This window comes from Carica papaya, chromosome 2 (genome assembly GCF_054855325.1).
Source record: "Carica papaya isolate Zhongbai chromosome 2, ASM5485532v1, whole genome shotgun sequence".
NCBI lineage: Eukaryota > Viridiplantae > Streptophyta > Magnoliopsida > Brassicales > Caricaceae > Carica > Carica papaya.
Window position 1 is genome coordinate 24741627 of NC_142310.1, and position 72089 is coordinate 24813715.

The following is a 72089-nucleotide window of genomic DNA, read 5'->3' on the forward strand; positions in this document are numbered from 1 at the left end:
ATTTTTATAATAGCCGCAAAATTCTTAAAGAAATCAAAAATATATTTCCTGCCAATTTAATGCAGTAAAAATATAAAAGTGTTATCTCTCTTTCAATAAAAGAATGATACTAGACTGGTACTAATATATATGCCTTCTCCTTGACACTCTATATTAGTCTTTCAGATAAATTTTTTTTAAAAAAATGAAATATAATTTAACAATAGTAATTAACCATTTTAAACACAAAAAAATACCATTAAACAATATATCTGATCACCACAATGTAGATTGAGAAGAAAAAGAAAAAGGCGCAACCATGTCCAAAAAACAATTAGAAGGAAACAATTCATTATGCATTACTGATTCCAACCTTTAAATAATTCATAAAAATGATTAAATTATAGGTTGCTTCATATATCAATAATGAGTTTTTAGCTAATAGGTAGCTTCATATATTATTAACAAAATTCTATGTGATACCAAAGATGTGTAATAGGAAAGATGTATGGGAGGTTGTGTTGAGATGGTGATGTTGGTGATAGTGGGAAAACAAGCAGACTAGTCGTTGTGGTATGGGATGAGGTGATTATAGGAAAAGTGAATAGGAATTTATAGAGTTATAAAGCTCTAACGGATATGCACTATTTTTAAGTTTTTGTGAATGAGTGAGAGGGAGCAATAACGCTAGGTAGAAGAGAAGAACGAATGGATTTGAGAGGATATTGGTAAAAGCTTAGAGATCTTTGGTGGGTGTGGGTGATATGCGTGCTTTTAGTTGTTTCTTTTTTCTTTTTAGTGCTCACATAGCCAAAGGAATGCTTGTTCCAATTCTAAAAATCTATAAGATATCCATTAACTCATATAGGCATGATCCTTGGAGCTTCTATACATACAATATGAAATTCAGGCACAACCAAAGTTAATCAATTCTATGTCAACTAGTTTAGACAATTAGGTGTCTCAAATGACCGTTTAATATTGTTATTAAACTTCCTTTAAGAGGTATATCATCACACATACACATATAGGAAGTTGTCTTAGATGTGTATTGTAGTGTTTAGACTATGTTATTGTTATTTATGCATTTTTTTACTATTGTTTTATACTCCAAGGTCTCATGTATTTTAGATCATGCTAATGGTTGATTTTGCTATATAGTCATTCCTTATGGTTGGTTTTATAAATCTACTTGTAATGGATAAAAGGTATCTTACTTTTTAGAAAAATATTACTTTTAAAATATAGAATTAAAATTTAGGATTTAGATTTTTTAGTAACAATTCATACATTTCATTAATTAGATAACATAACCTCTTAAAGATAATCTAAGAAAATGCTTGATCTTTTCATGAAGATTTAGAAAACTCAGTCCACATATCAAAAAATCAATAAAAATTTAAGTAAGCTTACTTTTGATGAGTTTTTTTATTTCAGGCTCACAGATGATGGATTGTGCATATGTCGGGACCGTATTTCTGTCCTTGTCATTGTTAGGATGAACGTTCTCAAGGCTGCCTATGCCTTCAAACTATCTATACATCCTGGGAGTACCAAGATGTACCAGGACCTGAAGCGTCAATATTAGTGGCCTAGAATGAAGGACATTGTCGACTATGTCTCGATGCCTTACTTGGCAAGGGGTTAAGGTAAAATACTAGAGACTTGGTGGTTTGTTATAAGGCCTCCCTATTCTAGAATGGAAGTGGGAGCATGTAACCATGGACTTTGTCACCGGCATGCCCAGAACTTGTTCTATTTGCAATGCCATACAGGTCATTGTTGACAGGTTGATCAAGACCGTTCACTTCTTACCCATCAGAACCACAGATTCCACCAGCATATTAGCCCACCTGTACGTCAATGAAATTGTTCGACTCCATGATGTCCCCTCATCCATTGTGTTCGACTGTGATTGCAACGGCCCTGGAAATTTAAATGAAATATATGTATTAAAAATCTCATTTGCGGAAGCGTAATAAAAATTTTGATTAACATCCCTTACACAATAACCAAAACGTACTCAAAATATGAAGGAACAAACTAACTAAAAGAGATACTCGAAATAAAAACTATAAATATAACAATGAAGTCTTTAGGCATCCCCTTCGCCGTCTTCCTGCGGGATGGGCTCAGGAACAACGTCTTCCTCATCTGAAATGGTTAAATAAGGGATGAGCTACACCAGCCCAGTAAAGACATCACACTATCTCACTGCCACGGAAGTAAAGGTGGGTAGAAAACAAAAATGACCAATGGAGCATAATTTATAACGAACTCGTTTATTAACATAAAAGCCTTTACTGTCCCTTACCTCGGTGAGATCTATGAAAACAACATATGAAAATAATGACCTTATAATATCATGAAATCATATACACTTTATAACATAACACATATCATACCTTTACATTTCAATCATCAGAAAATAGATTTCCTCTTTTACTAGCCTATTAGTATCCATGGGGATCCATAGGGGGTCCCCGCTACACGTGAACCATTAACATTTACAACCTGATTCTAGGGCCGTCCCCATACCCTTTCCGGTATGGGTGCCAAAACCATGAACCTCAATACCCCGTCCGGTATGAGGGTGAAACGGGCCGTCCCGATACCCCATCCGGTATGGGTGCCAAAACACATAAGGTCTCCATACCCCGTCCAGTATGAGAGACCACGTTCCCGGTAGGGTTCCTTACGGACCCGGTCCGTCTACCATCTCCTAGGATATCTAGTCAAGCTGTCCACATTATCCATTTATCAATTCACATAACTTTTTTGCCTTTTTTCTTGATCTCAATCATCCAATCATACACAACATGTAAACCAATAATTGACACCAAACAAGACGACACAGTATCGGGTTCATCATAATACAAACCAAAATAAAAGAAACCATGATTCATGCATACGAGACCATAACATAATTACATCAAACATCATACTGCATTTAATACTGAAAATTAGATCAAACAATAACTGACCAACAATGTATCAGACTCGGGCTCCATTGGCAACCTTAACCAATTATACATCCATAAAGTCACAAAGTACAGTTTAATTATTTATTTAGCTTTAATACCGTGATAGGAAATAGGGTGAGGGGTCCTTACTTGTTTCGGGGTCTGAATTCGACTATACAGTGCGTCTACAGGCTGTCTCTAGTTTCCCTGAATTTTTTCCAAAAAACTGAAACGCATTACCAGTACCTGCACGTGTCCCAAAAAAACCCCAAATCACACTTAGGGCCCCTTTCGGCCAATATCAAAATTTTGGCACAGCGGCTCTGCCGTGCTTTGGCGATGGCGCCGCCACTTGCAGCGGCAATTCTCCTCGGATTAGCTGTTTTTGGCCAAATTCAGCCACACTTGCATCGGTCCCTGTAATAAAACAATCCTAGGGCCCTCGGTGGGCCAAAAAATCACAAAAAACCAAAACTTACCGGCGACGGTGCTCTCGGGTGCAGCGGCTCCCCCGGCGTGAGTCGCGTTTTGATGTTTGGCTCCAATCAACCTATAGAGAAAAGAACGGTGATCACAGTGGTATAAAATTTGCATCGAACAGAGCCCGGGAAGGGCCTCATCAGAGGCAAAAATAGAGGGGGGCACGGCGGCGCCAGTGGACTTCGGCTGGGTTTTCCGGCCATTTGGCCGGTGGTTTGGCCATAGGCAGACTCAACATCGAAAAACAAGCCAGGGGGAGAAAATTTACCTCGATCGGCGGTAGGAAACTTCCCCAGTGCCACGGCGGGTGGCGGCGGCCAGCTCCTCCGGCGTCTGGTTCTTCTTCTCCGGCGAGGCACTGGCGGCTAGGGTTTTGTGGTCAGGTGTGGGTGGGGTTATTTATGCCCTTTGCCTTTTAATCTAAACCATCCATCAAGATTAAATCTGGGCCGTTCGATCTCCTTCGCAGTTAATTTGTAATAAGAACCACTATTTATTCGGGCCCTAAGGCAATTTAAAACCCCATAATATTTCGTATTTTTAATATTTCGGATGAATATTGTATTTCATATTTTAAGTTTTGTATTTTATTTGATTTAATAATTCTTAAAATTAATTATTTTATTTTCTCATAGGAAAAATTTTATTTTATTTATTATTTAAATAAATTTCAGGAAAAATGGAAAAAAAAGCAAAAAATCCCACAGGAAGGATCCCGCTCCCATGGGCTCCGCTCACTTGGACGACATACCGTCATTGTTTGGGTGGCATACCTCTAAGTTTTGCATCACCATCATGTCGCATTGTCCATTCGTTGGTCACATTGGTCAGTCACCACATCACACATTACCCATTGACTTTCTCTCTCCTCATCAAATTTTGCCACTTGGCATAAATCCAATAGTCCCCATTTTCTATAAATAGTGACCCTCCCTTCACCATTTTCCCATCACTTCCATTTCAATTCTTCTATCCTCTAAGAGTTTTAGAGAGAGAGGGAGCTGTCAAGAGAGAGAGAGAGGAGAAAAAGAAGAAAAGGCACAAAAAATATCGAAGTTTCGGTAAGAAATTTAGTATTTACTTTTGAACATCCTAAGGAGCATTTCTAGAGTAAAATTAATAAAATTTAAATTAGTGATTTCATGGTTATGTTTTATGCCTAAACTAAGTAATTTCAAGTGTTAACGCATATCTTTGATCGTGTATGAACTTGTTAATTTGCATGTGTAATTTAGATGAAACAAATATTGATATGTGATGCAATTAAATGGTAGAAAAATGATTAAGCATGAAATTATGTGTAGACATGAGAAACATGCATTGATATTAGCATGCATAATGCATAAAATGTTTCATTATACTTTTTATCTCTAAGGAGTTTCTGTTTCTTCCTCATCAAGTCTGAAAATACATGAGAAAACCACTCCTTGTGGATGATAGCATACCCTTTGACGCAAGTGGTGATTCAAAATGATTGTAGGGGTCACCTTCGGCAAATTTCCGCCATGGCCATAGTTAACATGTAAGACCACTGTGGTTGGCACGGTTGTGGTCATAGATCATGTCATAGTTTTGCAAGCCGTAAATGTGATTTTGTTTAGCAAACCATAAATGTGTTGTTAGTTTAGCAAAATGCAAAATGCTATTACAAATGAAATGAATTTTTCATTTCACATGGGTAGTTGGGAATCCGTATCGCCCTCAATAGATGGAAGTCAAAATGACTTCGCAAATAATGACACGAAAAATAGTGCATAGCATGATTTTTTTAAGTTTTTCCATTTTTAGTATGATATACTTGATTGATATGATATGACTATAATATGATGTTTTCTTTAAATAAAATAAATTACTCTTATAATTTAATAAAGAACCCTGACATGACTCTTGATGGTAAGAAATGATGATACCTTTAATTACCTTTAAAATCTTATGATGTTTTTTAAATACTTTTTTTCTTACTGAGTATATGGAACTCACCCCTTTCCATGCCTCCTCTAGATGAGAAAGATAATGAGGAACTGATTACTGACCTACCCTTTGAAGTCTTTGAGGATCCCGTCGATCCATAAACTTCTATTAGTGCATGACTTGTCTTGCACTCAGATGAGTCCTTTTACATAATTATAGAAGTGACCCTTTTTGTATTATGATATTTTATATTTTTTCGGCACTTCTGACCTCAGTTATATATGTAATTAGAAACTCATATATTTTGTAAGGATTTTGTAATAAATTGGTCTGTTGCATATATTTAACTATCACGCAATCGTAAGCCATTTCTGTATCTGGCACCCTTATGCCTTAAATAACATTTGGGATGTCACAAAAGTTATCTTACTTTTCAGAAAAATATTACTTTTAAAATATAGAATTGAAATTTAGGATCTCTATTTTTTAGTAACAATTCATACATTTCATTAATTAGATGACACAACCTCATAAAGATGATCTATAAAAATGCACAATTTGAATCTAAAATCTTTTATGAAGAGAAGAAATACCAATCATATTCTTAAGAAAAGATTAGTATGATTCAATTTTAAAATGGTATAATAAAAGTAATATATATGAATACTTTTGTATTGATTTTTGTAATAGTTGCAAAATTCTTAAAGAAATCAAACATATATTTCCTGCCAATTTAATGCAGTAAAAATGTAAAAGTGTTATCTCTCTTCCAATTAAAAAATGATACTAGCCTGGTACTAATATATATGCCTTCTCCTTGACACTCTATAATAGCCTTTAAGATAATTATTTCTTTTTTTAATGAAATAAAATTTAACAATAGCAATTAACCATTACAAACACAATAAAAGTACCATTAAACAATACATCTAATAGCCACAATATAGATTGAGAAGAAAAATAAGAGGGCATAACCATGTCTAAAAGCCAATTAGAATGAAACAATTCATCATCCATTACTAATTCCAACCTTTAAGATAATTATGATATTCTACAGATTGCATACTAGTATACATATAAAAAACTAAAACTAGTTAAAGATTATATATATGACTGGCAAATTTGCAAGTGCATAAAATCATTCAAATAATAAAGTTATAAGTAGGGTATCGTTCTATAGGGATTGTGTATCAAGTACTAGAATTATAGAAATTCTATTATTATCTAGAAATTTAAATCTAATAATAATTTAATCAAAGAAAAATAATTATATTAATGAAAACTATCGATCTAAACCCATCATAGTCATTGATTTCACCTAAATCTTAGGTATATATGAGTTTTAATTTCACAATCAATTTAATCTAGTTTGCAATGATCGAACAAACTTAATGTACTTTTGGTTTCCCTCCCAGTATTTGCTAGGTTTGTCAATTAACAACTACTAACCTTTTACAATAATTATTAATTTGATTCTATTAGATTTGTGATAATTCGATTTCTCCACGTTAACTCGAACATATAACTCTCGTTTAAATTGCAATTAACGATTAGAAATATCTATCTAATTAATTGAATTTCACTCCTGCTACTTTAAAACTATTAATAACAAATTAATCCATGAGTTGGCCAAGTCTCCCAACCAAATTAATTTCAATATTGTTAAATTGCAACTAGAAGGAAGCTAAAATTAAACTTCAAGCCTACTTTTGATTCATGCTATATGAATCACTCCAATGAAGGAGATTTAACCAGACATGGTAGATTGAGCAATAGAACTTATAATTAAAAAAAAATATAATCATGTAATAATAAAAAACTAATTTCTAAAAAACTCCAAACACGAGTTTGTTAAAAAATAATGAAAAATTTCATACCAAAAATCTATAATTTGAAAGCAAAAAATAAAAATAAAAATAAATTACTTGATTAATATTTCTCAACTTTTCCTCTGTTGCTCAACTGCAAGCCCACTTCTGCTTTCTATTTCGGCTTCTTCTCCACCAGATTTGGGTTCACATTAGCTCCCCACCAGATATAGTTTCACCTTTGCTCACCTTTTAATGTTGTAGATCTGGTTCCTTTTATAGGTAGAAGAAATAAAGGAGATAGGGTTTTGCATGCCTTTTTTTTTTCACTGTTAACTGCCTTCATTTTTTCTCTTTTCTTCTTCTCTTTTCAGTCTTTTTTTTATTTTCTTCACGAAATCTACATCAAGAATTTTTTTCATTAAATGACTTTTAACTTAAAACTAATTCAAAAGTTATTCTAAATTTAAGTAAAAAGGGTATAAAAATACAATAAAAATCGAACATAACAATATACGTCTATGTATACATATAAAACAATACTTATTTTACTTGCCACCTAAGCAATCGCAATAATATAACATATTTAGTAAATTATACAAGATATTGTCTAAACTACTTAAAGGAGCTAGTAGCCAGTGTACACAGGTACTTCTCATCAACACTCTAAATTGGTAATATATGGGTGAATGTAATTTTTTATTCTTCAAAATATAGGGAACAAAGACAGATTATTCTACATATCTATTAATTAGTTAGAAGTAGGTTTATAACTTAATTTAACGTATTTTTCCAGATACATGCATAATATTCATATTAATCAAAATATTAATTGTTTTAGATGTTATGATTATACTGAGACTTTCTTAAAGGAAAACATTACCTATTAATGCCACTATCCCAAATTTTAATTCCAAGTTCCAAAGATTGAATCCATATCTATTAAATTTTATACAAAAATCTCATTTTAAATCTAAAAAAATTTAAGGAGCTAGCTAGATTCATCTTCATCCTAACTAGATTGAATTTTTACATATACTACATCAATAATGCTTCTATCTTTGCTCCATTGTGTATAAATAAAAAAAAAAAAGAAATGTGACATCCTGATGCCAAATATGGCACCAATGTCCAAATGAGCAGACATAAAATAGATATTAATATTGCAGCAGAACTATACATCCCATATAAAATTATGTGCAGGCTAGGCCTTCAGCACGTAGCTGGCCAGGTGTGGCACACTATTGCCTTGGGCAGTGTGCTACCGCCCTCTTGGGCACCGTGCACCAACTTTGGCGATGTGCTGCTGCCTTGGGTGGAGAGCTGCCACTGGTGGAGGATTCTTCCTCTGCTTTTTGTACTGTTGTCGTCTCGTGTCATATCACTCATCTTTCATTTAACTTTCTCTCTCCTCACCGAATTTTGCCACTCGGCACAAATACAACGGTCCCCATTTTCTATAAATAGTGACCCCTTTCTTCCATTTTCCTCATCACTTCCATTTTATTCTTCCATCTTCCAAGAGCTTAGAGAGAGAAAGGGAGTTATTTAGAGAGAGAAAGAGAAGAGAAGAAGAAGAAAGGTGTAGGAAAACTTCAAAGTTTTAGTAAGAAATTTAGTATTTCCTTAAACATCTTAACGAGCATTTTTAAAAAATCAAAATTATGAAGTTTGTGTTTTATGTTTTTCATATTTTATGTTTAATAAAGTCATTTGATCTTGATTTCAAGCATGTTATGTGATTTTATAGATACTTGATGATTTGCATGTAAATTAAACAACATGAATCTGGTGATAATTTTTTGAAATATATATAAAAAAAGAATGAAAGAGAAGGGGAATGAGCCTGAATGGTCTAAAAAATCCATGTATTTGTATTGACATGTATAATGCATCAAGTGTCTCGTTAGGCTTTTTATCTCTGAGGATTTTCTTTTTTTTCCTCCCCTATTTGGTCTAAAAAGACACCCCTCTCTGTAGATGTCGGTGTACCATATGACGAGAGCGGTGATGCGATTATCTGTTAGGGGTCACCTTTGGCTAAGTACTATCGTGACTATAGAATATCTTATAGAACCACTTTGGTTGGTATGACCATGGTCATAGATTGTACCATAGTTTGACAAGCCAGAAATGTGCTTGAACGAATTGCCGTTATATATCTAATCTGGTCATTCCACATGCGTAGTCAAAAATTCGTATTTGCCCTCACAGATGGAAGTTGGAACAACTTCGTGAAGCATGACACAAAAATCTAAGCATTTCATGATTTATTTTATTTTTTCTATTGTTAAGTATGATTTTGATTTGATTGTTGTGACTATGACATGATGTTGTTTTTAATAAATAAAATTATTTTCATAAAATAAGAAAGGACCCTGACGTGACATGATGGTAAGTATTAATGATATAATTATTCACTCTTAAAATTTTATGATATTATTTAAATGTTGTTTTTCTTACTAAGTATTAGAACTCACCATTTCCATACTCCCCCCAGATGACGAAGATAGTAAGGAACTAATCGCTGACCTACCCCTTGAAGTCTATGAGGATCCCATGGATCCACAAACCTTGAGTGCAAGACTTGTCGTGCACTCTAATGAGTCCAATCACATAATGAAAGAAGTGGTCCTTTGTATTTTGATATTTTGTATTTTGTTACCACTTCTTTCCTCAGTTATATATATGTGTGATTGGAACTCATATATTTTGGTAAGGGATTTGAAATAATTTGTTCCGCTGTATATAATTTTTATAATGCACTCGTAATCTGTTCTGTATCTTGCACCCTTATGCTTTAATTTGCATTAGAGATGTCACACATATTTTAGCGGTTCCGAAACAAATAATCAAAACTAAATACCCCTCAAAGGAAATATGGTGAACCAGATTTAACTAGACTCTGTGTTTGTTAAGTTTTGACCTTTTATTTTATTAGTTAACTTTTTAGATTCTTTTGTTCTTGTTTCATTTTTTCTTTAGTCTTTTAATTTCAAGTTTTTTCAAATGTTAATTCTCCTTCTTTTATAATTATTTATAGATTTAGAATTTCTTTTTTATAAGTTTTTAATTTATAAAATTATTCTTAGAATTTTAAGATTTATTAATTTTATTAGATTTATTCTTTTAAATTAACCAAATCGTTTTTTGTTATACTAGATTTCCAATTTATACCAATATTCCTAAAATGCCAATTTGTCCAAAATATATTTAGTTTACCAAATTATAGATTTTATTTATTTATTTTACCTTGTGCTTGAGGGAATTTGTCCTCTTATCCGCACCCGCAATATGGGGAGCACATCTATGAAGACCCCTCAGCATCCGTAGAAGCCTGGTAGGTCAACACGATGCTCAAGGCTGGCTGCAATGTGCAGGTGCTTGGAGTGTAGTGGCACTCCCACACACAAGACTTGTGCGCAAATGCACACCAGCATGCATCACAGTGCCATGAACATGCCCGCACGACTGTGACGACAACAACTACAACTATTATGATGATTACAACTATTAAGACAATGACTACAAGTCTGACAACCTATCTATGTAGTGGATTGGTTATTCAAAGTACATCTCCAACAACATCAAAAAAATTAATAACTAAACATCGTAATACTTAGTTCCTAAGGGTAATTAAACCTACTGAACCATATCAGTACATTATTCTGGTTGTTCTTATCCTTGAATGGCACCAACATCTTTGCCTGTTCCCCGTTAGCAAACCCTACATGAAACTATTATTGTACTTACAAGTTCATCTTGTCAATGGACCACTCTCGCGACTGCTGCATCTCTTGCACCAGAGAATCCTCCTTGATTTGAGCAGACGCCTCTTGAGGACCCTTCATGACTCCTCCGTTAGGTGGTCCTTTAAGGCTAAAGTGACTTCCTAAGTGTTTCTGTCTTTTTGTAGATTTCTTTAAGGTGTTGTTCGATGAGCCAACCCAAATTTTTGAGAACAATGACGTTGAGTTGGTAGAGGGGCTTCCCAATATGACTTTGGAGCATGACCTACGTGATCTCCTTCTCGCAATTACCTTGCACTGGTTCTTCAGTTAGTCGATTGTCTTGGTGATCCTTTAGTGCAAGAAGCTCTCTTAATTCACCATCTTCTTGTTATGCTCCATCTCCGACATCCTCTAAAAGTTAACAAGCACATGTTAGGCTCTTAGAAGAGAAGGCCAAACCTCTGGTTATTAGTCATAGGGGCTATAAATGATTGCATAGACTTTAACATCGCAGAAACTACTGAGTTCACTCACTTTCTTCATCAGCCCTTTCTTTCTTTTATTGAATATGGTTTTTATTGCAGGGTCATTAGGTGATATACGCAAACTGAACTTTCTTTCTTCATTAGTACAGATTGTATGTGCTTAAAAATATTTAAAAATACATAATAAAGCGTATAAAAGAAGGAAAAAAGGAAGAAAATTATGTACCTTTGCTTTCAATCAATTACATGCAACTAATAAATCTACTACACTAATGATAAGATTGTTTTCTTTCTTTTTCAAAATAAAATAAATTCACTTAGACCAATTAATTATAATTCTACCCTACGCATCATGTTCTTTTAAACCATAAACTTTATATAAAATGAAGACATGAGATCACATAAAACTATTTTCTCTATATATGTTTGTGTATGTGAATACCTTTTTCATGTATATCTTCAAAGGGAAAAGAATGAGGAAGCCTATAATTGTTTTATATTGGAAAACCATGTATAGATGGCAAAACTCCAATAAGGACATTTTTTGTTCTCAATTAGCATATATGTTTTATATGTTCAATATATATACATAAATGTTATAATGAATTTTGCTTTTGATATATATTATGGGCAAGGAAATTTGATTGTAATCTTATTTGTTTGATCAAATTGGGGAACAATGGAAATGTATTGTAATTGATAAACTTGATAAGAAATGCCTACTACTTTATCATTTAAACAAAATGAGTATGAGAAGTACGATGGATATATATATATATACATTCTGACATCCCTAATGCTAATTAAGGCATGAGAGTGTCAGATACAGAAACAGATTACGAGAGCATGATAAAAATTATATGCAGCAGAGTAAGTTAATACAAATCTCTTATATGAGTTCCAATTACATATATATATAGCTGAGGCCAGAAGTGGCTACAAAATACAATGTCAAAATACAAAAGATGGCCACTTCTATCATTATATTATTGGACTCATCAAAGTGTAGAAACGATCATGCACTTAAGGTTTGTGGATCCATGGGATCCTCATAGACTTTAATGGGTACGTTAACTGACGATTCTTCACTATCTTCCTCATCTTGGGAGGGGAGGGCATAGAAAGAGTGAGTTCCATATGCTCTGTAAGGAAAATAATATTTCGATAATATCGTAAGATTATAAAAGGTGAGTAATTATAACATAAACATTTACCATTAGGTTACGTCGTAGTCCTATCTTACCTTATAAAAATAATTTATTTATTTAAGAAAAACATCACGTTATAGTCACAACTGTCATTGTACGAGTTCTAATGGTCTGTATACATACCCACTAAATAGCCTCTTTCATTGGCCAGTTAGAACCAATGTTAGAGCATCGTAAACCAATCTAGAAGGCTAAAGAAATAGTCAAAACTAATAAAAAATCCTCCAATTCAATGTGATACTTCAAGGCCAATACAATTCATCTAAAATCACTCCTTAACGACTATCATCTCCTGATTCACCACAAGTCCGAAATCTTAGGTGAAGCTATCGTAAAAGCTATATTACTCACCAAAATCACCAACACTTGTCTTCAAAAGGTCCTAATCCAATTAAGTATGGATGCTTACGAGATTCTTTACCTACTTAGGCTTATTAATTCACCAAGTTATTGAGGTCTCTAAGCTTGAAGTTGATTTTAACTATAAGTGAAATCATTTTCAGTAGTTTTAATGTCAAGACTGTTGATATTTTTCAAAATTGTTTCCTACTTACCCTATCACTTCACAACGTTGAAGAGAAAATTGTGTAAGGAGGCATTCTTTTTTTTTCAACTTTATTTTTTATTTTACAATATTATGCGAAAATTTGAACTTTTTAGGATACTTTGAAATTAGTGATGAATAGCTAAAACCTATAACACAAACTATTTATAAGAAGATACTTGAAATTATATTTCCTAAATATAATATCTTTAATCTTCCAGTTAAAGAAGTTAAGAGTAATTGATGTATCCCAAATTTTATGATCGATATGTATGCATGAGGGAGCTTCACATGTAAAGTAACCCTACAGGTAATCCAACATTTAAAAGTATTTCCCCTCGGACTTCTAATATCACTTTTTTTGTTTTCTTGTGTATATAACAAATTTTCTTTTGGCCTAAGATAAAGTATATTTGTATTAAATTTATCAATGAAAAATAACAATCTCGTGCAAGAAGAACAAATATTTTTTTCAAAAAAGAGGATAAAAGGAGAACTTTATTGTGTAATTTATATTTTTAATATAATTACGGCTATAAGAGCCATATTTTGATACAACTACTCCCTCATCCTTTTCATGAACCAATCCAACCATGTTTCCCATTTCCTTTTGCTCCACAATGTTCTTCGCAATCAACTATCATTATTTATTTTCTATCAAACTCACCCCTATTCATGATTTTTGTATGGAAAATACAATTTATTCATACATTAGCTATCTAAATTCTTATATATATATTAATAGCTCTAATACCATGTTATCTTGTGAAAATAGAAAATTGTATTTTATTATTGAGATACCACTATTTATAGGCATATTATGTATATATTTTTACAAAGAAAAATTAAATGAAAATTAAAGACACATTTACACCATAAATGCACTAAAAATTCTGGAATAATACATGAGATACGAATTTATATTTTTGGCAATACTATATTATGCTTAATAAATTGTTGTATTATTGGATAATATTTGCTAGTTCTAGTTAATAAAATTTTAAGCATTTTCATAAAAATGATAAATTATGGATAGATTCATATACCATTAATGAGTTTTTAGCTAATAGGTAGCTTAATGTATTATAACCAAATTCTATGTGATACCAAAGATTTATAATAGGAAAGATGTATAGGAGGTTGTGTTGAGATGGTGATGTTGGCAATAGTGGGAAAACAAGCTGACTAGTCATTGTGGTGTGGGATGAGGTGTTAATAGGAAAAGTGAATAGGATTTTATAGATTTGCAAAGCTCTAGCAGATATGCACTATTTTCAAGTGTCTGTGAATGAGTGAAAAGAAGCAACAAAGTTGGGTAGAAGAGAGGAACGAATGGGTTTGAGAGGAGATTGGTAAAGGCTTAGAGATTTTTGGTGGCTGTGGGTGATATCCGTGTTTTTAGTTGTTTCTTTTTTCTTTTTAGTGCACATATAGCCAAAAGAATGCTTGTTCCAATTCTCAAAATCTATAAGGTATCCATTAACTCATATGGGCATGATCCTTGGAACTTCTATACATATAATATGAAATTCACGCATAACCAAAGTTAATCAATTCTATGTCAACTAGTTTAGACAGTTAGGTGTCATGAATAACCCTTTCATATTGCTGCTAAACATCATCACACATACATATATAGGAAGTTATTTTATATGTGTAATGTAGTGTTTAGACTATGTTGTTGTTATTTATGCCTTTTTTCTTGTTATTGTTTTATGCTCAAATGTCTCATGTATTTTAGATTATGGTAGTGGTTGATTTTGCTATACAGGCATTCCTTATGGTTGGTTTTATAAATCTACTTGTTATGGATAAAATGTATATTACTTTTCAAAAAAATATTACTTTTAAAATATAGAATTGAAGTTTAGGATTTAAATTTTTTAGTAACAATTCATACATTTTATTAAGCCGTGAGTTGGCATAATCTCACAATTAAATTAATTTCAATATTGTTAAATTGCACTAAAAGGAAGCTAAAATTAAACTTTAGGCCTACTTTTGATTCATGCTACATCAATCACTCCAGTGAAGGAAATTTAACCAGACATGGTAGATTGATCAATAGAACTTATAATTAAAAAAATATAATCATGTAATAATAAAAAACAAATTCCAAAAAATTCCAAACACGAGTTTGTTAAAAAATGATGAAAATTTTCATCCTAAAAATCTACAATTTGAAAGCAAAAAAATAAAACTAAAAATAAAAATAAATTACTTGATTAATTTTTCTCAACTTTTCCTCTGCTGCTTAGCTCCAAGCCCATTTCTGCTTTCTATTTCAGCTTCTTCTCTACCAGATTTGGGTTCAGGTCGGTTCCCCACCAGATTTGCTTTCTATTTCAGCAGTAATTTTAGGAAATCTATCGATAAATCACCGATAGTAACTTGTCAAGCCAAAAAAACTACGTACGTCGACCACATTAGTGTGCGAATTCCAACTGATCATCGATTCCACCTTAGACAGGTCTACAGAAACTCCTTCACTTGAGATTACATGACTGAGAAAAGAAACTCAATCCAACCAAAAGGAGGACTTGCTTAGTTTTGCAAATAGTTGGTTTTGGCAGAGGGTCTCCAACACTTCAGAAAAATGCACAATGTGTTCCTCACAGCTTTTGGAATACACCAAAATGTCATCAATAAAAGTAATGATGTACCGATCTAGTGCGTGCCAGAATACTCGGTTCATTAGGTCCATGAAGGCTGCTGGGACATTGGTCAATCTTAATGGCATCACCCTGAACTCGTACAAATTGTATCTACACCGGAAGGTATCTTTGGAATATCTTCTTCTTTAACTCTCAACTAGTGATACCTGGTTATGAGATCGGTCTTAGAGAAGACCGTGGCTCTTTGCAGTTGATCGAAGAGATCATTGATCTGGAGTAAGGGTACTTGCTTTTAACGGTGACTTGGTTGTGTTCCCTGTACTTCACGTAGAGTCGGAGGGTACCATCCTTTTTCTTTACAAATAACACAGGAGCGCCCCAAGGAGAATGGCTAGGGCGAATGAATTTCTGGGTGATAAGATTAGAATGCTGATGTTCTAACTCTGTTAGCTCAGTGCGACTCATGCGATACGCATTCGAGATCAGCTGGGTTCCAGGCAACAATTCAATCAAGAACTCTACCTCACGTGGGGGAGGTAGACTAGGAAGTTCGATGGTAAATACATCCAGAAAATTGCAAACAATTGGTATAAAACACACGATAGGATCAACATACATATTCCAGTTCATTTAATTATTAGGAAAATGATAATAATAATTTTTATTTCTTTTTCGGTAATCGTAAGGTTACAATTTTACTTTCACAGTCTATTACCGCTCTATACTTTTCCAACAATTCCATTCCTAATAATACATCAAATTCAACAAAATCTAATAGTATCAGGTTTACACATACCTCTATCCCTAAATTTTTTATCCTACAATTCTTATATACACAATGAGCTTCTAGTAGTTCTTTAGAGGGAGTTTCTACCACTAGCGTTTTTCCTAAACCTTCTGGTCTAAATTCTAAGTTACAAGCGAATGCATAGGAAATAAAAGAGTGAGTTACACCAGTATCGATCAAAGACTTGACAGAAGTATTATAAATAGAAAACATACCCTGGATCAGGACAGGAGAAGGAAGGACATCAGATTCATCTAAGTGGTACACTAGACCTTATGCTATGGGTCAGCCTATATTCTTTTGTCACTGAGGGAAATCTTTTATAAGGTGTTAGGAGCTTCCACACTGATAGCAGGCGTTATTGATACGCTAACATAGCAGGTCACCTTGCGAGTGACCACAATGTTGACAGGGTTGGTTAGCTCAGGTAGGTGGAGCTATAGGTGGGGGCAAGGCAAGAGGAAGGGCAATTCTGGTTTGTTTTTCTAAAAAGGTTACTTACTGGGTCAGACAATCTTTTTCTAAGCTATTAGGGTTGGGCACAGATTCGAGCAAAGCATTGGTGCTTGACTGAGATAAGATCCTCGGTCAACTGGGCATGTTCAAGCACCTCTACATAGAGGGTCTCAACATAGCAACCCGGTCATAAATGTCGACACGAAGGCCTTTGAGAAACTTCCTAACTTTTTGGCTTTTGAGGGTGACCATCAAAGGGACAAACCTAAACAGTTGAACAAAATAGCTTGCATATTAAGCTAAGACAAGCTTCGTTGGTGGAGGTCCTGGAATTCTTCCTCTTTCTTTTCCTAAACATAGGTAGGGAAGAAGTTATCAAAGAAAGCATCCATGAAAACTATCCAGATAGTAGGGGTAGGCAAGACTTCCTTATTAAGTTTCCACTAGTGTTCGGTTTCACCGTTTAGCATGAAAGCTGCAAGAGTAACTTTTTTTCTTCCGTCAGGTCTAGGACAGAGAAGAGCTTCTCTATTTATAGGATCTAGGCTTCGGCTACTAAAGCATCAGGGCCACCTTCAAAGTGTGGGGGTTAAGTTTTCTAAAGTCTGCTATATTGTTGGAGATAGACTGATCTGTGTTTTAGAATTCAGGGGCAGGGGGTGGACAAGGGTCGGCTTGGTTCTATCCTATGGCTGTAGCTAATCCTTAGATGGCTCGAAAAAATTCTGCAAATTCAGCCCTGGTCAGATGATCAGGGGCTTCAGGTCGTTCAGTATGCTCTATGGATGGTCTTCTTTTTCGCGATTATCATTGCGCTGCTTATTCAGCTGGTCGATTGCTTTAGTAATCCTCTATCACAGGAAGCTCTCCTGATTCACCATCTTCTTACTGTGCTCCATCTCGGGCATCCTCTTAAAGTCAGCAAGCACATGTTGGGCTCCGAGAGGGGAAGGCCAAATATCTGGTTGCGAGTCATAAGGGTTGTAAATGATTGTACAGGCTTTGACATTGCAAAGAGTGCTAAGTTCACTCACTTTCTTCATCAGCCCCTTCTTCCTTTTCTTGAATGTGGGTTTTCTTGTAGAGTTGTTAGTGATATAAGCAAGCTTAACCTTCTTTCTAGTCATGGTATTTTGTCATGTGTGCCCAAAGGGGGGGAGGGGTTACATATAAAACGAAACAAGGGTTGAGTAGCTATTAGTAAGGAATGGGGGCGGAGTGTTTTAATATAAAAGAATATACCATGTAAGGTAAGATGTGGTGCATTCTAAAACTGCAAGTGGAATGCCCAAATTATCTCCAAAAATGTTGTCTTTAATAGGAGATATGGAAAAATCTTTTGATTTAAGGTAATGTAATTAAAAAAATTTAATTAATAAATTTTTGCAAGGCTGTACTTATATAAAGTTATTCGATTGTGGCCATCCCTTTTAATTAAAAGCTATTGCTTCACTGTAATGCATGTATCTACCTACTCTCTCCTGCACTATCCCCAACATGCATTCACACTTGAAGTCAATTATACATGGCAACCACACACACAAATATTGTCTCTTAACCATCAACTAATATGGCCATCACCTTCTAATCCAACTTAATTGTATGCCTTGATGTCTTACAGTTACCCCCATTTTATTTTTTAATTCTTTTTAAAAAAAATAAAAAAAACATAGATATCTTTTTTTTCTATATCAGAGTTCACATTACATACTAACAATAATTTAAATTTATACTTTTAAAAGTCAATGGTATTAGTTAGAAAGTTGTTGAACTAATAGTTGAACTCAAAAAAATACAACAGATTAATATACCATTACCTTGTAAATTAATAGGGGATTTTGTGACACTAAAATATTTTTTTTGAATATGTTAATTTTTGTATTTATGATAAATGTGAGAAATGTATTTGATTAAATGAATTATTTTTTGTTTTGTACTTTGAGTTCTTGTTATTACTCTATCAAATCTAAATAAAAATAATAGCTTTTTATAATGCTAAATTTCTAAAATATATTGGTTTTTAGCCTCTCATGTCTTTTCTCTACTTTTACTAGTTTGATCATTATATTGTTAATATGATTTTTATTCAACTAAATTGACTTATATATTTCACAACACAAGAACAAATATTAATCGTAATATATATCTTAACTAAGTTTTTATGGTATTAGAATACTATTGGAGTGTAATTAGTAATTATGTTTTGGATGGAAAATTTCGAAATCTTAAAAATTAAAGTTTGCATGTCGAGCAAATTAACTATAAACCAAGTACAGGCCAGATGTTTGTTGTCTGATCCAGTTGATATATACATGTAACATATAAGGTAGCGATGGAAGGAATACATGTTGAGGTAGGTAAATATATATTGAGATGTTTGTATATGTGTATGGAAGGGTGAGCATCTAAATTTTTATGATGTATAGGTAAATATCAATAGAAAGAAAAATATCAACCAGAAAAACACAACTTTTGATGGTCTTGTTGTATCATGTCATATAATTAATTTTTTTCTTTATGAATTATATAATCAAATATATTGCAATTGTAATGAATTATGTAACATATATATGTAATTAGTTTACATATAGATCAATTAAAATAAAAATTATTATAATTAAACTAATTATCTCCCTAATTATTTAATGAATCCTTTGGCATATTAACCTAGTTTCCTTCAATATAGATATGGGAATAAATTATTTCAAATTTTATACTATACATATGGTCTGATGCACTAAAATATTTTGTGTGTATATATTTTCTTCTATATTGTAACGCCCGATAATTTTAAATTTTTTATTATTATTATTATTATTAATTTTATTGTTATTTATTTTATTTTATTTTTATTAAATTAAATTAAAATAAACCTAATAAAATAAAATAAATATAAAATTGGGTAAAAATATTATTTGGATTTAATTGAAATTGATTTTGGGAAAAAGGGCTGAAAATTAGGATTTTGGGGGTATTTTTGAAAAGAAAATCGGAAATCGGGGGTTAAAACGTAATTTAGAAAAATTGTGCCCCGTCAGCGCCACGTCAGCAGCCACATCAGCGGCCCAGTCAGTAACCCTGGCCAACCAGGACCTGCCGCGTGGCAAGACCACATCGACTCGGGAACAGGCCACGTGGGCGATCCGCGTGCGCGCGATCGGACGGCCCAGATGCGTCCTCGCGCGCACGGAATGTCCAGATTAAGCGTGCGCACAGACGGCCTAGATGCAAGCGCACGGACGGCCCAGATGCACGCGCACAGACGGCCCAGATTCAATCGCGTACGGACGGCCCAAATTTAATCAAAATGGACGGCTGTGATCAAAAGGCAAAAGGGTATAAATAGAACCCCCACACCTGACCACAAAAACCCTAGCCGCCTGCCCTCGCCGGAGAAGACGAACCAGACGCCAGAGGAGCCGGCCGCCGCCACCCGCCGCCGCACCGGGGATTTTTTCGACCGCCGATCAAGGTAATTTTCATACCCTCGGCTCGTTTTTCCACGCTGAGTTCCCCTGTGGCCAAATCGGAGCTAAAATCCTGGCCAAACGGCCGGAAAACACGGCTAAAACCCAGCGGCGCCGCCGCGCCCCTCCTCGATTTTTGCCTCCGATGAGGCCCTTCCCAGCCTCCGTTTGATACAATTTTTATATCACCGTGATCACCATTCTTTTCTCTATAGGTTGATTGGAGCCAAATCACCAAAACACGAACCTCACCTGAGAGACGCCGCACCCGAGAGCCCGCTGCCGGTAAGCTTCAGTTTTTCATAATTTTGTGACCCCCCGAGGGCCCTAGGGTTGTTTTATCGCAAGGACCGATGCAAGTGTGGCCGAATTCGGCCGAAAACGGCCAACCCGAGGCAAATCGCCGCCGTTTGCCATCGCCGGAGCACGGCGGAGCCGCCGTGCCGGAATTGCGATATTGGCCGAAAGGGGCCCTAGGTCTAATTTGGGATTTTTTGGGACACGTGCAGGTACCAATAGTGCGTTTCAGTTCCCCGGGAAGAATTCATGGAAATTTAGGGACAGCCTATAGGCGCATTGTAGAGCCGTATTCAGACCCCGAAACAAGTAAGGACCCCTCACCCTATTTCCTATCACGGTATTAAAGTTCAATAAATGATAAAACGGTGTTTCATAAATCAGTAGATGTGTGAAATTGTTTAAGGTCGCTAATGGAGCCCGAGTCTGGTGTATTTGTCGGTCAGTTGTTGTTTATTTTATTTTACAGTTTTAAATGCAGTATGATGTCTGATGTTCTCATTTCATAGTTTTGTGTGCATAAATCACTGTTTTATTGATTATGGGTTGAATGACTAAGAACCCGATGTTGTATGTTGGCTTGTTTGGCATGAATTACTGGTTGCTTGTTTGTGTGTGATTTGATGATGCTGACTGAGGAAAAAGGGAATGAAAGGTTATGTAAATTGATAATTGTATATTGTGGTCAGTCTGACTAGATATCCTGGGAGATGGTGGACGGACCGGGTCCGTAGGGAACCCTACCGGGATTGTGGTCTCTCATACTGAATGGGGTATGGAGACCTTATGTGTTTTGGCGCCCATACTGGACGGGGTATGGGGACGGCCCGTTTCACCCTCATACCGGAAGGGGTATTGAGGTTTATAGTTTTGGCGCCCATACCGGACGGGGTATGGGGACGGCCCTGGAATCTGATTACAAGTGTTAAAGGTTCACGGGTAGCGGGACCCCTATGGATCCCCATGGATACTAGTAGGCTGGTAAATAAGGAAAAATATATTGTGTCATGATTGAGATGCAAAAGGCGTGATAAGTATTATGTTATACAGTTCCTATGATTTCATGATGATGATAATGTTATTGCTTTCGTATATTGTTTTATGAATTTCACCGAGGTAAGTGGATAGCAAGGATTTTATTATTGATAAAAGAATTTGTTGTAAACTATGCTCCATTGGTCTTTTGTATTTTCTACCCACTTTTACCTCCGTGACGGTGAGATAGTGTGATGTCTTTACTGGGCTGGTGTAGCTCATTCCTTATTTAATCATTTCAGATCAGGAAGACATTGTTCCCGAGCCCGTTCCACAGGAAGACGGCGAAGGGGATGCCTGAAGACTCCGTAATCATATTTATAGCTTTTATTTTCGAGTTTCTCTTTTAGTTAGTTTGTTCTTTTATATTTTGAGCACGTTTTTGGTTTTAGTGTAAGGGATGTTTAATCAAAATTTTTATTTCGCTTTCGCATTTGACCTTTTTAATACACATATTTCATTTCAAAATTCTAGGGTCGTTACAGTTGGTATCAGAGCCGCGTTTCCTCGGACCCATCCCTTAAACATTAGTGCCTTAGAGAAATACTCACCGGTAGATCGTTACTCAACCATTCCTTGTGAATGCAGGTACATGGAAATGAGGAGAGGAATGCCCCCACTATACCGAGCGGTCCAAGATAGTTCGCTTCGGGAGGATTTAGAGAGACTATTTGAGATGGTGGAAGCCCTCGTAGCTGCCCAGCAAAGGCGAGAGGAGAGAAGGGAGTTACCCGGACCTCCTCCGCTATCGCAGGTTGAGCCCCCGCTACAGCAGGCTGATCCCGAGCCACCCCGGCAGGAGCCTGCTCCTCAATAGTACCACCCGACACCACAGCCGCGGTACGACCCGGTACCACAGCCACGGTACAACCAGGCACCGCCACAGCACATTCCAGTACCCCCACCACATCAGCAGGTGCCACCACAGGGTCCCTCAGTTCACCCTCAGCCGGCCCCAGTCCCTCTACCTTGGGACCCCACTCCTTCCTTGATTGACCCCAGCTTCATAGAGAGGTACAGAAGACTGAACCCTTCTACTTTTATAGGGGGATCCTCTTTTGAAGAGGCCCAATACTGGCTGGCAGAGACTGAGAGAGCTTTCGAGACCTTGGGAGTAGTTCCTGAGCAGAGGGCTGCCATTGCCTCCTACATGCTGGTAGGGGAAGCAGTACGCTGGTGGGAGCTCAAGCAGACCACCCTGCCTACACCAGCTACTTGGGAGCAGTTCTTAGCGGCCTTCCACGCGGAGTATCTCCCTAAACACATCCAACACCTAAAGGAAATGGAGTTTGCTCAATTGGTCCAGGGAAACATGACAGTGTCGGAGTATGCCCGTAAGTTCCTGGAGCTGGGCCGACATGCCCTGGAGACATTGATGGATGAGGGCCGAAGGGCCAGGAAATTCCAGTGGGGTCTCCGCCAGGAGATCAGACAGCACTTACTGGTAATGGAGGTCGAGATATATTCAGCAATCCTGGCAAAGGTGCAGATCATAGAAAGGAGCTTCGACACCCACCCTCAGCTAGCGGGGAGTTCCCAACCCTCAGCCCCGCTCCGCAGGCCAGCACTTACCACGCCTGTCCAACCCAGTAAGAGGCCCAGACCCGCCATCCAGGCACCTCCTCAGGCTACGGGGGCAGCACGTGGGAAGATCTGCCAACACTGCGGCAGGGATCACGGGGACCGACCCTGCTACCACCTCAGCAACACCTGTCGCATATGCGGCAGTGCCCAGCACTATGCAAGGGAATGCCCGAGGAACCAGAATCAAAGAAGGCCTCCAATCCAGGGCAGAGTTTACAACCTTACCCAGAAGGATACCGACACAGACCTGAACGTGGTACATGATATGTATACTATCTCTGGCCATATTGCTCATGTTTTGTTTGACACTGGTGCATCACATTCTTTTGTTTCACATGTTCTTGCTTCCAAAATTTGTGTATCACCTGATAGACTTGATTCATTATTGCTTGTATCTACCGCTGGGGGGGAGAAATTACTAGGAGAGGTTATCTACAGGGCATGTGCCATGGAGATAGCAGATAGGAAACTGAGCGTAGACCTGATAGGGTTAGACACGGGGGATTTTGATGTAATCCTAGGAATGGATTGGCTAGCGGCGTACCACGCCACCATAGACTGCTTTAACAAAAAGGTTGTATTTAATCCTCCCAATGAGGAGCCATTTACAAGTTAATAAAATTATTCAGTATTGATTTTCCCTGATGGCAAGTTTTCTTAATTCCCAGTGCTTTAATCTTGTATTTTCTCTAACTAGGTAAACCCAAGAAAAAAGTTTGTATCCAAGAGATTCCAGTAGTCCGAGACTTTCCAGACGTATTTCCGGATGAACTGCCCGGTCTACCAGTGGACAGAGAGGTCGAGTTCACCATAGACTTACAGCCAGGTACCCAGCCCATCTTGGTTGCTCCTTACCGAATGAGCCGCATTGAGATGGAAGAACTAAGGAAACAGATCACTGAGTTACAAGACAGTGGTTTCATTAGACACAGCGTTTCCCCTTGGGGTGCCGGAGTTACTTTTGCAAGGAAGGGAGATGGAACGTTGAGATTGTGCATTGATTACAGAGGGATAAACAAGGTAACAATTAAGAACAAATATCCTCTTCCTCGAATTGATGACCTTTTCGATCAGTTGCAGGGTGCACAGGTCTTCTCTAAAATAGATCTACGATCAGGTTACCATCAAGTAAAGATAAGAATAGAAGACATCCCCAAGACGGCATTCCGAACCAGGTACGGACACTACGAGTTCCTGGTCATGCCGTTTGGGCTAACTAACGCCCTGGCCATCTTTATGGATCTAATAAACAGGATCTTCAGAGAGTTCTTGGATCAATTTGTCATCGTGTTCATCGATGATATCTTAGTCTACTCAAAAAGTAGAGAGAAACATGCTCATCATCTTGCCCAAGTCCTACAGGTCCTCAAGGAAAAGAAGTTGTATGCAAAGTTGAGCAAGTGTGGATTCTGGCTTGAGCAAACCGCCTTCCTAGGACATGTTATATCGAATGAAGGGGTATCAGTGAACCCCGAAAAGGTTGAAGGGGTACTTGGTTGGGAAAGGCTGACAACAGTTAAGGAAATTCGTAGCTTTCTAGAGATGGCAGGTTATTACCGCCGGTTCATCGAAGGGTTCTCTAGCCTAGCAGCTCCTCTAACCCGACTCACAAAGAAGAATGCAAAGTTTAAATGGAATGAGGACTGCGAAAGGAGTTTTTTAGAATTGAAGAAGTGACTGACTACTGCACCCGTGCTGGCTCTACCGAGTGGATCAGGAGGGTATACAGTTTATAGTGATGCCTCCTATCTGGGCCTGGGTTGTGTCCTGATACAGCATGGAAAGGTTATAGCATATGGGTCCAGACAGTTAAAGAATCATGAGAAGAACTATCCTACCCATGACTTGGAGCTTGCCGCAATCATACACGCCTTGAAAACCTGGCGCCATTATTTGTAAGGAGAGACCTTTCAGATCTATACCGATCATAAGAGTTTGAAGCACATCTTCACTCAGAAGGATCTCAACATGCGTTAGAGAAGGTGGATGGAACTCCTCAAGGACTATGATTGTGATATCCTATACCATCCAGGTAAGGGCAACGTGGTCATTAATTTACCCTCTATATTAGCTTCAATTATATCCTATAAGAAAAAGTAAAAACTTGAAAAGTGTCAAATTGAGCATCATACAATAACATAAGTAGAAAAGTAAGAACTGCATGTGTAACTTTTAACAGCAATTCAATAGGTAAACAAACAAATAGAAGAACCAATGTAAACAAGCATTGTATGAGTTCTAATGGTATCAATACATACACACTAAATAGCCTCTTTCATTGACTAGTTAGAACCAATGTTACAGCATCGTAAACCCATCCAGAGGGCTAAAGAAATAGTCAAAACTAATAAAAAATCCTCCTATTCAATTTGATACTCCAAGATCAATACAATTCGTCTTAAATCACTCCTTAGCAACTATCATCTTCTGATTCACCACTAGTCCAAAATCCTAGATAAAGCTATCATAAAAGCTATATTACTCACTAAAATCACCAATACTTGTCTTCTAAAGGTCTGGATCCAATTAAGTGTGGATGCTTTCAAGATTCTTTACCTATTTAGGCTTATTAATTCACCAAGTTATTGAAGTCTCTAAGCTTGAAGTTGAGTTTAACTATAAGTGAAATCATCTTCAGTAGTTTTAATGTCAAGACTATTGATATTTTTCAAATTTGTTTCTTACTTAGCTTATCAATTCACCACGCTGAAGAGAAAGTTGTGTAAGGAGGCATGCTTTTTTCTATTATTTTATATTATTTTATTTTTGTTGCATTTTTATTTAAAAGTAATTTTTAAGAGAAAAATGGAAAACTGGGTGAAATCCAGTGGGAAAACACTCGTGGTAGAGGCTCGCGTGCACGGGCGTAGCGCACTGTGCTCAGGCGTGCGTGTGCGACAAGCATAAGATGTGCGAAATGCGCGCACATCCTATCCTTGCAAGGTGCGGGCCTGATTTACACATGCGTCCAATCGCGCGCAGACAAGTTAGTCCACGCGTGTGTCCCATTGCACGCGGACAGGGCCAGGCGCCATGTGCCCTTTACGCTCGTTGTCTGCGTAGTAGGCCTATGTGTATTCTTTGATGAAAATATTATTTCTTAATCTTTCTATCCTAAATTTTAATTCCAAGATCCAAACATGTTTTCATATATATTAAATCCCATACAAAAATCTCTTTTAAGATCTAAACAAAATTTGAGTAGCTAACAAACTTAATCATCATCCTAAGTAAACTTAATCCACTATGTATAAGAAAATTTAAAAAAGGAAAAGAAGAGAGCAAAGCATTCTAATAGTTTAAAACTACATTGGGCATGCATGTATTTTAACAAATAGCAATAAAGTGACATCAAGCTGAGGCGAGAGAGAAATTTAAAAAAAGAAGAGTAATACTAGTATATGAGATATAAAATATTAAAGAGAAGATTAATCTGAAGAAAATTATAACACAAACAAACACCTTTACATGCATGCATGCGATGCGACGTCTATGTTGACTATTACGTGATGATTACGATAATTAATACTATGACAACGACAACAACAACTATTAAGAATTTGAAGATATATATCTGTGGTTGATTGTAATTGGTTATTTAAGTATATCCCGACAACAATCCAAACAATTCAAAATCAAGCATCTTATCATTCCATTCCTAAGAATAATTAAACCTTTAGAGCACATCTGTATATTATTTTGGTTGTGCTGATCAACCAACACCATCATCTCCACTTGGTCCCTGTTACCAAACACTAAATGAGCTGTTGTTGTGCTTGTGGGTTAATACCATCAATGAACCATCACTACAACTTCTGAAGCTTATGCGATAGAGAATCCTTGTTGATTTAAGAGAATGTCTCCCCCGGACCCTTCATCACTCCTCCATTTGTGGCCCCCTGAGGCTTAGGTGATTTATAGAGTGTTTCTATCATTTTTTTGGATTTCTTTGAGGTTTTATTCAATTAGCCAACCTAGATCGTTGAGATCAATGAGGTTGAGTTAGTGGAGGGGCTTCCCAACAAGGCTTTTAAACATGATATGCATTATTTACTTCTCCTGATTGTCTTTGTGTTTCTTCTTCAGTTGGTCGGTTGCCTTGGTGATCATCTATCATAGGAAGCTCTTTTAATTCATCATCGTCTTATTCTGCTCCATATCAGAGATCCTCTTGAAGTCGGCCAATAGCTATTGGGCTCTGAGAGGGGAATGCCAAACCTCTAGTTATGAGTCATATGGGTTGCAAATGATTGCACATGTTTTGACATTGCAGAGAGTGCTAAGTACTCACTTTTTTCATCAGCCCCTTCTTCCTTTTCTTAAATGTGGTTTTTCTTGCAAAGTCATTAGTGATATAGGTAAGCCTAACTTTGTTTCTAGTCATGATGTTTTGTCGTGTTTGGCCAAGGAGCGAGAGGGGCTTTATATAGAATGAGACAAGGGTTGGAGAGTTATTAGTAAGGAATGGGGAATGGAGCATTATAATATAGTAGAATATACCATATAAGGTAAGATATGGTGCATTCCACAACAAGTGGAATGCCAAAATATTACTTAATGATTTGTTAGATATACATGTTCCTCATTAATGTTAGCTTTTATATAAAGAGTTAACAAATCATATAAAAACTTATACATTTTAAATCTTCTATTAAATTTTTAAAAGTTCAAGCATTCATATAAAATGATATATAGGTGGCCTTAGGTATGAGTTTTTAACACATTAAAACAAGGGAACTTCCATATGATTTATAAAGGTTTACTTCGTATTTCACTTATTAACTTTGAATTTGGCTTATCTATAAAGGATGTATTGTGTTACGATTTTTTGATGTAATGTATTATGATTCTTTTATCTTTTAATTTCTTTTTGTATTCTTAAATATTAGAACTTCGTTGTGTGTGTCTTATTTAGAGAGATTATATATATACTTACAATGATAAAAGAGTGATTCATCGAATAACACTAATCATGTTTACTTCCCTTTATTTAATAACGATGGCACTTTATTAATATATTCTACTTGTGTTAATTGTGTAATTGAATTTTTTTAAATTAAATATTATTCTAGTTATTTAATTAACTACAATTAAAATTAAATATTAATGTAAACAATTATGTGAGAAAATGAAATGTTATAATTAAATATCAATATAATTAATTCTATAATCCATACATAAAACGGGCTGCAGATTTAATTTTAAACAAAGTAACTGAACTTAAGTATTATTATATATCACTAAATTGATGTATTCATAAAAAAAAAATACGTTATACATTTTTAATAGAAAATGATTGATATTAGAAGTTAATAGATTATATAAAATGGAATGTAGGTGATAATTTGGCTGATCTGTTAACTTTTTTTATATAAAATTGCGAGTTCACATGTTCTTTATTAATGGGAACTGATGCCATCCCTTAATGATCGGGCCAAAGGCCCAATAGTTTCAATTCTAGGATCTTTACTTCATGACCAACCACCTTAATTGAAATCAATCCTCCTAAAAGTTAAATATAATTAAGGCATGATAATACTTGAATTTTAAATCAAGTGGTGCTTCTCTATCTCTACGAACATAAGAATTGAAGATTCGACTCTTATGTAATACAAAAAAATATATATAATTTATTGTACGTAAACATTAATAAAAATAAATTTTAATAACTCTTATGATTATACCGGGGCAAAACATTACCTGTTAATGGCGCTATCCCAAGTTTTAATTCCAAGATTTGAAGATCGTATCCATATCTATTAAAGTTTATACAAAAATCTCATTTTAAATCTAAAAAAATTTAAGGAGCTAGCTAGCTTCATCTTCATCCTAAGTAGATTGAAATTTTACATATACTACATCAATAATGCTTCGATCCTTGATCCATTATGTATAAATAAAAAGAAAAAAAAAAGAAATGTGACGTCCTGATGCCAAACAGGGCACCAACGTCAAAATGAGCAGACATAAAATAGATATTTACATTACAGTAGAACTATACATCTAATACAAAATTTATAAAAGACTGTATCCTGAGGCAATTAGGCCATCTACCTTTTAGAATACAAAATATTAGATAGCATAATTACAAAAACTAGCCTCAAAGTTTAAAACAAAATACAAAGTCTGCTCGAAACTATTCCTCCTGAAAAGAAACTAAAAAGAGTTCTCCAGAATTTTCTTCAAAATCTACATCTAAGGGTGGGTGGGATATCGGTGAGTTCCAATACTCAGTAAGATAAATAGAAATAATGATACACATATACGTTTTAAAATATTCATTAATGCACGTTTAATAAAAAAATAATTTTAAGTTTAATTAACAAATTCAAATGAAAAGTTATCACCAAATACTCATATCCAAATAATGTCGAATTCATATGAATTGTCATGAAGATGCTTAGTACTGTATTCAATGGGTTTATACAACTCGCGCGTAGGACAAAACTCATCTTTTGACATAGTTTTTTTATCCTAATTTATTATCTTAATTTATATTTCACTTATTATAAACCAACATGCGCAACCACTTACACCTATTTCTAGAAAGGGCAAATGGGATATCGATTAGTTATGTCTTGGTACGTAGATAGATACAAACATACAATCACAAATATTAAGTACACATATAAATCTCTGATGTCTCTCAGGTTGCCATCATTCATGCCCTTGAGCCGTAGAGCATGAATATAAAATCATTCAGACCAAGGACAACTGAACTACAGTTTCATTAAGGGACCAAAACCAGCACCCATATTCTAGTGGTTCTGGAACAAATAATCAAAACCAAATACCCCTCAAAGGAAATATGATGAGTGGATTTAACAAGACTCTGTGTTTGTTAAATTTTGACTCTTTATTTTATTAGTTAACTTTTTATATTCTTTTATTCTTGTTTTTATTTTTCCTTTACTCTTTTAATTTCAAGTTTTTTAAATATTAATTCTACTTCTTTTATAATTATTTATAGATTCTAAATTTATTTCTTATGAGTTTTTAATTTATAAAATTATTCTTAGAATTTTAAGATTTTCTTAATTTTATTAGATTTATTCTTTTGAATTATACCCCTCAACATCCGTAGAAGCTTGATAGGTCAACACGATGCGCAAGGCTTGCTACAATGTGCAGCTGCTTGAAGTGTAGTGGCACTCCACACACAGACCCTATGCGTAAAAGTGCACCAGCACGCGTCAGAGTGCCATGAACATGACCGAACAACTGTGATGACATAACTACAACTATTATTATGATTAAAACTATCAAGACAATGACTATGAGTCTGACAACCTATCTATATGGTGGATTGTACTTGGTTATTTAACGTACATCTCTGACAACATCAAAAAAATTAAAAACTAAACATTTTAATACTCAATTTCTAAGGGTAATTAAACCTGCTTGACCATATCAGTCCATTATTTTGGTTGTTTTTATTTGTGAATGGCACCATCATCTTTACCTGTTCCCTGTTAGTAAACCCTACATGAAACTGTTATTGTACTTACGAGTTCATCCTGTCAACAAACCATGCTTGCGACTGCTGTAGCTCCTGTGCTAGAGAATCCTCCTTGATTGGAGCAGACGTCTCCTGAGGACCCTTCCTGACTCCTCTGTCCGGTGGTCCCCTGAGGTCGAAGTGACTTGATAAGTGTTTATGTCCTATTTTGGATTTCTTCAGAGTTGCTTCCTTTTTCCTCTTCAGAGTTGCTTCCTTTTTTCAGTTCAGGATTGCTTCCTTTTTGCTCTTCGGAACTACTTCATTTTTTATCTTTTCTTCATCTTATTTCAATCTTTTTTTCTATTTTCTTCATGAAACCTACATCAAGAATTTTTTTTATTAAATGACTTTTAACTCAAACTTAATTTGAAAGTTATTCTAAATTTAAGTGAAAAGGGTATAAAAATATATTAAAAATCAAACAGATCAATATACTTCTGTGTATACATATAAAACACTACTTATTTTACTTACTACCTAAGCAATTGCAATAATATCACATATTTTATAAATTATACAAGATACTGTCTAAACTACTTGAACGAGCTAGTAGCGAGTGTACACATATACTTCTCATCAACACTCTAAATTGGTAGCATAAGTGTGAGTGTAATTTTTTGTTTTCCAAAATATAGAGAACAAAGATAGATTATTCTACATATATATTAATTAGTTAAAAGCAAACTTATAACTTAATTTAACGTATTTTCCCATATACATGTACAATATTAATATTAATGAGAATATTAATTGTTTTAGATGTTATGATTATACCAGGACTTTCTTTGAGGAGAACATTACCTGTTAATGCCACTATCCAAATTTTAATTCAAAGATCTGAAGATCGTATCCATATATATTAAATTTTATACAAAAATCTCATTTTAAATCTAAACAAATTTAAGGACCTAGCTAGCTTTATCTTCATCCTAGCTAGATTGAATTTTTACATCTACTACATCAATAATGCTTCTATCCTTGCTTCATTGTGTATAAATAAAAAGAAAAGGAAGAAGGGGTTGATGAAGAAAGTGAGTGAACATGTAAAACATATATATGCGCACCTTTTCTTTTGACTCACTTTATGCATATATATATATATATAAGATTTGCTCTCTAGCTAATTGCAATGATTTGCAAACATTTCATACGTAATCTTGTATTTGTTTTTATACTCTTCTAATATGGACACACTAATAATTAGTTCCCAAGTCACAACAAAGTTTTAAAGTAACCAAAGAACTGCCTAATATCTTCTTCGATCTTCACAAGGCCCGCAAATCAAAATTAGCAATACACATATATACATGCAAGAACATATTACATTTCATTCTCTATATCTATATATTTAATTTATATATTTTTTCAATTGCCAACTAAAATCATATATATAATTTGTAATTAATCACTATATTAAGACCTTGTACAAGTAGACAAGAAAAGTTAAATATATACACTGATAATTTTCATAATCCTCATATAAACTTAACTACCACCAATCCCCTTCATTTTTTTTTCTTCAAAGAAAAAACTCCATGTATTAGATCCCTAAAGCAAGCTTAATGCCACGTTAATTCACCAACTCAGTGAACCTATTCTAACCATAGACAACTCTAAATATCTACTCATTCTCTTTGGTATAAGTTAGAAATCAAAGAAAATGACCATATTCAACATTCTCATTAATTTACCCTCTATTAGCTTCAATTATCTCCTATAAGAAAAAGTAAAAACTTGAAAAGTGTCAAATTGAGCATCATACAATAACATAAGTAGAAAAGTAAGAAATGCATTTGTAACTTTTAACAGTGAATCAATAGCTAAACAAAAAAATAGAAGAATCAGTGTAAACCAGCATTGTACGAGTTCTAATGGTACCTATACATGCCCACTAAATAGCTTCTTTCATTGACCAGTTAGAACCAATGTTACAGCATCGTAAACCCATCCAGAGGGCTAAAGAAATAGTCAAAATTAATCAAAAATCCTCCTATTCAATTTGATACTCCAAGATCAATACAATTCATCTTAAATCACTCCTTAGCAGCTATCATCTCCTGATTCACCACTAGTCCAAAATCCTAGGTAAAGCTATCATAAAAGCTATATTACTCATTAAAATCACCAATACTTGTCTTCTAAAGGTCCGGATCAAATTAAGTGTAAATGCTTTCGAGATTCTTTGCCTACTTAGGCTTATTAATTCACCAAGTTATTGAAGTCTTTAAACTTGAAGTTGAGTTTAAATATAAGTGAAATCATCTTCAGTAGTTTTAATGTCAAGACTGTTGATATTTTTAAAATTTGTTTCTTACTTAGCTTATCAATTCACCACGCTGAAGAGAAAGTTGTGTAAGGAGGCATGCTTTTTTCTTCTAACTTTGTTTTTTATTTTATAGTATTACGTGAAAATTTTAACTTTTTAGGATGTCATCGAACAAATATGAGAAATAGGAGTTGGTATTTGTTCATATAGCAAATAGATCTCTTTACTCAAGTTGATGATGAAATAGGGAGGATGATTAGTTCATTTTCGACAAGTGACTACGTGCTTTATTAGATATTTAGAAGATTGGGTAGTGTTTTAAGCTTTTGCAATCTTCATCAATTGACTATCTCAAACGTATATAAGCTCCAATATTTTACCATTCACTTTCTCTTACAATTTCTAAAATGTCGAAATAGTTAATGGTTACAAGATAAATAAAAATAAATTGTTTTAAAAATAAGAAAGTAAAAAACATAAAAATTTAAGTATAAGTACGTATATGCATATATATATAGCAAAAACATAAACAACTATATCTAACTCATGAAAGAATTCTTTGTTGAAATGTAACTTACCTTTTGATGTATCTGTATGAGGCTATGAAGGGGGATCATATAACAGATGTTTTAAGAATATGCTCTTTTCACGCTTAGCTTCTATTTCAAATCACCTATATTATCGTATAATTTTATTCTTAAATTGTGCTTTTCATTTTCCAAAGGGTGGCGATTTTGTGTTTTCTTGTAATTCTCTATTTAAAAAAGATGGAACTATCCTTATTGACAAAATTATTTTTTATTATTCAAAGAGAAAAAGGACATGCGACTTCCATTTTGTTAATAAAATTATCTTTTATTTAAGGAAAAATATGTCATACTTAACCTATAGCCAAACGCTTAAAAGGATTTATCCCCAAAGAAAATTATCAGTCACTTTGCCAACAAAGAGCTAATTATTTGGAATTAATTAACAGCATCCTGTATAAAATAAACTAATAGAGTAATATAATAAGATGAATAAAGATTAATGATTGATATGTATGCATGAGGGAGCTTTACATGTAAAGTAACCCTATAAGCAATCCAATATTTAAAAGTATGCCCGTAGGACTTCTGATATTACCTTTTTCATTTTCTTGTGTATCTAACAAATTTTTTTTACCCTAAGATAAAGTACATTTGTATTAAATTTATTGATTAAAAAATAACAATCTCGTGCAAGAAAAACAAATATTTTTTTTCAAAAAAGATGATAAAAGGAGAACTTTATTGTGTAATTTATATTTTTAATATAGTTATAGCTATCAGAGCCATATTTTGATACAACTTCTCCCTCATCCTTTTCACAAATCAATCCAACAATGTTTCCCATTTCCTCTTGCTCCCTAATGTTCTTCGTAACCATCTATCATTATTTATTTCTATCAAACTCACCCCTATTCATTATTTTGGTATGCAAAACACAATTTATTCATATATTAGCTATCTAAATTCTTCTAGATATATTAACAGCTCTAATACCATGTTATCTTATGAGAATTGAAAATTTTGTTTTATTATTGAGATACCACTATTTATAGGCATATTATGTATATAGTTTTACAAAGAAAAAATTAAATGAAAATTAAATACACATTTACATCGTAAATGCACTAAAAATTTTGGAATAATACATGAGATATGAATTTATATTATTGGAAATAGTATATTATGGTGATGTTGGCGATAGCAGGAAAACAAGCTACTAGTCGTTGTGGTGTGGAGTGAGGTGTTAATTGGAAAAGTGAATAGAAATTTAAAAAGTTGTAAAGGTCTAGCATATATGCACTATCTTCAAGCGTCTGTGAATGAGTGAGAGGGAGTAACAAAGTTGGGTGGAAGAGAGGAACGAATGGGTTTAAGAGGATATTTGTAAAAGCTTGGAGATCTATGGTTGGTGTGGGTGATATGTGTTCTTTTTGTTGTTTCTTTTTTCTTTTTAGTGCACATATAGCCAGAGGAACGCTTGTTCCAATTCTCAGAATCTATTAGGTATTCATTAACTCATATAGGCATGATCCTTGGAGCTTCTATACATACAATATGAAATTCACGCATGACCAAAGTTAATGAATTCTATGTCTACTAGTTTAGACAGGTAGGTCTCTCGAAAAACCCTTTCATATTGTTGTTAACATCATCACACATACACATATAGGAATTTATTTTAGATGTGTAATGTAGTGTTTAGACTATGTTGTTTTGTGATTATTTTATGCTCTAAGATCTCATGTATTTTAGATGATGCTAGTGGTTGATTTTGCTATATAAGCATTCGTTATGGTTCTTTTTATAAATATACTTTTTATAGATAAACGGTATTATTGTCTAGAAATCAAAATTTAATAATAATTTAATCAAAGCAAAATAATTAAATTAATGAAAACTATCGGTGTAAACCCATCAGAGTAATTGATTTCACCTGAATCTTAGGTATATCCAAGTTTTAATTTCACAATCAATTTAATCTAGTTTGCAATGATTGAACAAACCTAATGTACTTTTGGTTTTCCTCCCAGTATTCACTAGGTTTATCAATTAAAAACTACTAACTTTTTATAACAATTATTAATTTTAACATGACTTTGTTAAAACATCACGAAAACTTTCATCCCAAAAATCTACAATTTGAAAGCAAAAACATAAAAATAAAAATAAAAAATAAATTACTTGCTTAATTTTCCTCAATCCGCTGCTCAGCTCCAAGGGCACTTCTTTTTTCTCACCAGATTTTGGTTCACGTCGGCTCCCAACCAGATATGGGTTCACCTATGCTCCCCTTTTAACATTATAGATCTGGTTCCTTTTGTGGGCAGTAGAAAAAGAGGAGATAGGGTTTTGCATGCCTCCCTTTTTCACTTTCAGCTGCCTCCTTTTTTCCTTGTTAAAGCTGCTCATTTTTCTTCTTCAGAGATGCTTCCTTTTCCCTCTTCAGAGTTACTTCATTTTTCTTCTTCAGAGCTGTTCATTCTTCCCGTTCAGAATTGCTTCCTTTTTCCTCTTTGGAGTTGCTTTCTTTTTGCTCTTCAGAACAACATTTTTTCTCTTTTCTTCTTCTCTTTTCAGTCTTTTTTTCTATTTCCTTCAGGAAACCTGCACCAAGAATTTTTTTCATTAAATAACTTTTAACTTAAAATTAATTCAAAAGTTATTATAAATTTAAGTAAAAAGGGTATAAATTTTTTTTTAAAATTGAACACATCAATATACTTTTGTGTATACATATAAAACAATACATATTTTACTTGCTACCTAAGCAATCGCAATAATATCACATATTTAGTAAATTATACAAGATACTCTCTAAATTACTTAAAGGAGCTAGTAGCAAGTGTACACATGTACTTCTCATCAACACTCTAAATTGGTAGTATATGTGTGAGTATAATTTTTTTGTTCTACAAAATATAGAGAAAAAAATAGATTATTCTACATATCTATTAATTAGTTAGAAGCCGATTTATGATTTAATTTAACGTATTTTGCCAGATACGTGTATAATATTCATATTAATCAAAATATTAATTATTTTAGATGTTATGATTATAGTGGGACTTTCTTTGAGGAAAACACTACCTATTAATGCCACTATCCCAAATTTTAATTCCAAGATACAAAAATCGTATCCATATCTATTAAATTTTATCCAAAAATCTCATTTTAAATATAAAAAAATGGACGGAGCTAGGTAGCTTCATCTTCATCTTAACTAGACTGAATTTTTACATATACTACATCAATAATGCTTCTATCCTTGCTCCATTGTGTATAAATAAAAAGAAAAGAAAAGAAATGTGACGTCCTAATGCCAAATAGGGCACCAACGTCCAAATGAGCAAACATAAAATAGATATTTACATTGCAGCAGAAGTATAGATTCCATACAAAATTTACAAAAGACTGTATCCTGAGGCAATCATGCCATCTATCTTTTAAAATACAAAATGTTAGAAAGCATAATTACAAAAACTAGCCTCAAAGTTTAAAATAAAATACAAAGTCTGCTCCAAACTATTCCTCTTGAAGGGAATCTAAACAAGGGTGAACCATAATTTTTTTCCTAACCTACATCTAAGGGGGGATTTGATATGGGTGAGTTCTAATACTCAGTAAGATAAATAGAAATAATGAAACACAAATACATTTTAAAATATTCATTAATGCACGTTTAATAAAAAATTAATTATAATTTCAATTAACAAATTCAAATCAAAAGTTATCACCAAATATTCATATCCAAATCAAATGTCGAATTCATACAAATCCTCATGAAGATGCTCAATACTGTATCCAATGGGTTTACACAACTCACGCACGCAGGATGAAACTCATCTTTTGACACAATGTTTTTAATACTAATTTATTATCTAATTTATATTACACTGATTGCAAACCTACATGCGCAGCCCCTTACACCTATTTCTAGAGAGGGCAAACGGGATATCAATTAGTCATGCCTTGTTATTAAATAGATACAAACATGCATTCACAAATATTAAATACAAATATAACTCTCTCAGGTCTCTCAGGTTGCCATAATTCATGCCCTTGAGCCCTAGAGCATGAATATTAAATCATTGAGAGTCTCAAGGACAACTGAACTACTGTTTCATTAAGGGACCAAAACTGGCACCCATATTCTAGTGGTTTTGGAACAAATAATCAAAACCAAATTTCCCTCAAAAGAAATATGGTAAACCAGATTTAACTAGACTTTGTGTTTGTTAAATTTTGACTCTTTATTTTATTAGTTAACTTTTTAGATTTTTTATTCTTGTTTTATTTTTCTTTTAGTCTTTTAATTTCAAGTTTTTTTAAATGTTAATTCTCATCCTTTTATAATTATTTATAGATTTACAATTTCTTTCTTACAAGCTTTTAATTTATAAAATTATTCTTAGAATTTTAAGATTTTATTAATTTTATTAGATTTATTCTTTTAAATTAACCACATCGTTTTTTGCTATACCAAATTTCCAATTTATACCAATATTTTTAAAATACCAATTTGTCCAAAATTTACTTAGCTTATCGAATTATCGATTTTATTATTTATTTTACCTTGTGCTCGAGGGAATTTACCCTCCTACCCGCATCTGCAGTATGGGGAACACATCTGCGAAGACACCTCAGCATCCGTAGAAGCCTACTAGGTCAACACGACGTGCAAGGCTTGCTGCAATGTGCAGCTACTTGGAGTGTAGTGGCACTCCCACACATAGACCCTATGTGCAAATGCGCACCAGCACGGATCGCAGTGCCATGAACATGCCCGCACGACTATGACGACAACAACTACAACTATTATCATAATACAACTATTAAGACAATGACTATAGGTCTTACAACCTATCTATATGGTGGATTATAATCGGTTATTTAAAGTACATCTCCAATAACTTAAAAAGAATTAAAAACTAAACATCCTAATACTCGATTCCTGAGGGTAATTAAACCTGTTGGACCATATCAGTCTATTATTCTGGTTGTTCTTATTCGTGAATGGCACCATCATCTTCGCCTGTTCCCTGCTAGCAAACCCTACATAAAACTGTTGTTGTACTTACGAGTTCATGCTGTCAACGAACCACACATGCGGATACTGCAGCTCCTACGCCAGAGAATCCTCCTTGATTTAAGTTGACATCTCCCAAGGACCCTTTATGACTCCTTCATCTGGTGGTCCGCCAAGGCTGAAGTGACTTGCTAAGTGTTTTTATCCTATTCTGGATTTCTTTAAGGTGTCGTTCGATGAGCTAACCCAAATCGTTGAGATCAATGAGGTTGAGTTGGTGGAGGAAAATCCCAATAAGACTTTGGAGCATGACCTACATGATCTCCTTCTCACAATTATCCTTGCACTAGTTGTTCAATTAGTCAGTTTTCTAGATGATCCTTTAGTGTAAAAAGCTATCTCGATTCATCATCTTCTTATTCTTCTCCATCTCGAGCATCCTTTGAAAGTCAAGAAGCACACGTTAGATTCTTAGAAGAGAAGGCCAAACCTCTGGTTGCGAGTGATAGGGGCTGTAAATGAATGTATAGGCTTTAATGTCATAGAGACTACTGAGTTCGCTCACTTTCTTCATCAGCCCCTTCTTCCTTTTCTTGAATGTGGTTTTTCTTGTGGGGTCATTAGGTGATATAGACAAACTTAACTTTCTTTCTACTCTTAGTCTTTTGTTATATATGGCTTAAGAGAGGGAATGGGTATATATAGAATGAAACAAGGGTTGATGAATATTAGTAAAGCATGGGGAGTGAAACATTAAATATACCATGTGAGATTGGATGTACTGCATTCTAAAACTGGAAGTGGAGTGTCGAAATCATCTCCAGAATGTTATGTCTTTAATATGGAATATGGAAAAATATTTTGATTTAAGGAAATGTTTCACAAAATTTAATTAGTGAGTTGTTGCAGGGCTCCACTTATACAAAATTCCTTTAATCATGACTGTCCCTTTTAATTAAGAGCTAATGTTTCACTATAGTTAATCTGTATATCTACTCTCTCCTGCATTATTTGATTTTGTATGCAGTATGTAGAATATGATTATTAGAGTGCATGTTTATTTGATTTTTTCTTTATGGAAGAATATTTTAATTACAATTATTAAAGTCAAAATATGTCTCTATATCACAACCAATTATATACATTTAGTAGACAAGTAGTTACTATATGCAATTGGGCTTCCATGTTTTTCATTCTTTATACATATCAAAACTGATATTTTTTTCATGAAGCTGTAGTAAACAATCAGTAGTTATTTTGAAAAAAAGATTCATTTGAAGATCATATATGCTGAAAATATTTAAAATACATAATAAATCATATGAAAGAAGGAAAATAAGAAGAAAACTATGTACCTTTGCTTTCAATCAAATACGTGCAACTACTAAATCTACTACACTAATGATAAGATTGCTTTCTTTCTTTTTCGAAATAATTCGGCTGATTTGTTAATTATAATTCTACCCTACCCATCACATTTTTTTAAAACATAAACTTAATATAAAATAAAGACATGAGATCACATATATCTATTTTCTCTCCATACATTGGTGTATGTGAGTGCCCTTTTCATGTATATCTTCAACGGAAAAAAGAATGAGGGAGCCTATAATGGTTTTATATTGAAAAAGCATGTATAGATGGCAAAACTCAAGTAAGAAAATTTGTGTTTTGTTCTCAATAAGCCCAAATGTTTTACATGTTCATTCACTTTCTTCATCAACCCCTTTTTCCTTTTCTCGAAAGTGGCTTTTCTAGTAGAGTTGTTAGTGATATTGGCAAGTTTAACCTTCTTTATAGTCATGGTATTTGGTCGTGTCTGGACAAAGAGCAAGATGGTATATATATAGAATGAGACAAGGGTTGAAGATTTATTTGTAATGGATGTGAAGTGGAACATTGAATATACCATGTAAGGTTAGATTAAAACTACAAATGGACTGCCCGAATCATATCTAGAAATGTTATGTTTTTAATAGGACATATGGAATGATCTTATGATTAAAGGTAATGTAACTTACTAAATTTAATTAGTGAATTGTTGTATGGTTACACTTTTATAAAACCATTCAATCCCAACCGTCTTTTTTAATTAAAAGTTAATGCTGCACTATAATGCACGTATATATCTACTCTCTCTTATATGTGTAGGTGTGTAAAAAAAATGAAATGAACGGGAAGATTGCTAGAATATTTAATTAATTTGCCCTATATATTCTGGGTTAGTTAAAGAGAGAGAGAGAGGGAGAGAAAAAAAACTTGAAATTACATGTCTTAAGGTAGTAATAACTGCATATAAATAGGTCACCCATCCTTTGTACTAAGCATCCCATTTTTGTCATATAGAAAATTGATATTGCTTTCGGTAAATTTCCAATATAGTCCTCTAATTAAGATAGTTTGCATTTCAACCGTAAAAGTCTTTGTTTTAGTCCCAACAATATGTTCAGTTTTAGTTGTTTTTTTTTTAAAGTGCACATATAGCTAAAAACAAATGTAGAAAATGTTAGGGCTTATAGACATCCAATCACAACAAAACACTTGCTCTAATTCTCACAATCTATAAGTTGTTTTAGATGTGTAATGTAGAGTAGACTATTATATGGTTGCTTATGTCACTTTTTATATGATGCTCTTGTTTCATACTCTAAGGTCTCATGTATTTTAGATGATGCTAGTGGTTGGTTTTTGCATATAGGCATAACTTATGGCTGGTTTTGTAAATCTGCGCGTTATTGTTAAGAGCTATATTACTTCTCAAAAAAAATATTAATTCTAAAAAATAAAAATAAAATTTAGGATTTAAATCTCTATAGTGACAATTCATACATTTAATTAATTAGTTAGCACGATCTCCTAAAGATAATATATGAGAATGTACAATTTGAATCCAAAATATTTTATAAAGAGAGGAAATACTGTACATACTGTTAAGGAACGACTGGTGTAATTTAATTTTAAAATATAACAATTAAAGTAATATATATGATTTCTTTTGTATTGACTTATGTAATAGCCAAAAAACTCCTAAAGAAATCAAAGATATATTTCCTGCCAATTTTATGCAGTAATAATATAAAGGTGTTGTCTCCCTTCAGTAAAAAAAATGATACTAGTATGGTTTTAAAATTTATGCCTTCTGAACCTCAACAATCCATATTTGCCTATAAGATAATTAACTTTAAAAAAAAAATTGAAATAAAATTTATCAACTGTAATTAACCACTATAAACAAACAAGAAGTACCGTCAACAATACATCCAACAACTGCAACAGAGATTGAGAAAACAAGAAGAAGGCAAAGTCATGTTCAAAAAATAATTAGAAGGAAACACCCCATCATCCATTACTGATTCCAACCTTTAAGATAATTACAATATGCTATAGATTGCTTGCTGGTGTGCATATAAATAACGGAAAACAGTTAAAGATTATATATCTGTGTGTATACATATAAAGCAATACTTATTCTATTTGTTATTTAGACAACATTGCTATTACATCACAATAATATGACATATTTAGCAAATTAAACAAGATACTGTCCAAACTGCTTAAAGGAGCTAGTTGCAAGTGTACATATATACTTCTCGTCAATGCTCTGAATTGGTAGTATATATGTGACTATAATTTTTAACTTTACAAATATAGGGAACAAAGATAGATTATTCTATATATCTATAAGTTAATATAACCCGAAATAAATCGAACAAAATAATTAAACAACATATTTATAATTTTAGCGTATTTTTCCTAATACATGCATAATATTCATATTAATAAAAATATTAATTATTTGAGATATTTTGATTAGATAGAGGTTTTTTTTTAGGAAAATATTATTCCTTAATGCCATTATCCTAAATCTTAATTTAAAGATTGGAATAGCGTATCCATATGTATTAAATTCTATACAAACATCTCTTTTGAAATCTAAATAAATTTGAGCAGCTAGCTAGCTTAATCTTCCTCCTATCTAGGCTGAATTTCTACGTATACTACACCAACAATGCTTATTTCATCGCTCCATTGTGTAAAAAAAAATAGAAAAGAAAAGAAGAGAGAAGGGCATTATGATAGCTTAAAATTACATTGAACATGCAGGGGGAAGAGAGAAATTAAAAAACGAAGAGTTGTACTAGTACAAGAGATATAAAATATTAAAGAGAAGATTAATCTGAAGAAAATCATAACACAAAGAAATCCAAGTACATTTATGCATGCAACTCGATGATTACGACTATGATGATGACAATTACAACTATTATTATGACTACAACCATTGAGACAACGACTACGACGACTAAAAAACCGATAACATATCTTTGTAGTGGAATGTAATTGGTTATTTAAAGCACATCTCCAACAAAAATCCAAAAAATTTAAAATTAAATATCATAATACTCGATTCCTAAGGGTAGTGAAACGCATTGGATTATATCAGTCCATTATTTTGGTTATTCTTATTTGTGAATGGCACCATCATCTCTACATGTTCCCCATATGCTCAATGAGGTTGCTGCTGTGCTTGCAGGTTCATCCCATCGACGAACCATGTCTGTAGTTGCTGCAACTTCTGCACAGGATGATCTTCCTTGATCTTAGTGAATGTCTCCCTACAACCCTCCATCACTCCTGTGCCTGTGGCCTCCTAAGGCTGAGGTAACTTCCAGAGTGTTTCAATACTTTATTTTATTTTTTTGCGGTTTTGTTCGATGAGCCAACCGAGATTGTTGAGATCAATGAGGTTGAGTTGGTGGAGGGGCTTCCCGATAAGATTTTAGAACATGATATGCGTAAGATCTCGATTGTCCTTGCACTATTTCTTCAATTGATCGGTTGCCTTGGTGATCCTTTGGAGTAAGACACTCTCTTGATTCACCATTTTCTTCCCTTGCTCTATCTCGGGTATCCTCTTAAAATCAGCAAGCACGTGTTGGGCTTCGAGAGGGGAAGGACAAACCTCTAGTTTTGAGTCATAGGGGCTGTACATGATTGCATAGGCTTTGACATCACACAGAGTGCTCAGTTCACTCACTTTTTTCATCAACCCCTTCTTCTTTTTTTTTAATGTAGCTTTTCTTGCAGAGTCATTAGTGACATAAGCAAGCTCAACCTTATTTCCAATCATGGTGTTTTGTCGTGTCTAGCTAAGGAACAAAAGGGTGTTTGTATAAAATGAGACAAACATCCAATAGTTATTAGTAAGGAATGGGGAGTGGAGCATTTTAATATAGTAGAATATATCATGTAAGGTAAGATGTGGTGCATTTTAAAACTACAAGTGAAATGTTCAAATTATCTCCAGAAATATTATGTCTTTAATAGGGGATATAGGAAAATCTTGTGATTTAAGGAATATAATTCAAAAAAATTTAATTAGTAAAATCTTGAAAGGCTGCACAGCATGTTTTTTTCTTCTAACTTTGTTTTTTATTTTATAGTATTACGTAAAAATTTTAACTTTTTAGGATGTCATCGAATAAATATGAAAAATAGGACTTGGTATTTGTTCAAATAGCAAATAGATCTCTTCACTCAAGTTGATGAAATAGGGAGGATGATTAGTTCCGTTTCGACAAGTGACTACGTGCTTTATTAGATATTTAGAAGATTGGGTAGTGTTTTAAGCTTTGGCAATCTTCATCAATTGACTATCTCAAACGTACATAAGCTCCAATATTCTGCCATTCACTTCCTCTTATAATTTCTAAAATGTCGAAATAGTTAATTGTTACAAGATAAATAAAAATAAATTGTTTTAGAAAAAAGAAAGTTAAAAACATAAAAATTTAAGTATAAGTACGTATATGCATATATATATATAGCTAAAGCATAAACAACTATATCTAACTCATGAAAGAATTCTTTGTTGAAATGTAACTTACCTTTTGATGTATCTGTATGAGGCTATGAAGGGGGACCATATAATAGATGTTTTAAGAATATGCTCTTTTCATGTTTAGCTTCTATTTCAAATTACCTATATTATCATATAATTTTATTCTTAAATTGTGCTTTTCATTTTCCAATGGGTGGTGATTTTGTGTTTTCTTGTTATTCTCTCTTTAAAAAAGATAAAACTAGACACAATTATTTTTTATTATTCAAAGAAAAAAAGGACATGCGACTGCCATTTTATTAATAAAATTATCTTTTAATTAAGGAAAAATATGCGATACTTAACCTACAGCCAAACCCTTAAAAATATTTACCCCCAAAGAAAATTTTAGGTTACTTTGCCAATAAAGAGCTAATTGTTTGGAATTAATTAACAATGTTATGTATAAAATGAACTAATAGAGTAATATAATAAGATGAATAAAGATTAAAATGATGTTGTATGGCTATTTTCTTTAATAAATAAAAGTTATCTTACTTTTTAAAAAAGTTCATGATAATTAGAAAATTAAAAAGTGCTATAATAATAAACATATATATATATACTTCATTAATTATGTAAAATAGTAATGAATAGCTAAAATCTATAACGTAAACTATTTATAAGAAGATAATTTGAAATTATATTTCCTAAATATAACATCTTGAATCTTCCAGTTAAGGAAGTGAAGGAGGCTCTCCTCCCTCGTTTTTTATGCTAAATATCTTTTTCTCCTCTCTCTTCACTGGATTTCACCACTTGGCGTGAATTTGGCGGTTCCAAAATTCTATAAATTTCGCTTCCCCTTCCATTTCTCCCCACACTTCTATTCTTTCATTTTTCAAGATTTTGAGAGAGAGATATATAGTCTAGTGAGAGAAGAAGCGAAACAAAGGAAAACGATGAAGGAGAAACAATCGACATTTTGGTAAGTAATGTAGTATTTTTTTGGACATCTTAAGGAATATTTTTTGATAAATTAATTATTGTGATTTAGCCTGTTTTTTATGCCTTTGTGTTCAGATAAGTCAAATTATTCTTATTTTCAAGTATGCTATGTGAATTGAAGACACTTGATGAATTGCATGTAACCAATATAATTGCCTAGTAAAAATAAAAAGTAAAAAAATAATAAAAGAACAAAAAAAAGAGAAAAGTGGAATGAAGCATGTATGGTCTGAAGTGTATCTGTATTGACATGCATGTTGCATCAAGTGTCTCGTTAGCCTTTTTATCGTTGAGGAGTATCTGTTCCTCTGGCTCTTTGGGGTATCTTTTTCCTCCCTCCTCTATCTGGTCTGGAAAGATATAAGAGGACCACTCCTAATGGAGGATGACGTACCCTCTGACGAGAGTGGTATCACACTATCTGTAGGGGTCACCCGTGGCTAAGTAATATCGTGAAGCATGACACTAAGATCATAGCATTTCATAATTTATTTGATTTTCTCTTTTATTAGGCTAACCCCTAATAAATATTCGCGTTACCACTCTCGTCAGAGGGTACACCGTCATCCACTAGGAGCGGTTCTCTTACGTCTAGAAAAATTGAAGAATGGAAATGTGGGAAAGAATAGGACGGGAAGACCTATTTATAAAATTTTATAACGGTCGGATTTGCACTAAGTGGCAAAATCCGATGAAGAGAGAGGAGAAAAAGAGCTCGACACAAAAAATGAGGGAGAAGGGCCTCCTCCAGCCACTGGGGCACCGTCGGAGGTGACAGTGGTGCACTGCAGGCTATCTTGCAGGTGCACAGGCCTCTTACCATGCATAGGGCCTATCTGCGCGGCATCCGCGCGTGCGGCTCTGCTTCCCTGTGGGATTTCTTCCTGTTTCACTATTTTTCTGATTTTTCTCAATTTTTCTAAAACTAAATTAAATAAAATCAAATGAAACTAAATAATAAAAATTCAAATTTTCATAAAATAAAATAAAAATCAACCAGATTTACGAATTACGATAAATAATACGCGGTGTAATTTAAATTAGTTTAATGCGGCCAAAGGCCCGAACAAATAGGATTTTCTAAATTAATTAAGCACAACAATGGGCGGGGTGTTATAAATACCAGGCTAGTATCATTTGTTTATTGAAAGATAGATAACAATTTTATATTTTTAGTGCATTAAATTGGCAGGAAATATATGTTTGATTTCTTTACAAATTTTTCGGCTATTACAAAAATCAATACAAAAGTGTTAATATACATTACTTTTATTATATCATTTTAAAATTGAATCATACTAATCTTTCCTTAACAATATGATTGATATTTCTTCTCTTCAAAAGAGATTTTAGATTCAAATTGTTCATTTTTGTAGATTATCTTTAAGAAATTGTGTCATCTAATTAATGAAATGTATAAATTGTTACTAAAAAATCTAAATACTAAATTTCAATTCTATATTTTAAAAGTAATTTTTTTTTCCTGAAAAGTAATATACCTTTTATCCATAACAAGTAGATTTATAAAACCAACCATAAGGAATGCTTATATAGCAAAATAAACCAATAACATCATCTAAAATACATGAGACCTTGAAGCATAAAATAATAGCAAAAAAAAGGCATAAATAACAACAACATAGTTTAAACACTACATTACACATCTAAAACAACTTCCTATATGTCTATGTGTGATGATGTTTAACAGTAATATGAAAGGGTTATTCGAGACACCTAATTGTTTAAATTAGTTGACATAGAATTGATTAATTTTGGTTGTGTGTGAATTTCATATTGTATGTATAGAAGCTCCAAGGATCATGCCTATATGAGTTAATGGATACCTTATAGATTCTAAGAATTGGAACAAGCGTTCATTTGGCTATATGCGCACTAAAAAGAAAAAAAACAACTAAAAGCACACATATCACCCACACCCACCAAAGATCTCCAAGCTTTTACCAATATCCTCTCAAACCCATTCGTTCCTCTCTTCCATGCAGCTTTGTTGCTCCCTCTCACTCAATCACAGACACTTGAAAATAGTGCATATATGCTAGAGCTTTACAACTCTGTAAATTCCTATTCACTTTTCCTATTAACACCTCATCCCACACTACAATGACTAGTCAGCTTATTTTCCCGCTATTGCCAACATCACCATCTCAACACAACCTCCCATACATCTTTCCTATTACATATCTTTGGTATCACGTAGAATTTGGTTAATAATACATGAAGCTACCTATTAGCTAAAAACTCATTATTGATACATGAAGCTACTCATAATTCAAGCATTTTTATGAAAATGCTTGAAATTTTATTAACTAGAACTAGCAAATATGATCCAATAATATAATAATTTATTGACCATAGTATACTATTGCTAACAATATAAATTCTTATCTCATGTATTATTCCAAAATTTTTAGTGCATTTATAGTGTAAATGTGTATTTAATTTTCATTTAATTTTTTCTTTGTGAAACTATATACATAATATGCCTATAAATAGTGGTATCTCAATAATAATACACAATTTTCATTTCTCACAAGATAACATGGTATTAGAGCTGTTAATATATCTAGAAGAATTTAGATAGCTAATATATGAATAAAATGTGTTTTCCATTCAAAAATAATGAATAGCGGTGAGTTTGATAGAAAATAAATAATGATAGATGGCTATAAAGAACATTGTGGAGAAAGAGGAAATGGGAAACATGGTTGGATTGATTTGTGAAAAGGATGACAGAGAAGTTGTATCAAAATATGGCTCTGATAGCCGAACCTATGTTAAAAATATAAATTGCATAATAAAGATCTCCTTTCATCCTCTTTTTTGAAAACAATATGTGTTCTTCTAGCACGAGATTGTTAATTTTTAATCAATAAATTTAATACAAATATACTTTATCTTAGGCCAAAAAAAAATTTATTATATACACAAGAAAACAAAAAAAGTGATATAAGAAGTCCTAGGGGACATACTTTTAAATGTTGGATTACCTATAGGGTTACTTTACATGTGAAGCTCCCTCATGTATACATATCGATCATAGTATTTGGGATGCATCAATTACCCTTAACTTCCTTAACTGGAAAATTCAAGATGTTATATTTAGGAAATATAATTTCAAACTATCTTCTTATAAATAGTTTCCGTTATAGGTTTTAGCTATTCATCACCATTCTAAATAATTAATGAAGTATATATATATATGTTTATTGTCATAGAACTTTTTATTTTTTAATTATCATGAATTTTTTTAAAAAGGAAGATAACTTTATTTATCAAAGAATATAGCCATACAACATGATCTTAATCTTTATTCATCTTATTATGTTACTCTATTAGTTTATTTTATACCGGACACTATTAATTAATTCTAAATAATTAGCACTTTGTTGGCAAGGTAACCTACAATTTTCTTTGGGAATAAATCTTTTTAAGGGTTCGGCTATAGGTTAGGTATTGCATATTTTTCCTTAATGAAAAGATAATTTTATTATTAAAATTGTAGTTGCATGTCCATTTTCTCTTTGAATAATAAAAAATAATTTTGTCAATAAGGACAATTCCATCATTTTTAAAGAGAGAATTACAAGAAAATACATAACCACCAGTCGTAGAAAAATGAAAAGCACAATTTAAGAATAAAATTGTATGATAATATAGGTGATTCAAAATAGAAGCTAAACACGAAAAAAGCATATTCTTAAACCATTTTTTGTATGATCCCCCTTCATAGCCTCATACCAATACATCAAAAGGTAAGTTACATTTCAACAAAGAATTCTTTCATGAGTTATATATAGTTGTTTATGTTTTAGCTATATATATATATATATGCATATATGTACTTATACTGAAATTTTTATGTTTTTAACTTGTTTATTTCTAAAATAATTTATTTTGATTTATCTTGTAACAATTAACTATTTCGATATTTTAGAAATTGTAAAAGGAAGTGAATGGCAGAATATTGGAGCTTATGTACATTTGAGATAGTCAATTGATGAAGATTGCAAAAGCTTAAACCATCACCCAATCTTCTAAATATCTAATAAAGCACATAGTCACTTATAGAAATTGAACTAATCGTCCTCCCTATTTCATCATCAACTTGAGTAAAGAGATCTATTTGCTATTTGAACAAATACTAACTCCTATTTCTCATATTTGTTTGATGACATCCTAAAAAGTTAAAATTTTCACATAATACTATAAAATAAAAAAGAAAGTTTGAAAAAAAAGACATGCCTCCTTACACAACGTTCTCTTCAGCATGGTGAATTAATAAGCTAAGTAGGAAACAAATTTGAAAAATATCAACAGTCTTGACATCAAAATTACTGAAAATGATTTCACTTATAGTTAAACTCAAATTCAATCTTAGAGACTTTAATTACTTGGTGAATTAATAAGCCTAAGTAGGTAAAGAATCTCGAAAACACCCATACTTAATTGGATCAGGACCTATTGAAGCCAAGTATTGGTGATTTTAATGAGTAATATAGCTTTTGTAATAGCTTTACCTAGGATTTCAAACTAGTGGTGAATTAGGAGATGATGGCTGCTAAGGAGTGATTTAAGATGAATTGTATTGGTCTTGGAGTATCACATTGAATAGGAGGATTTTTTATTAGCTTTGATTATTTCTCTAGCCCTCTAGATGGTTTTATGATGCTCTGGCATTGGTTCTAACTTGCCAATGAAAGAGGCTATTTAGTGGGTATGTATACGTACCATTAGAACTCGTACAATGATCGTTTACATTGATTCTTTTATTTTGTTTATTTAGCTATTTTTTCACATTTAAAAGTTACAGAGTTCTTACTTTTCTACTTATGTTATTGTATGATGCTCAATTTGACACTTTTTAAGTTTTTACTTTTTCTTATAGGAGATAATTGAAGCTAATATAGAGGGTAAATTAATGAGTATGTTGAATATGGTCATTTTCTTTGATTTCTACACTTACACCTAAGAGAGTGAGCAGATAATCAGAGTTGTCTATGGTTAGAACAAGTTAACTGAGCTGGTGAATTAACGTGGCATCAAGCTTGCAATAGGGATCTAATACATGGAGTTTTTTCTTTGAAGAAAATAAAATGAAGGGGATTGGTGGTAGTGAAGGCTATAGGAGGATTATAAAACTTATCAGAGTATATATTTAACTTTTCTTGTCTACTTGTATAAGATCTTATATAGTTATTAATTGAAAGTTATATATATGATTTTAGTTTGAAATCGATATATAAATTAAATATATAGATTTAAAAAAGGAAATGTAATATGTTTTTGCATATATATATATGTGTATTATTAATTTTGATTTGCAGGCCTTCTGGAGATCAAACAAGATATTGGGTAGTTCTTTGGTTACTTTCGAACTTTGTTGTGACTTGGGAATGGATTATTAGTATGTCTAGATTAGAAGAGTATAAAAAATAAATACAGGATTACATATGAAATGTTTACAAATCATTATAATTAGCTAAAGAGCAAGTCTTATACATATATCTATATATATGTATAAAGTGAGTCGAAAGAAAAGGTGCGCGTATATAATTGTGGTACGATGATGGTAATTAAGGAAGTGTCTATGAATCCGGTTCCTCATGTGCGGCTAATTTATTGTATATATACAAACAAAGATTTATGTAACCAGCTCATCACATTATGGGCTTGAGTTCCAAATGCACATTTTCAATTCAAAAATGAATCTCCCTGTAAGTTGAGTTAGGCAGACGGTAAAAAAGGAGAGCAATTATATATGCAGGTATATATATATGTTTTACACTTTTTTGAATATTAAATGCTAGATGCAGATTCTTTTATTTAAATCTTTAATTGTATATAGAAAAAATATATACACACATAATATTTTAGTGCATCAAACCATACGTATAGTATACAATTTGAAATAATTTATTCCCGTATCTATATTGAAGGAAACTAGTTTAATATGCCAAAGGATTCGTTAAATAATTAGGGAGTTAATTAGTTTAATTTAATAATTTTTCTTTGAATTGATCAATATGTAAGTTAATTTAATATATGCTATATAATTCATTATAATTGCAATATATATGATTATATAGTTCATAAAGAAAAAAATTAATTATATGACATGATACGACAAGACCATCAAAAGTTGTGTTTCTCTTGTTGACATTTTTCTTTCTATTGATATTTACCAAAACATCATAAAAATTTAGATGCTCACCCTTCCATACACATATACAAACATCTCAATATATATTTACCTATCTTAACATGTATTCCTTCTATCGCTACCTTATATATTACATGTGTATATACATATATGTATATATCAACTGGACGAGACAACTAACATCCGGCATGCAATTGGTTTATTGTTAATTTGCTGGACATGCAAACTTTAATTTGTAAGCGTTCAAAATTTTCCATGCAAAACATACTAATTACACTCCAAGAGTATTCTAATACCATAAAAACTTAGTTATGATATATATATATGTATATGATAGATATATATATATATATATGGATATATATTGTGATTAGTATTTGTTCTTGTGTTGTGAAATATATAAGCCAATTTAGTCGGAAAACAAAATCATATAAACAATATAATGATCAAACTAGTAAAAGTAGAGAAAGGACATGAGAGGGTAAAAAACAATATATTTTAGAAATTTAGGATAAAAATAACATTATTATTATTTAGATTTGATAGAGTAATAACAAGGACTCAAAATATAAAACAAGATATAATTTTAATTTAATCAAATACATTTCTGTCATTTATCATAAATACAAACATTAGCAAATTCAAAAAGAACATTTTAATGTCACAAAATCCCCTATTAATTTACAAGGTAATGGTATATTAATCTATTGTATCTTTTTGAGTTCAACTATTAGTTCAACAACTTTCTAACTAATACCATTGACTTTTAAAAGTATAAATTTAAATTATTGTTAATATGTAATGTGAACTTTGATATAGAAAAAAAAAAGATATATATGGTTTTTGTATTTTTTTTTTTTTAAAATTAAAAAGTAAAATGGTAGTAATTGTAAGAGATCAAGACATACAATTAAGTTGGATTATTAGGTGGTGGCCATATTAGTTGAGGGTTAAGAGATAATATTTGTGAGTGTGGTTGCCAAGTATAATTGACTTCAAGTGTGAATGTATGTTGGAGATAATACAGAAGAGAGTAGGTAGATACATGCATTACAGTGAAGCAATAGCTTTTAATTAAAATGGATGGCACGATTGAATAGTTTTATATAAGTACAGCCTTGCAACAATTTATTAATTATTTTTTTTTAATTACATTACCTTAAATCAAAAGATTTTCCCATATCCCCTATTAAAAACATAACATTTATGGAGATAATTTGGGTATTCCACTTGCAGTTTTAGAATGCACCACATCTTACCTTACATTGTATATTCGACTATATTAAAATGATCTACCCCCCATTCCTTATTAATAGTTATTCAACCGTTGTATCATTTTATATATACCCCCTCCCGCTCCTTGGGCACACATGATAAAATACCATGACTAGAAAGAAGGTTAAGCTTGCTTATATCACTAACAACTCTGCAAGAAAAGCCACATTCAAGAAAAGAAAGAAGGAGCTGATGAAGAAAATGAGTGAACTTAGCACTCTTTGCGATGTCAAAGCCTGTGCAATTATTTACAACCCTTATGACTCGTAACCAGATCTTTGGTTTTCCCCTCTCGGAGCCCAACACGTGCTTGTTGACTTTAAAAGGATGCCCAAGATGGAGCAGAGTAAGAAGATGGTGAATCAAGAGAGCTTCCTGCACCGGAGGATCACTAAGGCAACGAACAAACTAAAGAAGCAGCGCAATGATAATCGCGAGAAGGAGATAAAAAATATCATGATATACTCGAGGGATCTGGTAGAACGTGCAAAACATTTGGCAATAGTGCTAGGGATACTTCAGAGAGCCAAGTTGTATGCAAAGTTCAGTAGATGTGAGTTCTAGTTGGATCAAATAGCATTCTTGGCCAATATTGTGTCGAAAGATGGGGTATTTGTTGATTCAGCAAAGGTAGAGATAGTGGTAAAGTAAGAGGATTGAAACACTCAGCAAGTCACCTCAGCCTCAGGAGGCGACAGACAGAGGAGTGATGAAGGGTCCTGGTGAGACTTTCACTCAAATCTAGGAGGATTCTATGGTGCAGAAGTTGTAGCAGCTGTAGATGCAGTTTATTGATGGGATGAATCCTCAAGCATAGCAACAGCCTTATGTAGGGTCTAACGGGGAACATGCAGAGGTGATGGTGCCATTCACAAATCAGAATAACCAAAATAATGGATTGATATGGTCTAGTGTGTTTAATTACCTTTAGGAATTGAGTATTATGATATTTAATTTTGAATATTTTGGGGTGTTGTTGGAGATGTACTTTAAATAATCAATTAAATTCCACCATAGAGATATGTTGTCAGTTTCTTAGTCGTCATAGTCATTGTCAAAACTTTTGTAGCTGTCATCGTCACAGTCATAGTCGTTGGGTCACATATAAGCATGTACTTAGATTGTTTTATGTTATGATTTTCTTTAGATTAGTCTTCAACTCAATATTTTATATTTCATGTGCTAGTGCTACACTTCATTCTTTAATTTCTCCTTTTTCCCGGCTTGACGTGTCTGTATTACTATTTGTTAAAATATAAGCATGCTCAATATAAATTTATTCTATCAGAATGCTCTTTTCTCTTCTTTCTTTTCTTTTTTTATACACAAGTGAGAGAGGACAGAAGCATTATTGATGCATTATATGTAGAAATTCAGTTTAGTTAGGAGGAAGATTAAGCTAGCTAGATACTCAAATTTGTTTAGATTTCAAATGAGATGTTTGTATAGAATTTAATAAACATGGATGCGCTCTCCAGATCATTGAATTAAAATTTGGGATAATGGCATTAAGGAATAATATTTTCCTCAAAGAAAATCCCGATATAATCCAAATATCTAAAATAATTAATATTTTGATTAATCTGAAATTTAAATATAATTCTAATAATTCTATTTTAGTCAAAACATGCAATATTTTAAATAACTAAAATATATTGGAGAATCTCTAATGATCATAAATAAATTTCACGATGCATTATTTTGTTCAGAATATGGAAAAAACTTGAAATAAATAATTTTCAAACTCAACAATTTGTGAATTGTTAACTAATACTTTATGCAAGAAGAAATGTACAATATATATATGCATATTTAAATATATACAAAAACATAGAATAATAAATATAGAAAAAAAAATTTGACGGCTAATTTCAAACACTTTAAGCAATTAATATTTTGAATTTCTTTTACATATATAAATACTCAAAAATCAATGATATATAGTTTCTTATTACTAAAAAAAATGTTACTGATTTAAAACAAGACCATATTTAACTCCAGTGACACAAACTACAACATTAAAACTTTTTCAATATTATAGTATGTTACTCTAGTAACTGTAGTACGATGTTGCAATTGATTCTTAAAGACAATGACTGGTATTTAACCTTTCTTAGTGGGATCACTTATTCAAAACCAATTTATACTTTTGCGATAACAGTTTCAAAATTTCATAAGATACTAAATATTTTTTTTAAAATGAAGATAAATGTAATAATACAATAAATTATAATTAATTTTAACATATGATAGCATCATATCTTTATTTTTGTTTACATAAGAGTCGAACCTTCAATTCTTATTTTTATAGAGGTAGAGAAATACCACTTGATTTAAAAGTCAAGTATTATCATGCCTTAGTTATATTTAACTTTTAGAAGGATTGATTTCTATTAAGGTGGTTGGTAATGAAGTAAAGATCCTAGAATTGGAACTATTGGGCCTTTGGCTCGATCATTAAGGGATGGCATCAGTTCCCATTAATGAAGAACACGTCTACTCACAATTTTATATAAAAAGTTAACAAGTTAGCCAAATTATCACCTACATACCTTTTTATATAATCTGTTAACTTCTAATATCAACCATTTTCTAATAAAAATATATTGAATGTTTTTATTTATTTATTTTTGTGAATATGTCAATTTAGTGATATATAAAAGAACTTAAGTTCAATTACCTTGTTTAAAATTAAATTTTCAGTCCGTTTTATGTATGGATTATAGAATTAATTATATTGATATTTGATTGTAACATTTCATTTTCTCACATAATTTTTTACATTAATATTTAATTTTAATTTTATTAAAATTTTTCATTAAAAAGTTAGCATAATTTTTAATTTTAAAAAAATTCAATTATACAATTAACACAAGTACAACATATTAATAAAGTGCCATCTTTACTAAATAAAGGGAAGTAAACATGGTTAGTTATATTCGATGAATCACTCTTTTATCATTGTAAGTGTTTATATATATATATATATCTATATATAATCTCTCTAAATAAGACACACACAACAAAGTTATAATATTTAAGAATATAAAAAGAAATAAAAAGATAAAAAAATCATAACATATTACATAAAAAAATCATAACATAATATATCCTTTATAGATAAGCCAAATTCATAGTTAATAAGTGAAATACAAAGTAAATCTTTATAAATCATATGGATGTTCCCTTATTTTAATGTGTTAAAAACTCATAGCTAATGCTATTTGCATACCATTTTATATGAATGCTTGAATTTTTATAAATTTAATAGAAGATAAAAAATGTATGAGTTTTTATATGATCTGTTAACTCTTTATATAAAAGCTAACATTAATGAGGCACATGTATATCTAACAAATCATTAAGTAACACTTTTGCACTCCACTTAATGTTTTAGAATGCACCATATCTTACCTTAGATGGCATATTCTACTATATTATAATGCTCCATTCCCCGTTCCTTACTAATAACTCTCTAATCCTTGTCTCGTTCTATATATAGCCCCTCTTGCTCCTTGGCCAGACACACAAAACGTCATGACTAGAACAAGGTTAAGCTTACCTATATCACTAATTACTTTGCAATGTTGTGCAATCATTTACAACCCCTATGACTTGTAACCAGAGGTTTGGCGTTCCCCTCTTAGTGCCCAACACGTGTTGGATGACTTCAAGAGGATTTTCGAGATGGAGCAGAACAAGAAGATTACGAATTAAAAGAGCTTCCTTTGATAGATGATCACTAAGGAAACTGACCAAGTGAAGAAGAAACACAAAGACAATAAGGAGAAGTAAATCATGCATATCATGTTTCAAAGCCTTGTTGGGAAGCCCCTCCACCAACTCAACCTCATTGATCTCAATAGGGTTGGCTAATTAAACAAAACCTCAAAGAAATCCAAAAAAAGATAGAAACACTCAATAAATCACCTCAGCCTAAGGGGGCCACAAATGGAGGAGTGATGAAGGTTCCGGGGGAGACATCGTCTCTGATCAACGAGGATTCTCTCATCACATCGCATGCATGCATGTAAAGGTATTGGTTTGCATTAGAATTAATCTTCTCTTCAATATTTTATATCTCATGTACTAGAACTACTCTTTTATTTTTCATTTTCTCTCTTGCCCCAGGTTGATGTCGCTTCATTGCTATTTGTTAAAATACATGCATGTCCAATGTAGTTTTAAACTATTGGAATGTTTTTCTCTCTTTTTTTCCTTTCTTTTATTTTCTTATATGTAGTGGAGTGATGATAGAAGCATTATTGATGTAGTATATATAGAAATTCAGTCTATTTAGGATGATGATTAAGTTTGCTAGCCACTCAAATTTTTTTTAGATTTCAAATGAGATTTTTGTATGGGATTAATATATATGAATGCACGTTCAGATCGTAGACTTAAAATTTAGGATACTGAGATTAAGAAATAATATTTTCATTAAAGAAAATCCTGATATATTATGACCATCTTAAACAATTAATATTTTTATTAATATGAAATTATACTTATATCAGGAAAAATATGTCAAACTAAATTATAAATATGTTATTCAATTACTTGAATAGACTTATTTCGACTTTTAACTAGCTAATAGATAGATAGATTGTTTTATCTTTTTTCCTATATTTTAAAAAGCTAAAAAATTATTCTCACATATATATTACCAATTTAGAGTGTTGATGAGAAGTTTATGTGTACTAGCTCCTTTGAGTATTCAGATAGTATCTTGTATATTTTGCTAAATATGCGATATTAAGAATAAGGATTATTTTACATATACACACACACACACACACATGTAATCTTTAATTAGTTTTAGTTATTTATATGTATAGTAGCATGTAATCTATAACTTATCATAATTATCTTAAAGGTTAGAAGCAATAATGGATAGTGAATTATTTCCTTCTAGTGGTTTTCTGAACATGGTTGTGCCTTCTCTTCCTTCTTAATTTGTATTATGATAGTCCGATATATTTTTAATGGCACTTCTCCTTGTGTTTGTAATGATTAATTATCATTGATAAATTTTATTTTATTTGAAAAAAATAATATAAAAGGTCAATATGGAGTATTGAACCATGCTAGTATCATTTTTTTTACTAGAAGAGAGACAACACATTTATATTATTACTGCATTAATTTGGCAGGAACTATACTTTGATTTCTTTAAAATTTGTTAGATATCACAAAAGTTAATATGTATTCATCTATATTACTTTTGTTGTTATATGTTAAATTTGAATCATACTAATCGTTCCTTAACAATATGATTGGGATTTCCTATCTTTATAAGAGATTTTTGATTCGAATTATGTTTTTCGTACATTATCTTTAGGAGATTGTGTCACCTAATTAATGAAATATATGAATTTTTATTAAAAAAAATTAAATCCTAAATTTTATTTTCATTTTTCAGAATTAATATTCTTTTTGAAAAGTAAGAGAGCTTTTATCAATAACAAATATATTTATAAAACTAACCATTAGGTATTCCTATATGCCAAAACCAACCATTAGTATCATCTAAATACATGAGACCTTATAGCATAAAACAAGTGCATCATCTAAAAAGTGGCAGAAACAACCATAAAATGGTCTAAACACTACATTACATATCTAAAACAAATTAGTGTAGTGGATTTCTTAGTTGCATGTAATTGATTGAAAGCAAAGATGCATAATTTTCTTCTTCTTTTCCTTCTTTTGTATGCGTTATTATGTATTTTAAGTATTTTTTTTGCACATATGATCTTTAAACAAGTCTTCTTTTTCAAAATAATTATTGGTTATTGGTTATAGCTTCATGAAAAAATGTAAGTATTATTATGAACAAAGAAAATAAAAAATAAAGCTCGATTGCATATAGTAGTTAATTGTCTACTAAATGTATATAATTTGTTGTGATATAGAGAGATATTATAACTTTAATAATTGTGATTAATAGTATTTGTAACGGCTCCGGAATTTTAAATGAAGATGTATATATCAAAAGTTTTAAATGCGGAAGCAAAATAAAAATTCTGATTAACATCCCTTACACAATAACCATAAACGTATTCAACGTATGAAAGAATAAGCTAATTAAAAGAAATACTCGAAATAAAAACTATAAATAGAACTATAAAATCTTTAGGCATCTAACTCACCGTCTTCCTGCGGAACGGGCTCGGGAATCACGTCTTCCTGATCTGAAATGGTTAAGAAAGGAATGAACTACACTAGCCCAGTAAAGACATCACACTATCTCACTGCCACAGAAGTAAAGGTTGGTAGAAAACAAAAATGACCAATAAAGCATAATATATAACAAACTCATTTATTAATGATAAAAACCTTTACTGTCCACTTACCTCGATGAGATTCGTAAAAATAACATATGGAAACAATAACATTATAACCATCATAAAATCATATACGCTTTATAACATAACACATATTATACTTTTGCACTTCAATAATCAGACAACAAATTTACTCTTTTACCAGCCTATTAGTATCCGTGGGGATCCATAGTGGGTCCCCGCTACACGTGAACCATCAACATTAATAATCTGATTCCAGGGCCGTCCCCATACCCCGTCCGGTATGGGCGCCAAAACCATGAACCTCAACACCCCGTCCGTTATGAGGGTGAAACGGGCCGTCCCATACCCCGTCCGGTATGGGCACCAAAACCATAAACCTCAATACCCCGTCTGGTATGAGGGTGAAACGGGTCGTCCCCATACCACGTCCGATATGGGCGCCAAAACACATAAGGTCTCCGTACCCCATCTGATATGAGAGACCACGTTCCCGGTAGGATTCCCTACGGATCCGGTCCGTCCACCATCTCCCAGGATATCTAGTCAGGCTGTCCACATTATCCATTTATCAATTTATATAACTTTTTTTCCATTTTCCTTGGTCTCAATTTTCCAATCATACACAAACACGTAAACCAATAATGAACACCAAACAAAATAACACAACATCGGGTTCACCATAATTCAAACCATAATAAAAGAAATCATGATTCAAGCATACGAAACTATAAAATAAACATATTAGGTACCATACTGCATTTAAAACTATAAAATAGATCAAACAACAACTGACCGAAAAATACATCAGATTCAGACTCCATTAACAACCTTAATTAATTATACACAATTCATGAAATACCGTTTTATCATTTATTGAGCTTTAATACCGTGATAGAAAATAGGGTGAGAAATCCTTACTTGTTTTGGGGTCTGAAATCGGCTCTACAATGTGCCTACGGGCTGTTCCTAAATTCCCTGAATTTTTTTTGGAAAACTAAAATGCACTACCGGTACCTGCACATGTCCCAAAAAACCCCAAATCAGACCCAGGGCCCCTTTTCGGCCAATATCAGAATTTCAGCACGGCGGCTCCGCCGTGCACCAGCGACGGCACCCCCGCCCGCGGCGGCGATCCGCCTTGGCTTTGCTATTTTCAGCTGAATTTGGCCAAACTTGTATTGGTTCCTATGATAAAACAACCCTAGGGCCCTCAGTGGGCCAAAAAATCACGAAAAATTGAGACTTATCGGCGGTGGAGCTCTCGGGTGCGGTGGCTTCTCCGACATGAGTCGCGATTTGATGTTTTGCTCCGGTCAACCTACAAAGAAAAGGGCGGTGATCACAGTGGTGTAAAAATTGCATCGAACGGGAACCGGAAAGGACCTCGTCATAGGCAAAAATTGAGGGAAGCCACGGGGGCACCGCTGGACTTTGGCGGTGTTTTTCGAAAGATTGGCCGGTGGTTTGGCTCTGATTTGGCCATAGGTAGATTCAACATCGAAAAACGAGTCAAGGGGAGAAAATTTACCTTGTTTGGCGGTCGGAAAACCCTCCGGTGCGGCGGCGGGTGGCGGCGGCCGGCTCCACCGGTGACTGGTTCTTCTTCTCCGGCGAGGGTACTAGTGACTAGGGTTTGGGGTCAGGTGTGGGTGAGGTTATTTATAACCTTCCCCTTTTAATCTCAGTCATCCATCACGATTTAATCTGGATCGTCCGATCGCGATTAAAATAGGAATAAATCTAGGCCGTTCATCACAATGCGATCTGGGCCGTCCGCACGCGTGAGATTTGGGTCGTCCGTGCGGGTGAGATTTGAGCCGTCCACATGCGTAAGATCTGGATCGTTCGATCGCGTGCACGCGGATCGCCCATGTGGCTCCGTCCCGCGTTAGCTTCCTTGCCACGCGGCGTGTTCTGGTTGGCTAGGGCTACTGACGTGGTGGCTGCTGACGTGGCACAACTTTCTTAAATTGTATTTTGACCCCCGGTTTCTGATTTCTTTTTCAAAAACACCCCCATAATCTAAATTTTCACCCCTTTTTCTCAAAATCAATTTCAATTAAATCTCAAAAATAATTTTACCCTATTTTATCATTATTATATTTTTCTTTTTATTAAATTAAATTAAATTAAAAACTTATAAATTAAATATTAAAAAATTAAACTAAAATTCTAATATAAATTAAAATAAATTAAAAAATAAAAATAATAAAATTTGGGTGTTACAACTCTCCCCCCTTAAAGGAAATTTGGTCCCCCAAATTTGCCTCTTACTCTTAGTCGAACAAATAGGGATGCTGGGCTCTAAAATCTGATTCTAGCTCCTAGGTAGCCTCCCTTGGCGTGTGGTTCTGCCACACGACCTTTACAAATGATATTTCTCGGTTGCGGAGTATCATGCTCTTTCAGTCCGTTATACCGACTGGTACTTCTTCATAAGATAAGTCCTCTTGGAGTGGAAGCGGTTCATGAGCCAAGACATGAGAGGGTTCCGGGTTGTACTTACGTAGCATGGATACGTGGAACACATTATGGACCTTGGAGAGCTCTGGAGGCAGTGCTAGTCTGTAGGTAGCAGTACTAATCCTGTCTAAGATTTCAAAAGGTCCAATAAATCGGGGGTTCAATTTTCCCCTCCTGTCGAACCTACTAATTTCCTTGAAAGGAGTGACCTTAAGGAATACCCGGTCGCCTTTCTCAAATGCTAGATCTCTCCTTCGGGTGTCCGCATAACTCTTTTGCCTGCTCTAAGCTGTCTAAATGTTCTTTCTGATTTTAACTATTTTAGACGTAGTCTCCTCTACCAACTCCGGGCCGAACAATCTTCTATCGCCCACTTCTTCCCAACAAATTGGTGATCTGCACGGGTGCCCATATAACGCCTCATATGGAGCTATACCGACGCTTGCTTGGTAGTTGTTGTTGTAGGCAGACTCTATTAGGGGTAGATGGTCGTCCCAATGACCCCCGGAGTCAAGGACACATGCTCGGAGCATATCCTCAAGTGTACGAATTGCCCTTTCTGATTGTCCATCAGTGTGAGGATGGAAGGCAGTACTGAGAGACAGCTTTGTTCCCATGGCTTGCTGAAAGCTACTCCAAAATCGAGAAGTGAAACTGGTGTCCCTGTCGGATACCACTGTCACTAGAACTCCATGCAATATGATTATTTCTCAGATATACATTCTTGCCAACTTGTCCAAGGGTCGGTCATTCTGATGGCCAAGAAGTGGATTTGGTAAGCCGGTCAACGATTACCCAGATGGTGTCATGTCCTGAACGTGCCTTGGGTAATCCTGTTACGAAGTCCATGGTGATGTGTTCCCACTTCCACTCCGGAATTAGTAACGGCTGAAGTAGCCCACCTGGGCGCTGATGCTCTGCCTTGACCTGCTGATATACCAAGCACTTGGATACAAAGTCGGCTATGTCTCTCTTCATCCCATTCCACCAAAATCGGGGTCGCATGCCTTGGTACATTTTGGTGCTTCCTGGATGCATGGCAAACTTCGAGCTTTGGGACTCTGTCATGATGTCTCTCTTTAACTCACTATCATCTGGGACACACACCTTGTCTTGGAAATGGAGTAATCCATTGGTAGAGATTCAAAATGCTGAGCTCACTCCCTGTTCTGCATCCTTCTTACGGGCTACCAGGGCAGTGTCGACTGACTGGGCTTCCCTTATTCTCTGGATTAACTCGGGCTGGACTGTCAGGCGGCCCAAACATGTGACTCTCCTCAAGTCCTGAAGTCGAACCTATTGTGTGGCCCTAATTTGCCTGCAATCTGAAACCATTAAATGGGCTAAAATACCTACACTTTTCCTGCTGAGAGCATCTGCTAGCACGTTGCCCTTACCCAGATGGTATAAGATATCACAATCATAGTCTTTAAGGAGTTCCATCCACCTTCTCTAACACATGTTGAGTTCCTTCTGAGTGAATATATGTTTCAAACTCTTATAATCTGTATAGATCTGAAAGGTCTCTCCGTATAAGTAATGGCACCAGGTTTTCAAGGCGTGTATGATTGCGGCAAGCTCCAAGTCATGGGTGGGATAATTCTTCTCGTGATTTTTTAACTACCTGGACCCATATGCTATGACCTTTCTATGCTGCATCAGGACACAACCCAGGCCTAGATAGAAGGCATCACTATAAACTGTATATCCCCCCGATCCACTCAGTAAAGGCAGTACGGGTGCAGTACTCAGCCGCTTCTTTAATTCTAAAAAACTTCTTTCGCAGTCCTCATTCCACTTAAATTTGGCATTCTTCTTTGTGAGTCGGGTTAGAGGAGCTGCTAGGCTGGATAATCCTTCAACAAACCTGCAGTAATAACCTGCCATCTCCAGGAAACTCCGGATTTCCTTAACTGATGTCAACTTCTCCTAGCCAAGTACCGCTTCAACCTTTTCGGGATTCACTGATACTCCTTCCTTCGATATGATGTGTCCTAGGAAGGCAGTCTACTCAAACCAGAATCCACACTTACTCAACTTTGCATATAACTTCTTGTTTTTGAGGACCTGCAAAACTTGGGCAAGATGGTGAGCATGTTCTTCTTTGCTTTTTTCAGTAGACTAAGATGTCATCGATGAACACGATAACAAATTGATCTAAGAACTCTCTGAAGACCCTGTTCATCAGATCCATAAAGATTGCTGGGCCGTTGGTTAGCCCAAATGGCATGACCAGGAACTCATAGTGTCCGTACCTGGTTTGAAAGGCCGTCTTGGGGATGTCTTCTGTTCTTATCTTCACCTGATGGTAGCTTGACCGCAGGTCTATTTTAGAGAAGACCTGTGCACCCTACAGCTGATCGAAGAGGTCATCAATTCTTGGAAGGGGATATTTGTTCTTGATCGTAACCTTGTTCAATCCTCTGTAATCAATACATAGTCTCAACGTTCTATCTCCCTTCCTTACAAAAGTGACTCCAGCACCCCAAGGGGACACACTGTGTCTAATAAAATCACTTTCTTGTAATTCAGTGATCTGTTTCCTCAACTCTTCCATCTCAATACGGCTCATGTGGTAAGGAGCAACCGAAATGGGCTGGGTGCCTGGCTGTAAGTCTATAGTGAACTCGACTTTTTTGTCCACTGTTAGTCCGGGTAGTTCGTCCAAAAAGACATCTAGAAAGTCTCGGACTACCAGAATCTCTTGGATACAAATTTCCTTCTTGGGCTTGCCTAGTTAGAGAAAATAGCAAGATTAAGGTACAAAAAAAATTAAGAAAACTTACCATCAAGGAATAAGTACTAAATGATTTTATTAATTTGTAAATGGCTCCTCATTGGGAGGATTGAATACAATTTTCTTGTTAAAGCAATCTATGGTGGCGTGATGTGCCGCTAACCAATCCATTCCTAAGATTACATCAAAATCCCTCGTGTCTAACCCTATCAGGTCTACACTCAGTTTTCTATTTACTATCTCCATGGCACAAGCCCTGTAGATAACTTTTCCTAATAGTGTTTCACCCCCAACAGTAGACACAAACAACAATGAATCAAGTTTATCAGGTGATACATTAAGTTTGGAAGCAAAAACATGTGAAACAAATGAATGCGATGCACTAGTGTCAAAATAAACATGAGCAATATGGTCACAGATAGTGTACATACCCTGTACCACGTCCGGGTCGGCGTCGGCATCCTGCTGGGTAAGGTTGTAAACCCTGCCCTAAAAAAGAGTTCTCCCTTGGTTCTGGTTCCTCGGGCACTCTCTCGAATAGTGCTGGGCACTACCACATATGCGACAGATGTTGTTGAGATGGTAGCATGGTCGGTCCCCGTGATCCCTGCCACAGTGCTGGCAGATCTTTCCACATGCTGCCCCTGGAGCCTGAGGAGGGGCCTGGATCACTGGTCTGGGCCTCTTATTTTATGGATCGGCATAGTAGGTACTGGTCTGCAGGGTGGAGCCGAGGGCGGTGACTCCCTGCTGACTGAGGACGGGTGTTGAAACTCCTCTCCACAATCTGTGCATTTGCTAGAATTGCTGAGTATGTCTTGAGCTCCAGTACCAATAAGTGTTGCTTGATTTCTGGGTGGAGGCCCCACTAGAATCTCCTGGCCTTCCTGCCTTCATCCATCAATGTCTCCGGGGAGTATCAGCCCAACTCTAGGAACTTACTAGCATATTCCGATACCGTCATGTTTCCCTGGACCAGCTGAACAAACTCCATCTCCTTCAGGTGTCGGATGTGCTCAGGGAGATACTCCGCATAGAAGGCCATTAAGAACTGCTCCCAAGTGGCTGGTGTAGCCAGGGTGGTCTGCTTGAGCTCCCACCAACGACCTGCTTCCCCTACCAGCATGTAGGATAGCAAGGGCAGCTCTCTGCTCAGGAACCACTCTCAAGGTCTTGAAAGCTCTCTCAGTCTCTGCCAACCAGTATTGGGCATCTTCAAAAGAGGATCCCCCTGCAAAAGTGGAATGGTTCAATCTCCTGTACCTCTCTATGTAGCCTGGGTCGATCAAGGAAGGAGCTGGGTCCCGTGGAAGAGGGACTTGGCCCAGCTGGGGATAGACTGGGGGGCCTTGTGGTGGCACCTGCTGATATGGTGGGGGCACCGGATTGTACTGTGGCAGTGTCAGACAATACGGTGGCTGGGGCACCGGTTCATACTGCGACGGTTGTGCCGGGTGGTACTGTGGTGGAGCAGGCTCATGCCGGGGTGGCTCGGGATCCGCTTGCTGTAGCGGTGGCTCAACCCGTGGTAGTGGGGGAGGTTCGGGTAACTCCCTTCTCTCCTCTCGACCTTGCTGGGCAGCCATGATCCTTTCTAGTATCTCAAATATTTTGTCCACATCTTCCCAAAGCGAATCATCCCGGGCTGCTCGGGTTAGTGGGGGTCTTCCTCTCCTTATTTCTTTGCACCTGCATTTCACACGGAAGAGTTGAGTAACGATTTATCGGTGGGTATTTCTCTAAGCATTATTGTGTAAGGGATGAGTCTGAGGAACGCAGCTCTGATACCAACTGTAAAAGCCCCGGAATTTTAAATGAAGATGTATGTATCAAAAATTTTAAATACGGAAGCGAAATAAAAATTTTGATTAACATCCCTTACACAATAACCATAAACGTATTCAACGTATAAAAGAATAAGCTAATTAAAAGAAATACTCGAAATAAAAACTATAAATAGAACTATAAAATCTTTAGGCCTCTAACTCGCCGTCTTCCTGCGGAACAGACTCGGTAACCACGTCTTCCTGATCTGAAATAGTTAAGAAAGGAATGAACTACACTAGCACAGTAAAGACATCACACTATCTCACTACCACAGAAGTAAAGGTTGGTAGAAAACAAAAACGTCCAATGGAGCATAATTTATAACAAACTCATTTATTAATGATAAAAACCTTTACTGTCCACTTACCTTAGTGAGATTCGTGAAAATAACATATGGAAACAATAACATTATAACCATCATAAAATCATATACGCTTTATAACATAACACATGTTATACTTTTGCACTTCAATAATCAGACAATAAATTTCCTCTTTTACCAGCCTACTAGTATCCGTGGGGATCCATAGGGGGTCCCCGCTACACGTGAACCATCAACATTAATAATCTGATTCCAGGGCTGTCCCCATACCCCATCCGGTATGGGCGCCAAAATAATGAACCTCAACATACAGTCCCATACCCCGTCCGATATGGGAGCCAAAACCATAAACCTCAATACCCCGTCCGGTATGAGGATGAAATAGGCCGTCCCCATACCCAGTCCGGGATGGGCGCCAAACACATAAGGTCTCCATATCCCGTCCGATATGAGAGACCACGTTCCTAGTAGGGTTCCCTACGGATCCAGTCCGTCCACCATCTCCCAAGATATCTAGTAAGACTGTCCACATTATCTATTTATCAATTCACATAACCTTTTTTCCATTTTCCTTGGTCTCAATTTTCCAATCATACACAAACACGTAAACCAATAATGAACACCAAACAAAACAACACAACATCGGGTTCACCATAATTCAAAACATAATAAAAAAAACCATGATTCATGCATACGAAATCATAAAATAAACACATTAGGTACCATACTGTATTTAAAACTATAAAATAGATCAAACAACAACTGACCAAAAAATACATCAGATTCGGGCTCCATTAGCAACCTTAACTAATTATACACAATTCATGAAATACCATTTTATCATTCATTGAGCTTTAATATCGTGATAGAAAATAGGGTGAGAAATCCTTACTTGTTTTGGCGTCTGAAATCAGCTCTACAATGTGCCTACGGGCTGTCCCTAAATTCCCTAAATTTTCCCCGGGAAACTGAAACGCACTACCAGTACCTGCACGTGTCCCAAAAAACCCCAAATCAGACCCAGGGCCCCTTTTCAGCCAATATCAGAATTTCGGCACGACGGCTCCACCGAGCTTCAGCGACGGCACCGCCGTCCGCGGCGGTGATCCGCCTCGAGTTGACCATTCTCGGATGTTTTTGGTCAAATTTTGCCAAACTTGCATTGGTTCCTACGATAAAACAACCCTAGGGCCCTCGGTGGGCCAAAAAATCACGAAAAACTGAGACTTATCGGCGGCGAAGCTCTCTGGTGCGGCGGCTTCTCCGGTGCGAGTCTCGATTTGATGTTTTGCTCTGGTCAACCTGTAGAGAAAAGGACGGTGATCACAGTGGTGTAAAAATTGCATCGAACGGGAACCAGAAAAGGCCTCACCGGAGACAAAAACTGAGGGAAGCTGCGGCGGCGGTGCTGGACTTCGGCGGTGTTTTCCAGCCGATTGGCCGGTGGTTTGCCTCTAATTTGGCCATAGGCTGATTCAGCATCGAAAAATGAGCCAAAGGGAGAAAATTTACATCGTTTAGCAGTCGAAAAACCCTCCGATGCGGCGGCGGGTGGCGGCGGCCGGCTCCTCCGGTGACTGGTTCTTCTTCTCTGGCGAGGGTACTGGCGGCTACGGTTTGGGGTCAGGTGTGGGTGAGGTTATTTATAACCTTCCCCTTTTAATCTCAGTCGTCCATCACGATTTAATCTGGGCTGTCCGGTCGTGATTAAAATAGGAATAAATCTTGATCGTCCATCGCGATACGATCTGTGCCGTCCGTGCGTGATTCAATCTGGGCCGTCCGTGCGTGATTCAATCTGGGCCATCCGCACGCGTGAGATCTAGGCCGTCCGTGCGCGTGAGATCTAGGCCGTCCGCACTCGTGAGATCTGGACCGTTCGATTCCGTGCACGTGGATCGCCCACATGCCTCCGTCCCGCATGGCCTCTCGCGTCAACTTCCTTGCCACACGGCGTGTTCTGGTTGGCCGAGACTGCTGACTGGGCTGCTGACGTGGCTGCTGACGTAGCACAACTTTTTTAAATTGTGTTTTGACCCCCGATTTCTGATTTTCTTTTCAAAAACACTACCAGAATCTAAATTTTCACCCATTTTTTTCAAAATCAATTTCAATTAAATTTCAAAAATAATTTTACCCTATTTTATCATTATTATTATTTTTTATTTTTATTAAATTAAATTAAATTAAATTAAAACCTTATAAATTAAATATTGAAAAATTAAACTAAAATTCTAATATAAATTAAAATAAATTAAAAAATAAAAATAATAAAATTTGGGTGTTACAGTATTCCATAAAGATAAAATCAAATATATAACTGCTCTAATAATCATATTCTATGTACTACATACCAAATGAAATAATTAATTATTATGGAGTTCAGAAAAAATCACCATGTGCCTACATTATATGTATAATTATTATGAAATCTTGTGCATGTGTAATTAAATTTTCTTTGGTAACAATAAAGTTTTGGAGTGTAAAGTTTGCAGAAGAAATTAAAAGATGAAGAAAACCAGCATTGATTTTAAGGATGATCACATATTTTTCTTATAAATAAAATTTATTTTTGCGAATTAGAAAAAAATGAATATTGACATTAATGCATAAAAGCAAATAAAAAACAATATATCTATGGTTTTTGTTTCTTTTTTAAAAAAGTAAAAAATAAAATGTTGGAAGGTGTAGGAGATCAAAACACATAATTAAGTTTGATTTGGAAGGAGGTGGCCACATTAGTTGATGATTAAGAGTAATATCTGTGAGTGTGTATAAGATAAGGAGGTGTGTATGGTTGCCATGTATGATTAATTTCAAGTGTGAATGCATGCTGGGACAATGCAAGAGAGAGTAGGTATATAAGTGCATTACAATGAATCAATAACTTGTAATTAAAAGGGAGGATTGGATGATTTTAGATAAGTGTAGCCTTTCAATATTTTACTAATTAAATTTTGTGAATTACACTCCTTAAATGACAAGATTTTCCCATATCCCCTATTAAAGGCATAACATTTTTGGAGATAATTTGAACATTTACCTTGCAATTTTAAAATGCACCACATCTTACCTTACATTGTATATTCTACTATATTAAAATGCTCCACTTCCCATTCCTTACTAATAACTATTCAATGTTTGTCTCATTCTATATATACACTCTCTTGCTCCTTGGACAGACACGACAAAACACCATGACTAAAAAAAACGTTAAGCTCGCTTATATCACTAACGACTCTGCAAGAAAAGCCATGTTCAAACAAAGAAATAAGGGATTGATGAAAAAAGTGAGTGAACTCAGCACTCTCTGCGATGTCAAAGCCTGTGCAATAATTTACAGCCCCTATGACTCAAAACAAGAGGTTTGGCCTTCCCCTTTCGGAGCCCAATGCGTACTTTCTGATTTTAAGAGGTTGCCCGAGATGGAGCAAAGCAAGAAAATGGTGAATCAAGAGAGTTTCTTGTGCCAAAAGATCGCTAAGGCAACTAATCAACTGAAGAAACAGTGCAAGGACAATCGCGAGAAAGAGATCACGTATATCATATTCCAAAGTCTTATCGGGAAGCCCCTCCACCAACTCAACCTTATTAATCTCAAAAATTTGTGTTGGCTCATTGAACAATACTTCAAAGAAATCCAAAAGAGTATTGGAACACTCTGGAAGTCACCTCAGCCTCAAGAGGCCACAGACGCAGGAGTGATGAAGGGTCCTAAGGAGACATTCACTAAGATCACGGAGGATCATCCGGTGCAGATGTTGCAGCAGCTATAGATGTGGTTCATTGATGGGATGAACCCGCAAGCACATCACCAACAATCTTGAGCAGATGGGGAATAAGCGGAGATGATGGTGCCATTCACCCATAAGAACAACCAGAATAATGGACTGATATGGTCTAGTGGGTTTAACTTCCCTTAGGAATCGAGTATTATGATATTTAATTTTAAATTTTTTGGAGTGTTGTTGGAGATGTACTTTAAATAACCAATTACATTCCATCACAAAGATATGTTGTCAGTTTCATCGTAGTAGTCGCCTTAATAGTTGTAGTCATCATAATAATTGTAGCTGTCACCATCATAGTTGTAGTCATCGAGTTGCATGCATACATGTACTTGGATTACTTTGAATTATGATTTTCTTCAAATTAATCTTCTCTTTAATATTTTATATCTTGCACTAGTACTATTATTCATTCTTTAATTTTTCTCTTCCCCCTTCTTGACATGGCTACAACTATTTATTAAAATACCTGCATGCTCAATGTAATTTTAAGCAATTATAATGCACTTTTCTCTTCTTTTCTTTTCTGTTTTGTTTTACATAATGGAGTGATGACATAAGAATTATTGATGTAGTATATGTAGAAATTCAATCTAGTTAGGAGGAAGATTAAGCTAGCTAGCTACTCAAATTTATCTAGATTTCAAATGAGATTTTTGTATAGAATTTAATACATATGGATATGCTCTTCCAATCTTGAAATTAAAATTTAGGATAATTGCATGAAGGAATAATATTTTCCTCACTGAAGATCTCGATCTAATCGGAATATCTCAAATAATTAATATTTTTATTAATATGAATATTATGCATGTATCTGAAAAAATACGCTAAAATTATAAATTTGTTTAATTATTTTGTTGGATTTATTTCGGGTTCTACTAACTTAGAGATATATAGATTAATCTATCTTTGTTCCCTATATTTTAAAAGATAAAAAAATTATAGTCACATATATACTACTAATTCAGAGTGTTGATGGGAAGTATATGTGTACACTTGTAACTAGCTTGTTTAAGTAGTTTGGACAATATCTTGTTTAATTTGCTAAATATGACATATTATTGTGATATAATAGCAATGTTGTCTAAATAACAAGTAGAATAAGTATTGCTTCATATGTATACACACATATATATAATCTTTAACTGTTTTTTGTTATTTATATTACACCAGCATGCAATCTCTAGCATATCGTAATTATCTTAAAGGTTAGAATCAGTAATGAACGACAGATTGTTTCCTTCTAATTGTTTTTTGAACATGACTTTGCCTTCTTCTTATTTTCTCAATCTCTATTGCGGTTGTCAGATGTATTGTCGACGGTACTTCTCGTTATGTTTGTAGTGGTTAATTACTATTGATAAATTTTATTTCAATTTTTTTTAAAAAAAGTTAATTATCTTAAAAGCAAATATGGATTGTCGAGGTTCAGAAGGCATATATTTTAATACCATGCTAGTATTATTTTTTTTACTGAAGGGAGACAACACCTATATATTATTACTGCATAAACTTTGCAAGAAATATATGGTTGATTTCTTTAGGAGTTTTTTGGCTACTACATAAGTCAATACATAAGTAATCATATATATTACTTTTATTATTATATTTTAAAATTAAATTACAATAATCATTCCTTAATAATATGTATAGTATTTCCTCTCTTTATAAAGTTTTTTT

The 72089-nt window shown here is 34.2% G+C and overlaps 2 pseudogenes; one reads left to right on the forward strand and one right to left on the reverse strand.

Moving 5' to 3' along the window:
• Positions 1-17123: 17123 nt before the first annotated feature.
• Positions 17124-18094, reverse strand: LOC110807065 (agamous-like MADS-box protein AGL80 pseudogene; annotated as a pseudogene).
• Positions 18095-69815: 51721 nt separating this feature from the next.
• On the forward strand, positions 69816-70394 carry LOC148268887 (agamous-like MADS-box protein AGL80 pseudogene; annotated as a pseudogene).
• The last annotated feature ends 1695 nt before the right edge of the window (positions 70395-72089 follow it).